The following is a 72089-nucleotide window of genomic DNA, read 5'->3' on the forward strand; positions in this document are numbered from 1 at the left end:
GGTAAGAAGTGAAGTTGCTCAGGAGAAACTGTGACGTCAGCGATTCGCTGCATTGTGCTGCATGTGATGGTTTCAGTTCACAGGGGCAGCCTATCAACTCATGGAAAAAAATGGTCAAAAGCGATTGTTTCTCACTTAAAACTCTGAATTAGCAACCGGTAGCCAGCGATTACGCTAGTTTCAGGAAATTTTTGTGGGTGATTATGGTCAATGAATCTGTTTGGTTATCGGAATAAGCAAAAAGACAGAGTTTTAGTTAGGTAACGAGTTGGAAAGTGATGTTGTAGGTTGGAAACTAAGCTATCTTAATCTAAACTCAAGAAACTTGCTTGGGTCATCAAAATTTAGGGAAAGAGGGGAGTTGATCCCTAAACCCCCTTTGAATATACTTCTGGCGTCATCACTCATAAGTCATAAATCCATCCAGAAGTAACTGCAAATGGCACAGTAGGGAGAAGGACTCGTTTTCAAACATTTACCCGTAGACACCCAAGGGCTATGCGACTATCTAATCATCGCCCTGATTTACATCCTAAATTATTAAATATTTTCACGATGAGTTATTATCATTCATCAATCGTATTTCAACTTCACTGACTCTTCCACTTCTAATTCATAATCTGCATGCATTCGGCAGATTTAATATTCAATATTCATATTCGTAAAAAATATTCAATGCATTTCATTCGAGCAGGTATAATAACCAGGTATTACCATGCAATTTCGTGCAAACTTTCAACATTAAATACTAATACCGGGAAACCATAAGGAGCTTGCTTAGTAATTTTCACATTGTGAATTGCTTGTTAAGTAATGTGTTTGGTTGTATGCTAATGGCTAGTCTTAAATTAAAGTAATGACTGAAAAATAGTGAAAAATTTTTCAGTTTTCCCAGGAAAGTGGAGATTAATAATGAAAATGAATTAAATAAAGGAACATTTTTTTTTGTTCCTTTTTGAAATGTATGAGGATTAATTAAATTGTGATTGAGGTAATTAACATTTTTTTTATATTCAGCTGTGCCGTTAATTATTATTTTTCATTAAATATGTTGTTCGAGGGGATATTGGGGATTGTTAAAAAATAATTCAGATGTGTATATTTTACCATTGAGACTTGGTTGCGATGAGGATTAATTGAGTTTTCTTTTTGTAAAGGTTTTTATATACATATTGCTTATTACAGGTTTAATTGTTGAAAATTAAACAAATACCTATGCGATTTTAATTTTAATACTACAGTGGCATTTTAAGCCTTAACACCACGATACAGGGATTTGTATTTTTTCGTCATAAAAAATGACCGAAATAAGCTGTGATCAATCCGTCCGGACAAATATATTTATGTATACATGATCAACAACTCTGAACAATCATGTGATCTAGGTTAAAGTGATGGAGTATATCTATCTAATACTAATTTAAAAAGTGAAGATGTTTTAAAAAATGAGTCAAAGTGGCTCGGTGACGTAGAAGAGGCTTCCGTATGTAAAGTGGTGTGTGTAAGATTGGCAATAAATTGGACACTTGCCTGTCGTGACTCTGGTCGAAGAGCAGATTTAGTGAATTCCGGCCTTAGAATAGTCTCGTGTCAGTCTTTGTAGGATTTTGTACTTTTTTTAAGTATACCATCCCGTGTGCATCAACCTCGTGTACCTTCCGGGGTAATGGTTTTTGGGATTTGAGTATTAGACATCAACTCTAAGCATGAGTTCGATAATTGACTTAAATTTGGTTAGATTGTGGTCTCTATTGTCAAATGAATAGTTCAGATCCCATAGTAAACTGTAAGTGTACCCGCGTGGACAAATTTATCTTTAAGCTAGTTAAAGCCAAGATAATGACTAGTTCGGTATTCTGCCCACTAGAGGTAGATTTGGATGCAATGGCTTATCAGTCATTCTCACTCGCTTAACAATTTAAAAAAAGCGCTGTTCAGGATCTGTCTAAAGATCAGAACACCTTCATAATTCCTAATCTGATGCATTGGCAGATTTAATATTCAATATTCATATTTAGAAGCAATATTCAATGCCCTGCAGGTATCTTAAGCGTATTACCATGCAATTTCGTGCAAACTTTCAACATTAAATACTAATACCGGGAAACCAGGAGCTTGCTTAGTAATTTTCACATTGTGAATTGCTTGTTGAGTAATGTGTTAACTTGTATGCTAATGGCATATGTCTTATTAAAGAATCACTGAAAAATAGTGCGTTTGTCATTTTCCCAGCAAGGTGGAGATTAATAATTGAATTAAATAAAGGAACATTTATTTTTGTTCCTTTTTGAAATGTTTTTTAAATTGTGACTAACGTCATAAACATTTCACATATGATTGCTGTGCCAACATTAAATATGTTGTTCGAGGGGATATTGGGGATTGTAACATACCTTATTCAGATGTGTATATGTTACCATTGAGTTGGTTGCGATGAGGATTAATTGAGTAAAATTTCTACTCAAATCCTATTAACGAAGCATGAAAATTTGCAAATACCTATGTGATTTTAATTTATAATTTGGCATATATTATTAACACCACGATGGATTTTTATTTTTTCGTCATAAAAAATGACCAAAATCAGTGTGAAGAAAAAAAATATGAAATTTAATGCATGCGGAGAACTGCATCTACATTGTGCTACTTAGGAAGGAATTTCAAACGTACATTTCAGACAGACTAAAAGAGCGAAAAGAAGCTCAGAAAAAATATTTTTCCTTCTTCATAAAAAGCAGCAAAGAATTTTCTTTTTTTTGACGCATTTTTGAGAAAAATGTCCCTGATAACTTCAGTTTGATCAGCTGGCTGGCTGACTGACTGACTAATTTGCTGGCTGGGTGGGTGGCTATCTGATTGGCTGTCTGGCAGGCTGACTGATTGACTGACTGGCTGGTTGAGGCGTGAGATCTCAGCAACCAAAATTTCGTTATAGGGCTCGGATTTGTCAAAAGAATAGCAGATGCAAAAGTACCAATTGACAAGTTATGCGATGGTTTTTCGCTTGGTCTACCCATTATACATGTACATAGGAGCATGATTCGATATTGACATGAGCTTGTCAACAGATTTATTGAAAAACCAGCATGGCTTATTTTACTTACACCTTGGTTCTGGCACAATAATGTACACACGAGCACCCATTGCCCCTTAAGCTTTGCATCATTTTACCTCCAAAAAATAAATTCCCAATTTCTCTCACGTTTTTTGATAATTTAACTTTACTTCCATATGTTTATGAATCACTTAGGCGTTTGTATGCAACCCGAATAACATTATTAAATGCATTTATTTTTTTCCACTTTTTTTCCTTTGACTAACGTCATAAACATCACATATGATTGCTGCAACTTAAAATGAAGTAACATACCTTATTACATTATATGTTATGTTGTTAGAAGGAAAAAGGAATTTCTACTCGGAAATCCTTTAACGAAGCATTAAAATTTGCAACATTTTTTTTTTATATTTCATATATCTATTAAATGGTTAGCACAAAAAAAGGATGTGGAAGAAAAAAAATATGAAATTTAATGCATTAACTGACATATGAAAACGTACATTTCAGACAGACTAAAAGAGCGAAAAGAAGCTCAGAAAAAATATTTTTCCTTCTTCATAAAAAGCAGCAAAGAATTTTCTTTTTTTGACGCAACATAAAAATGCCTCTAAAACTTTCTTTGATCGGCACTTGCTTCAATGGCTATTACTGACAAATTAAGCTATTCAGCAACCAAACATCGTTAAGAGCTCGGATTTGAAGCAATAGCTCAGTACTATTGAGTTACTGGTTTTTCGCTTGGTCTACCCGAACAGGCAAGGAGCATGCTTATGAGTATGTCCACAGAATTGAGCATGCTTACTTACTTCCTTGGCTGGGTCACACGAGCACCCATTGCCCCGCTTTGGGAATGTGTAAAAACAGCTCTATCCTTCGAATCCTTCTAGGATATTAAGTATACTTAAGAAAGCATGCTCAATTAGGCTAAAAATGCTCAATTAGGCTTGTATCACTCATTTCTATTAACGGCTGTAGCTTAAAACTATTGATAAATGCCTAAATTAATGATTATCTAGTTTTCCATACAAAAAAATTCACGTGTTTTTAGCTTCTTGAAATTTTGAATTTTTTTTGACCGTTAATTTTCAAAAAAAAAAAAAAAATCAACCGTTATTTTTCATACAATTTTGAACTCTTCAGCAAATGATTGTCTATTTGAATTTAATTGTGTTAATCAAATTCTGATCGATGTAGCTCAAAAATGCGCTCAAGTCCCTCGATTAACAACATGAGGACCTTCAACATTTTTTTCTTCTCTTCGTTTCCACTCAACTCATAAAGCTACCGCAATGTGAATAATATGAAATATGCATTCATCTCAGCATTGAGGAGTGGAAAAAAAATATTGTACATTTTCAACCGCTTCCACGATATTTGATAAGCACTGCACGTATAAATTCAGGAAAAAAGAAGGGAAAAAAAAATCTTCATGAGCACATCTCAATGCTTTTTCCGTTGATGTTGCTACTTTATGTAGCTTAAGGAAATTATACATACACATCTTTCTCTCTCTCTTTTTTTTGCACTTAAAAACTTTATAATGTAATTGAACTCCTTCCTTATAAATATTTCTTTTTTTTTTCTTCCTTTTCTTATTTCTTGTTCCTTCTTTTTTTTATTTTTTTGAAGACAAGATGAAACATACATTTTATCGTCATCATTTCTTGAAGCTCTTTTCCACTTTACATTTTCAATGAAGCATTTCTGTGCCGTCTTTTTTTTTGTGCTCCTAGATCTGTTTAAATACAGAAAAAAGAAGAAAACTTTTCTTTCCTTTTCACATTCTCCTTTAGCTCCTTTGAAGCATCAGATTTTTGAAATCAGCTTGTTTTTCATTTCATTAAATGAAATTAATAGTTGAAGGTTTGGCTCTTTTGAACGCATAATCTTTGAATGTGGATTTGGGTTTTGGCTTTTGATAGCAAATCAGGGGGGTTAAATAAAGTTGGCAACCTGAGTACTGGTTTAGTCCTTCGGTACATAATTATTGCAACACCGATCTAGTGATCATTGGTTCGAGGCAGGGCATGGGAAAATTTTCACATGTCCTTTTTCGAATCGTATGTAGTGGAAACGCGGCTCACAGCCTCCCTCTACATCATTAGCCGCGAATCGCCTTAGCGCAGCTCTGGATCTTAAAGATCTAAATAGCTAAAGGTTTTTATTTTACTGGAACCATGCTCCGACTTGGAGCCTAGATTATTATAAAATCCTTTCCATAATAGAATAGAGTCAGGTTTAATATTGGTCATTTCACCCTGTACAAGACAAATTCTCTGTTTTGACATATAATTGACATTCCCGCATTACTGCTCTACATAATGTTATGCCGTACACATTCGAATTGTACGCCATGAGGAGTTTTAGCCACCAAGGAGAGGCGGTATAAATATAAGATTGGCTATCACTGTTCCGAACAACACAATACAGTCGATTGGTCAAAAAATTCTGTACTATGTTGATGAGACTCTAGTATGCAGAGCTCGAAGTCGACTGAATTTAATATCAACTCGAGTCCACTTTTCCATATCAAGTCCGATTCGACTTCGAGCTCTGCTAGGATTGTACCGTGTTTGAATCGAATTCTAGATCGATTAACTGATTAGTAGCATTTCAGGCATCAGACTCCCGGGAGCTCCCAGCCAAAACTAAGCTTAACCCCCATTTTCAGTCTCACAACCAGCACTCTCAACCATCTTAACAAACTACTATACATCCACATACATACAAGCTACAAGTCTAAAGAGCAAAAAACATAGATTTTCTCTTTTCTTTTTGTGTCATTCTAATGGATCTCCGCAGTTCTTAACACAGAAATCCTTAGCTATGATGATAAGACGATGATTATGATGATGAAAAATTTGAGGGAGTAGAAGAACATTAATAATGATAAGATGAGGATTATTAACATAATTTTTTGATGACTGACTTACAAAATGACATTAATTAACACCTTTTTTAATGTTGTATAAAAACGAGACGAAAGGACGAAGTTTTTTTTTTATTTAGTAGAAATTTTCATAATGAAAAGGGGAGTTGTTAAGTACTTTTGGTGGGCTGCTGAGGGGTAATTTGCATATCATCAAAAATATTTTTGGGTGATTTTTTTTTATTTTTGATTGCTTTAATATGGAGATTGTTGTGGGGCTAGAAAATGACATGCTTTTTTGTGGATTAAATAGGGAGAATATGGTTACTGTACAGAAGGAACAGTGGTTGATGATTAATTTTCAATGATTTTTTGATATGGCTTCTATTAAGTATTGTTAATTAGAATATAAATGGACATCCTTATCAGAACGACGCAAATAAAAAATGCTCTAGGACGACTACTTCAGTGGTTGTTTCTGGTTGCTTTTATCCTTTCTTACTTCCTCGGCTGTTATGGGCCCATTGTCGCGCAGAGAAAACGTCTAAAGCCGGTTCTATCATTAAAGAACTTCTGTCAGTTCGGAATGTTAAGGACTTTAGCGACCTTTTCTACACATTCAATACAGGAATCGACACCAAATGAACTCTGGCTCTATTTTGCATCTTTGAACGGAAAAATAGTGTTTTTTTCTAATGTTTTGCTCGGTTTAATGGTTTAGAAGGATGAAGATTTGAATGATTTGCGGTTCCAAGCTTATTTTACTAAATGATGTCAAATTCAGTCACGCAATGTCATTTTCGGCGTACCACAACAAATTGCACATGTTAATAATATCAAGTAATAGATCGATGTGAGCATAATGAGCAGCACAATCCAGTCACTTAAGCATTGCTACGTCAACACGTTGATGGCTCTATTGACGGCTGTTTTTGACTCATTGCATCATCGAAAAATCAGATTTGAAGCAACATGCCACTTAAGAATTCCATAGAGTACAATCCAGTCGCTAATACGTCGTCGCCATGATGTCAACCATGTCACCACCATGACGTCATAGCCTGCCTGATAGCAACCATAACAGCTGATTTAACATTATCGTTAAATTAAATCCACCTCATCCTACTTTTCGTCAAATCAGTTTTATTTAGCTAAAAACCGACAACAAGTCGACATGAAACAAGCTTCACCATGCATTTCCAGATGCACGCAGCTTCAGACATCAAAAATACTTGCAAAAGACACTATAAAACGTCTAATAAATCATAAAGAATCTGCAGCTCTATAAAGCCATTTCACTATGAATTCAAGTCTAAAACTGAAAATTTGGTAAACTTCCTAAATCCCCAAAACATCATCAAGATTAGACATGTGGCCGATAAACTAAAATGCGCCCCCCATCTCATCAACTATGTTTTCTTTCAATTCAACTACAAGACTTTCTCTCATCACCTCATCCATATTCCTTTAGATGTTGATTTAGTCAAAAAATGGAAGAGGACGGATGGTAGTAGAATGAGAGGCATGGAGGCAGAAACTAATTTATCAAAGGCATCAGAAAATAGAGAAGAGGATAAAGTTTCTTTTTTTTTCGTGTACGCTTATCTTATCAAAACAAAATTTTCTTCTCCTTTGACTCGTGTCTCTTTATGATGAAATAAAACTTTTTCCTTTATTTTTCCTTTTGCTGCCATCTCGTTTCCATTCTTTGCATAAAGGAGGAAGATCTTTATCTCATTTATTCTTATAATTGGATAGCAAAAATGTAATTAAAATAGTAAAAATATATGAATAGTAACAAAAAAAAAGTATAAAAGTTACATAAATCTGATAAATCTATTGAATATATTTCACAAACAGTCATGAATATTATACTCCGTTCTGCCTTATGTAATTATTATAGTCACATAAATTTTTTTAAGGTTTATTTACTATAACTACCATATATGTGGCTATTGCAGAGTTGGATGGCTTTATATGTGTACTTGCATACTTACTTACTGGTAGAGCATAAGGAGAAGAAGAAAAACTGCATGAAATGGACATGTGCTTGAATACCCTATTTACATACACCTTATACTGCCTATGCTACACTGGAATCATGCTCCGACTTAGAGCCTAGGTTATTCTATCTGACCCTATTGCTGGCTACATCATAAAGTTTGTGTTAATTCACTGTTTCTACATCTAATTGACATTCTCGCATTACTGTTTTACGCTATGTTGCTTTTGGAGCTCCAGTACACCTTTTCCTTGTAGATTCCAACAAAGCGCGGGAAAAAAAGCTTGTGTTTCCATCCCACTCACGACACTTTCTCTAGTGCTTTGTTTCCAATGAATATTCCCGAGTAGACAAAAATAATCTTAAAACTAGACATTATCTTGCCATCAACTAGTTACAACGTATTTCTGTTCACTCAGGTTGTGATCCATCCAGCCATACTTTCGCTTGAGTACTTCCCTATTAATGTCTTCCTGACCAGCTCCTTGTAGCAATACTTGATTTGACGGTCAATCAACCAAAACAGGCAAAGATACCGCTTTTAGAGCGATAGAGCCAGCTTCAGGAACCGTAGGCCATGGTCTTTCTACGGCCAGCGAAGAAAGTAATATGAAAGCATGCTCTTTGCCTGTTAGGGCAACTGGATCACCATTTGACCAACGTCGTTAGCGAATGACTTTCGTGATTCTTTTAAAAACTCAAAACTTAATTGAGACAAGTGAGAATTGAGAGATAGTGGATGACTCTGATTGAGTAACAAGAGTTAACAATTTTACCTAGTTTGCATATCCTATAACTATTCATGAATACTATAAGAAGTCATATGTATGTATATGAACGACCCTTCAGAAAATTGTTGCAGATCTCATTCAACTCCTCACATCCATTTGCTTAATAAAATATATTTCTTTATAGTTTCATTACAATCTCCTAAATTACCATCCCTGCAACATCATAAAATCCATTTTATGGCTTGTTTATACAAAATAGCATTAATACATTTTACGAAGGCATACGAGATCACCAGAATTATATTGGTAGTGAATAATCCTTGAGTATTATCAATGCTTTGGAAATAAAATTATTCACATTTTTTATGTGACTTTCATATTCATACATACACATAAATGCACATAATAGCTCCTTCCCATACGTTCTTAGACATGACGAAAAAAATAAAGAATATAAGAATCATATCTAGATGAATAAGTCCAATGATGATACTTACAAGCAAAATCCAATTCCAATATTTTTATTGAGCGAAAATGCTTTCCTTTTCATCCATTCCATATGCTATTTTTTATTTTATTTTCTTCAGCTATTATTATAACATTCAATCCAATTTCCCTTATTTGACCCAATAGAATCATGATAATGCAATCATATAAAATATTAAATGTACAATTTCTGATTTTCATCGATAACAAACATTTTTGCATTGCATATTATGTACGTACATATGTACATATGTGCATGTATGAATTTCATTCCATGTTCCAATCTTGAATTTTCAATCATCATTATCATATAAGTGCAATATACATATATGGATGAGAATAGATATGAAACCATCCAGATTGTGTTTTTTTATCATTTTTGTGTACAACTTTTTGGGATATTCTGTGGATAAATATTTGTTCAGTTTGATGGAATGGAAGCTCAGTCCACTCTATAAGGCAGCTGTTGCAAAAATTGTTTATCATTTCAAAATTTAGACAATTCTAAACTTTTTGGAATTAGTGTATACACAGGAATACACAATATGTAATATCAGAGCTTGCTAGAGTAAAGTGGAATCTAAGGTATCGAATCATATGCAGACGAATCTTTTATGACTGAGAATAAGATCTCTGACCGAAATCTGTAGTCCTCTTTCTTTTCTGAGGAAGTGAGTTCGATTCTCATCAGAGGCCGATTTATCAACCATCACATCGAGTGTTGGCATAAAGCTACAAATATGGAAATCACGCGGCGTACAAAAAGTGGAAGCTCAAGCTAGAAAGTTGAAGTCTATTAAATAGATTTACTATGAAAAAAATCTACTCAAGTTAATTTAATTCCATACACAGTTCAAGCCGACTTCAAGTTATGTCGCATTCTTATTTTACTCAGTAAACTGTTCACTAAAGAAACTAAAGCAACTTCCGAAAAATCGTTAAGATGATGGATGAGATTCGAACTCGAGTCATCAACAGGGTTCAGTATCAATATTCTTGACCCACACCTTGCTAAGTGAGCTATCAAGGCAATATTACATATTTGATCAACTTTGACTATCTCTTATTATGAATCTATATCTTAAAAACTGCGTTCACCCTAGCAACATCCAACAATTTTCCAAAACTTCTTTTTTATTCTTTTATTATTGCTCACATGCATATATAAGATGCATTTTCATAAATTGAGTGGAAATATTATTAAAAACGAAGATGAGCATCTTCTTCCAATTTTTTCTGCATATATGAATAAAAGAATAAGAAATAAACTCTTGAGAATCCCTTTCAATTTCTACATAACAGTATAATCTTCAATGCTGTCGAAAAATATATTTCTTATAGTGCTGCTCATCCTCAATATATGGGTACAAGTAAATAGTATATAGTGGCTTGATAATAATGCAATATTATCTTTAATATACTTGAAAATGGTAATGAAGAAATTCTCACTCGGATAAACAACTGTCGGTTTAATGTCTAGTCTGGAGTCTTTAATGGCATTCAAGAAAAATCTCATTTGATGTAAATTAGAAGTGAAACTATAATAAACAGCTTGAGTGAGATGAGGAGAACGACAAATGGAAAGAAGAAAGACAATAACTAGTAATGAAGTTGATCATGCTTTGTGGGGAATATTCACACCGGAATTCAATTTTGGGATTTTATGGTTCAGGCCCTAGCGACATAAATGAAGAAGACTCTGCCACCGAGCATTTAAAGCTCAGCTAAGCCTCTTTTATTAACACTAAATGTAAGCACCTATTTTTGGGAGTCATATGGATGCTCGAGATAGACCAAAGAACTCCTGGAAGGAAGCTGTCGATAGAGACAGTATTTATCAGACATCTGAGGGAGGCCATGGATCAGTGCTGATCTGTACGGCCAGGTAAGTAAGTAAGTAAATTAGTATATGGACGTCAAACAGAAGTGGCTTCCATTTGGTGTCAATAAAAGAGGTCAAGCTCAGCTTTTAAAGCTCTGTGGTGGTCTACTTCATTTGTGTCGGTCGGGTGAGACTTATCCACCGATGTGAATATGAGAAGCAGTAATCGAGTGCTTGGTCGCAGTTAAATTTAACTTGTTGCTTATGATGTGAGACAGAAGATGATAATTGACGATGAACATCCATCAAGTCTTAACAATGTCTCACGTAGTTATGAAGAATTGAGTGCTAGTTAAATAATAGAGCTAAGGGTTGATAACATTGTACTCTATAGTCTAGAATATAAATGAACATACAGAGCAATTCATTACAGCATTGATAAATCCAACTGACAACAAGAAGCGATTGACTTAAAATAGAATATTTTCTACAGTAATTGACGCACAAAAATGTAAACTTTTTAATCTGTTTCCATCAAATAACAACAAACAAAAATAAATTATTTGCTATTAATTAGAAAACTTTTTTGATGCTTTCACTCAAGCTGAAATTTAAAGCTTCATGAAAAAGTTTCATTTTATTTACATCGAAAACTTCCAACATATATCAAAAATAAAATTAATTGTAAAACTTGATCAACATTATTTTCACATAATTAAGGATTTAAGTCTTAATTATTAACTTGTTCTATACTCGATGTTATACTCTAAATTAGCATAAGCAATTTGCTGTTCCTGCATATTAAATGATTTATTTGAAATGTCATTTCAAGCATATACACGTCTCCATTCACGTTATATTGTTAAAATTTAATCTGTTTTATTTAACGGTAAATATCTTTTGTTTGAGAGGAAAATTTTGATTATGTCATGCATTTTATGCTCTAACAAATCGTGAATATTTGAAGACGTAATCATTTATGAGTCTTCTTGGAAGGATTGTTCACTTCTTTGTTGATTTACTTATTCAATCATCATTTTTGATGGTATGAGAAGTTTTGGGTTGTGGATGTTGAATATAGAAAATTTTGGATTTAATTTAATAGAATTTTAAGCTTTAAATTAGACTTTAAATTTAAGCTAGAAGCCTGCTTTGTTTGCTAGGCAAAGAGGATGATCATGAGATGTATTAACATACTTAATTATTTACTACTTTTTCAATGCATAACAATTGTGATTTATGGTCACTTTTTGATGTCGGTTTAAGCTTACTGCCTCGATAACTGAGACTTAAATTTCTAATATCAAGTAAAATTATGTCTCTATCAACAGTTTTGTAATTGAAGTTGAGTGTAAATGTTAAAATTAAGAATTTCTTATGGAAACGCTCTTGTGCAGCTCAGGATCTCAATAATCTGAATATGTAGCTAAGGTTTTTATATCTAAAGATTCATATCTTATTTATTCACAATGATGTTTATTCTTTGGAGTTTAAAAACAGATGTGTTTTTGTATTAAAAGGGGGTTTCAACTATGTACAATAAATATTATTCAAATCTCAAATGAACGTCACAACAAACAGTCGTTTATAGTCTACAATCTACACCACTTTTACAGACGAGTACTGCCTACGCTATTTTCCACATAAAAATCATCCACAAAATTCACAAAAGAGTAGATTTTCATTCACAAACTAAACAGCTACGTCTCAGCAACAACCTTTTCCAATTCCTTAATTACATAAAACATCCAACGTAAACAGAATTGGACAAAAAATATTAATTTTCTATTCATAATAAAAGTGAAGTAATCCATACACAAACCTAATCATAATTACAACAACATTGTTGTCCATCCATAATCATTGTATAACATTCATAAAAATAATTGAAAATTTGATGAATATAAATCCAATCATATTAATGGCTTTATATAATTCCTGTAAGGATGTAAAGAAGTCGAATTTCAAATAGAATTGACTTATGTAAGAAGATTCCGATTCCTTACAGCGATTGAACATCATTCGTAAATCAATAAAATATTCACCCTCAAATGCTCTTCATGTCCCCGAAAAAGAAGGAAATTATGCAATTCCGATAAGAGTACTTGAGGGTCGGATCTGTAGGATTAGCGTGTCGACATAACGTCATTAGGACATGCAGCAAGATGTGACAATGATTTTTTTTGGAGCCAATTCACAATAAATTTCGAAAAAAAATACTTAAGCAGCTCAGCACCAAAAGTCACGATTCTCAAAAAATAGAGGAAAAATTCTAAAGGACCATCTGGTGATGATAGCAAATAATCGTTAAGTAAAATACTTTATCAACATCCTCGAGTAATATAAAAGAGGCACGAACGATAGGGGATGAAAATGAGAACGACGGAAGAAGTTAAAATTTATTTGCGTAACTTACACATCACTTTTTAGAGGTAAATGTACTTGATGAGTCGTTGATCTCAATGTGAGCGATTTTATTTGTAATTTTCCATTATGGATTTCGGGGTTCCATTATTGAAAATTTTCTTGGAAGGCACATATTTGTAATGGCATTTAAAGCAGTTATTAGATGGAACAAATTTCTCGGAAGTTTGCTTGGGGTTGTTCAATTTGAAGCTTAGAATTGTTATCGACCGTTATCTGGTTTTCAGATAATTATTAGCAATAAGGCAGGATGTTGAATAGCACACTTTAACGCAGCATCAGCTAATTTGTGAAAATGCTTCCGTACCCAAATTTACCATTACAGTCATTGCCTTTGGGATGATAACATTTTTTGCATTTGTCTGAGCACTTCCAGATCTTGGCCAAATTATTGCATTGGTTATACATTTCTAGTACCAGTTCATGCCTTCTTCTTGCAATTGGTCGTCAGTGTCTGGCTATAAATTTGATATTCCAAGGCATAAGCCTCCTTATCCACATATCATCTACTCATTTAAATAAACATAACTTTATTAATACAAAACATATTCAACATAAAAAATAATCCTAAACTTAAAACCACGGATCCCATCCGATATAAGTTGTTCCTAGAATTGCTTTATCTGTAGCCAATTCAGTTAAGCATGTAATTTGATCTTCGACTGTTAACATTTCTCCACTTGGTCCATTTTCAAATTTCTTTCTCAGCGAATCATCACTTCCATTAATCATTGCTTTATAAGCTTGAAAAAGTGCATCCTTAGATTTTATGTTTCCGGCACTTAATTCCTCAATCAAAATCTTGGTTGGATTTGCTCCATCTAATTTTCTCTTGACTATATCGATGCGCTTTTCAGGATTCCAAATTTTAGCAGTGCTTCCTTCAGCATTACCGACACTTTTTAATTTTGAACTTAACAGCCAGTCTAATGTTGGTTCCTTTACGAAAACTTCAAGGAAAATTTGAATGGCTTCTTTGTTGTTGCGGAAACAATTCAAGGCATGCATCATGTTCTTCTTAATTAGTCCATTGATGCTCATTGGTTCTAGTACTTTTATGAAGTGAGATGTTAGACGGAATGGAACGAGTTCAGGTACATCTGTAGGGATAGAATGAAGATTGTTAGAATTAATTAAACTATTAACCCTTAATCCTTGGATTTAAAAATAAATCCAGAGATTAAAAATTAGATTTTATGATTTAAGAATTTTAAGCTTACCCAATGCAGCAGCAGTTCCAAATGCAACACCAAAATCAATCCCAATTAATCGTCCACTCTTCATGTCAATCAAAATGTTACTTAAATGTCGATCACCAATTCCAAGAAGCCAATGTCCAATGCTCATTGCCGCTAAGCTTGTAATGAAGTTCTTACGCAGGATATAATAAGCTTCAAGTGTGACGGAGACATTTTGTAATGATCGTCGGAGAATCTCATCAGGAATCATTTGTTCACAGGCTATAAACTTCTTAACTATCTCATCTCGGTCAATATTAAGCATGGCATATTCATAAGTTTTCGTCCATCCTTGAAATGGTTGGTCACCTTTCAGGAAGTCACGATATTGTGTTCGAATTTTATCGATAAAATCACTAAATTTCTGTACCATAAATTGATTGCTGATTTGCATCATAAAGTCAGAAATTGTTGTTGCATTATTGACAATTTGGAGAATTCCGCACATTGAATTTATTGGAATGACTTCATATGTGTCAATCCTAAGTTGATTCTGCTTGCAATTTTTGTCATGTGATAATTTTTCCGACATAAGCTTTAGTGCCTGCTGAATTCGTTGATCTTGTCGCAAATCCTCACCATACTTAATAATAAAGTCATAAGACTTTCCATCACTTCCGTAAATTTTCATCTCAACTGGAAGCTGCTTGGAATGGAAAATTTTCACATGCTGCTCAAATCGTACAATTTTTACATGACTTTCTATGAATGGCTTTACATGTCCTGAATATTGACCTGGAATTTCTATAAAATCAGCCTCGCCACTCCATTTATATTCAGCAAGCCAATTGCAGAGTTTTCTTAATTCTATGGACGTAAATTGCTTTTCCAAGTCCTTTTGAATGTGCTTATACAAGTTGATAAGGTTGGACTTAATTACTGTACTCTCACGGTCGAAATTGAACTTTTTCAATGCTAAAATTCTATCCTTATAATCTGTTATTTTAGCAAATTCAGAACCTCTCATTTTATGATTGTGGACGAAAACATTATCATACAATTTCTGCACAGCTTCCTGGAATTTTTCATCTGACTCAATTGTGGTAAATTCATGATAAAAATTGTTAAAATGAATATCGATGAATTTTTCAGGAACAACAAGGCACTGCAAGGCTGATGTGAACTTATCAATTGTTGGATTTGACAATATTTGACCGATCTCCTTAACTAATGACTTTTCCATGACTTGATTATCATTAATATAATTAAAATTATCTCTTGATAAATTAAATGGGAAGTAAAGAGCATTTGGATATTTCTTAGCCAATTTCATCATCAAATTATCCAAATAGCAATCATTCTCGAAATCAAAACTGGAAAGGATTTGAGAGATATACGCGAGGAACATCCATTCAGGCACCATATTTAGTTGTTCATTGAAGTCTTTTGTTATTTTGTTGCTCTTCAAAGCTGGAAGTTGTAGAATGTATGGAAGGTAAACACTTGCGTCTTCAGCGCCATTGGAAATTGCTCTAAATATCGACTTGATCATTTGTATTTGAAGCTCTTGTGACTGTAAAGAATAAAACCGTTAAATATTCAAAATTTACAAAAAGCCGTTAGAAATTCAAATTTTACAAAACCGTTAGAAATTCAAAAACTACAAAACCGTTAAATTAAACTCACCGTATTTATCTCTTCAACAAAGACATTTCGATAGAACTGACCAAGTTTGAAATAAGCTTTCCCGACCATCAGTTCCTTTTCAGGGCTATAATCATCATCGACCCATTTTTGAGCTAAATTTCTAGCAGATTTAAGGGCACCTTCTCCATATCGCAACAGCTCTGCCATAATATTACATTCGTCATCAATAGCATCCAAAATGGACTTAAATCCATCCGTAATGTCATCAGTTAGTGCATCTTCATCAACTTTTTCATACAATTTGAAGACTTTCCATGAAATTTCACTGGTACAGATTAATGTCTCAATTTCAAGCTCTGGACTGTCTTTGACACAATCTTGAGTCAGAACTCCTGTCTTTAATTTCTCCCAAGCACTTCCGAGCTTCTTCATGAATTGAATATTATCCATTGCGAACTTCTGCTCAGCATTCATTTTCGTATATTTTCCAATTGCCAAATTAAATTTTAATTTATTTTCATTTGATGAATTTGCCAACTCATTTTTAAGGCTTGATACAAGATACTTTGCAGCATCGAGATTCTTTTGTTCAAATGCAACATTTAAGACATTTCGTTTAGCATCAATTATCGATGCTTCCGACATTTTTCGTGTTTCATCGTCAATTTCATGTTTTGATGTCAATAGTGCTAGGAACAATTTACGATACGTGATCAAGTCATTCCATAAAATCAGTGAATCTGTTGATTTTGGAGTAGATGTGCGCCATGACTTGAACAGAATATCTGTACGGTGCTCAATGTATGAATTATTTGACAATGTCATGATGGACACAAAATTTGTAATTTCTGCAATATTTCGGCAGGATTTAAGCAGCTTTGATTTCTCCTCAAGAATCTCCAATGTGCTCCATTCATCACTAAATGACTGCAAAACTTTATCCATGTCAACGCAACATGCTGCATAATTTTCATCAGCAACATTAAGCATTCCAATTTCTTCCGGGAATTTCCTATGCAAAAATTCACTTCTTTTGTCATTATCAAGCCACTCCTCAATGACACTAAGGAATCCATCATTGACATCACCATTAAGAATCTTACAAAGTTCTCCTTTCAACAGCATTGGCAATAAAATGTCTTGATTGAATGACGTTCCATTCCAAATTTCCTCATAACTCTCAAGCTGCATTTGGACACTGTCTGTCATTTGTTCCCAATCACTAAGATGTGCCAAGCAATTAAAGTATGAATTATAGTAGAAATCCTTCTCACTTTGATTTCTATGTGCATATTGTGATATTAAATTTCGATAAATATCAAAGGCTTCTCGGTATTGACTGCTGAGTTCAAAGTCAATAGCTCTAAGTAGATCAATCTTTACAGCGGATGTAAGCTTCAATTTTTCTGTGAATATTCCATTCACAACTTCATATTCATTAATTTTGTAGTATAAATCAATCAACTTCATCCAATGCATCACTTGAATCTCATCTTCGTCCATTTTTATTCGCTTTGCTGGCATCTGCTGGATATCAGTCACAATATCCTTTTTATTCTCATTCATTCGCATTAGCTGTGACTCAAGGAACAAAATTCCTGTTATTGACAATGAATTTCCAATAATTTTTGGGGATATATCCAAATACTTCTCACTCATGTTTGCCAGTTCTATCAGCGTACCTAGAAACAATGGATTTGATTCTGTCGTGTTCTCAAAGGCATAGACAATAGACTTATTAATTGATGTATAAAATGCATCCTTTGCTTCCTCGTCGTGAGTTTCTTCGAATGTATTTACAATTGACTCGAAAATGGAAATGAAGACATGCCGGGCAATAATGTCATCTTTCTTGACGAGAGCCTGCAACGGCATCAGTACAGCCAATGAGTTGAAAAAGAAGTCAGGAAAATCTCCAAGTCGATATCGTCGATACAGTGTGACTTCCTTGCCTTGCTTCAATCTATTGAGTCTTTGGTTCCTGCTCATTTCTCCAAAATCACGTCTGTCAATTGCCCTCATTGCGAACTGCTTTGATGCTTCCGAGGCTGTTTTCTTAACAATTCTCTGTCTTAAATAATCTAGTGAATCCGATGACTTCTTCTCCTTGTTCCTTTGTATTTCCGATTGCAAGTCATCAACTTCATTCAAGCTTGCCGATATCTGCGATCGCCGACTCAAAAACTGTGGCTTTAAACTGACAAATAGTGAATTTTGTGTCTGTTTGAAATTAAAATTCTGTGAGACTTGAGTCATCATTTTTGGATCTTGTGTTGGTGCAAAAATTTGATGGTCATTGCTATTCAACTGAGTAGCACGAATCCATTGATTGTATTGTGATCCATCACCTGCTAAAAGTTGTCTCTGTTGTGATTGAATAAACATTGGTGGAAGTGATCGTTGTGTGCTTACTTTTGTCGATATTGGATATTCAAAGAAGTTGATGTTGTTTCTTGGATCATAGTCGAGTAAGGCACGATTTGATCTTGGATGATGAATTGGAATTTCAAGAAGCATTATGGTTGCATAATGGAGGAAATTCTTCTCTAGATGTGGATCGTAGTAGATTGATAGAAGTTCCTGTAGAGAATAAATTGGAAGGAATAAATATTTAGCTTTTAACGGATTTTCATAATTCAAATTTTGAATTTTCAATGCTGTCAGTTTTTCAAAAAATATTTAGTCGTTATTTTTCAAATATTTTTTGACTGTTATTTTCTAAATTTTGAAAAATCGTTATTTTTTAAATAAATTTTCATTTTGAAAAATAAACCACAACTAAGCCTCACCTGAAATCGATCCTTAAACGACTTTGACAGTCCACTGTTCTCATTGAAGAATTTCATCACGCGTCTTTGAATTTGTTCATCTGTATCATAAAAACCTTTAAGTATGATCTTCATCGGTTTGTTCTTATCAAAATTTGAGTCAGTTCCGTACTTTTCAACTGAATAAATCATAATTTCATACAAAATATTCTTAACGTCATCATTTGTGGACGTTGTAAGATAATTAAGATCATCAAAAAATTTCATAAATTCTTCAGCATTAAGGAACTCAATTCCTTTGTTAATAATGTGCAGAGCAAGTAACAGATACTCTTTTTGCTTCAATAGGTACCGAATATTAATTGCCGCAATTTCTTTGTAAATTGAATCCTTAAAGACTTCAAGACGTGCCAAAAACATTTCCATATAAACGCATTTTGTCTTCCTTATAGCTAATGGAATCGATGATGCAATTCGTGGCATAAATGAGTCTAATATTGTTGGATATTCCTTTTGAATTCCATAAAGTAGTTGCAGGAATACTTCCGATTTTGTTCGATCATTTTGAAGCTTTTCCAATTTTTCCTTCACTAATTCCAATGACTTTGTGTCATTTTCATCATTTTTAGTAATCATGTGCAGACATAATCCCATTAATTGAGATGCAGCTTGATAAATCTTCGGATTGGTGTTATTAAATGCCAATAGAATTTCCCTAACAAACAATCCACACTGCTCAGCATCATTCCATGAAATTAAATTGTTAGCCAGCACAACAGCATTAAGTTGAATGCCACAAATCAATTTTGAGCTTTGATTCTCAGCGCTTGGCTTTTGAAGCATATCCAATAGAATCTGAGTTGGAAGTTTTCCTGTGAAAATTTCATTCCAAGTCTCAATCAATTTCTTTATTAGTTCCAAATTTAGCTTAAAAATCTCATTTTGTTCATGATAAGCATTTTTCATAAGAAATTTAAGTAGCATGGCTGCATCTTCCTTTTCCAAAGTGTCAATTGGCTTATAGACATTACTCCAAGACAGCAGCATAGTGACCAAATCAGTAATGATAAAGTTCAGTGAATCGCCAAAAGTTCCATCAGTCAAGACACTCAGCACAGGACCCAACAGGAACTGAGCATAATGACGGAAAACATTTCGACAATTTTCAATTAATTTACATAAAAATATTTTAACATTCTTATGCTGATCGGCATTCCTCAATGAATTTGCTATGGACAATACCCATTCGTACTTCTTCCTATCTGCTTGTTCGAAATTCGCAAATACTGTCAACTTCCTGCTGTACATAAGATTAATTACACCAACTAAAGTTCCCATAATTTCATGCTCATTAATTGGAATTGATTCTAAGCCAATTTGCATTGTCTTTTGATGCTCTTTCTCTGCCTTTTCAAGGATTTCACGATTAGACAGAATGACTGCATATGACAGATCCGTTTTGGTTAAGGTTTGACTTAATGACTTGTCAAAAATTGAAATTGTGTTGATGTACTTATTTTGAGGAGTTTCAACTGCATTTACTTCCAAATCCTTAATACTGACGATGTATTGCTTAACTTTTGGAAATTCATCAAAATCCTGTGACCAATTTGAATAAATATTTTCATCCCTAATGTTAATCAGCTTCCTCCAAATGTATGAACCAGTTCGTGGATTCTCTACAAACAGGCACAGATTAAAGACTTCAGGCAAGTCCTTTGTATTAGCCACTAAAGTAGCAAGAGCTCGATAACAATAGCATTGGAACTTTCTGAACAATTCCTGCAGTTGTGAATCATCAACCATGAACACAACATCACGTCTGACATCCTTTGCCTTCATAATCAGTTCCTTAATAAGTGCTAATCCATTATTGACATTTCCATTGTATGAATAAGTTGCAGTTTCAATTTTTTCACGTGGCACACCAGCTGAAAATGCTTCAATTATCATATAGCCTGCTGATCGATTCACAAATGCACTTTCAGGATTAATGTCCAATTTTGAGTCAATTAAGTTAAAAATTTGTGAAATTTTCTGTTTAATAAATGATAAAATTGTGTCTACATTTGAGTTTTTCAATAAAGTCAGCATGTAGCGCTTCATAATGCTCAATCGAATTTCAGCATCGAAATTTTCATTCATAAAAGTTTCAAAAGTTTGTGTCAAAAATATTTCCTGTTCCTTATCAGTCATGCTGTTCATTAACTGAATTTGAACATTTTGAAGCTTTTCTTCTAAAATGTATTTTTCATCGACGACTGTAATGTTGAGTAAGAACCTGTAGATCACTGGCGATTTGCTTGTCAATAAAGCTTGATAAATTGCTTTGGAAAATGACACAAGACTTGATCGTTCTAAACTTCCTTCAGCAAATTCTGTGCTCCTTAATGGAATGTGTTTCTGTTGAATTGCATTAAGGCTTGACATCAGTTCCTCGTTGCTTTTATCTTCACTGTTTGTGATGCATGGCAATAAGAAAATTCCTTTCGATTTTACTTCCAGTGAATATGACTTATTAAGGAATAGATCCAAAAGCCACTTCCTGAAGTTTTGCAACCTCTGACCGAGTATGATCAAATCATGTGGACATGTCATGGCTATATGAGTTACTAAGTTGATTATTGTTAAGTCCACACAGTTCAAATTGTTGTTCATCTTCATATAAATTTCACTGATTGTTGTCCATGATCGAGTTATGACATCAAAATTGCTTTCAAGCAGCTTGGCATTCTGATTGTGGTGCGTATAAATAAATTCATTCATTTCTGCAAGGATGTTGAAGATTCTTAAGCGATTTTCATCTGTCGTGTTGCTCAATTGTGTTACAAACAGCTCAACTGTATCTTGAATCGTTGTTGTAAAGACCTGTGAATAAAAATCATAACGGTTTTTATAATTTTGAAAATTAGAAAACGGTCAAAAATTTTTTTAAAAAAGGTCAAAAATTTTTTAAAAAAGGTCAAAAAATTTTTGAACTAAAAGAAATAACGGAAATATTTACCTCAAAGATTGGAATCTTGAATGTTTGCAGGAAGTATTCTCCTTTATGGATTTTGCATGATTCAGATACTTTTAATTCCTCATTATCGAACGAATAAGTAGCTAGTTTCGACAAGAATGGATCAACCTTCAAACACATTTTAATCATATTTGTAGCAAATTTCTTTATGGACGGCGGCAAGTGTCGTGGCCTCTTTTGATGATTTATTTCCTCAACAATTCCGTTGAAAATTTTAGTCAGCAGCAATTCCGCACTCTTTAATATCAAATTATGTGTTAACTCATTAGTGTCAATTTGATCAATTAATTCAGTCAACAGCAGCGTCAATCCTTTCAATTTACTCTCATCAATTTCCTGTGCATTCCTTGATGACAAAATTTTCTCACTTTGCTGACACAAATCATTAAAATATTTCATGACCTTTTTCTGCAATTCAGCGGTCAGAGCTTGTCCAAATGACGTTGAATGCTGGGTTGAAGCTTTAATGAATTTGACTAGTCGGTCTTGATAGTTATGAACGACATTTAGTGACTTGTAGTCAAAATTAAGTCTTTGTGGCTTGAAAATCAATCTTTTAATTAATTTAAAAAGATCATCCTTATTTTTGAGCAGCACATTGTCCATTGGATGTTGTTGCATTAAAATAGTAAGGAAATCCAAAATATTCACAAGAATTAAGCTTCTCATCACATCCATTTTCTCTAAATTATGATTCTTCATCTTAATTTCCATACTTGCTTGTGTGCTGTTCAATAAATTCTCATTAATTGATCTTAATAAATTGACCATATCATTAAGTGCGATGTTCGAAAGGAAAAATTCAATAGAATTGATAATGACTGTTTCGGACAGCAAGTTAACGATTTCGTCAGCAGGAATGAATTCACTTTTCAGGATCCAATGATAAAATTCGACAGCACTAAGTAATTTTCTCAGCCATAAAAATGTTTCCTTATAAACAGGCTCGGGAGTTTCACTCAAATACTTTAAATCCGGATGCTTTGCAATTCCAGTTGAGACATCGCCAATTTTAATGATTTTTTGGACGTTCCAATTCTCATTGTAATAAAATTCTTTAGTGTTGTATACAGTCAGAATTTTAGTAAATATCTCCATGCATTTGTGTCTATAGAAATATTGTGGTGCTGCACATTGTACAAACAGCCAGTTGAGGACATCTTTTAATGTCATGCCACGGAAGCCTTTTGGAATAATTCGATCGCTATTGACTTGATGGAATATTTCATTTCGCTCTACAAAAACCCTCGTTAAGTGATCTAAGCTTGCAGATATTTGCTCAAATCGACGACTATCAACGAAATAGACATCAAGGTTTTCGGAAAAGTCTTCTGTGCTCCTGTTTTGTGAAAGCATATACATAGATAATCAGCATTATTTTAGTTATTTAAGCTAAGGATTCGCTTACTTAAAGTTCATGCAAAATATGTCCAATAAATACAGCCAATAGACATCAATTAAGGATTCTTCTTCTCTTACAATTCGGTAGATATTGTTGAAGCCTAATGTTGCAGCCAGACGACGGGATCTGTAAATCAACAAATTAAAGAGAAATAACGGTCAAAATAGATTTAAAATTTAACGGTCAAAAATAATTCAAATTCTTTTTTGGAAAAACTTCAAAAAAAAATTGAAAATTTGTCAAAATAACTGTCAAATTCCCCAAATAAAATTCAACTTACTGATCAGCATCCATCGACATTTTTCTCAACTCATAAAAGAAGTCAACAAGCCTAACAGGAGAAATTTTCCTTTGTTCACGATCAGTTTGACGCATTAGCCACAAAATATATTCTCTCAATAGTCTTGCAGACAAATCCTGAATTCCATTTTCCTTATAAGACATCATTTCCATCACACTTTCCATTAATACAGTCGATAATGGAGATAAAATTTTATTTGGCTGTGAATAGTAATGCATCATTTGCATCAAAAGTGGCTCAAAAAGTTGACGTACAGTTTGATCCTTATCAGCACCAAGAATTATAATATTTTTACATAAACTTCGCCACATTGGAAGTGATTCTGGTCGTTCTAAATTCTTTCCCATCATATACAGCACAAGGCCATGTAGTAATTCACATGCTGACACTTTTGTTGATCGATCACTTGAATACAATGAGAGATGACAGACTCGTTCGATAATTTGATCCAAATAAATAAGTGGCGTCGATTGATCATCACATTCTAGCTTGACTTGAAAGATGTCTGTGATGTAATCTTTAATTAACTTTTGTTGGAAGTTACTCAATATCAACTGAGCTTCATCAGGCGAGCAATTTCCCAAAAATAGCATGATTCTCTTTTTAATTTTCATCAAGTCAGTCTCGACATTTTGTATTATCGCCTTGTTCTTCCGCTTCCGATATTTCATCACTCGCAATTCACTTTCAACGGTTGATTCCTTACTGGTCGATAAAAATGTTTCAAGACATGGCAAAACTTGTTCCAGTAAATTTCTTCTCGTCTTAGAATCTTCATAAAGTACTTGGACCAAAGATTCAAAGCATGACAATGCATAATGAGCCAAACTTAAGACACTTTTGCCAACAGTAAATCCAATAATGAGAATATTTGTCATTTCATTAATATGATCAATTAATATAAATGTTGGTGTCTTAAAAATCAGTTGAAGGCACGCGACTTGCAGTTCACCAGACACTTGTTGACATCGAGGAAATAATGTCCTTATGAAGGACTTTAATGTCTCAATAGTTTGATACTTGTTGACAATGTCACTTGAATCGTGAGTGTAATTTACTCGTTCCATAATATTCAATCCAATTTCCACGAAATACATAAATGCAGAAATAATGGAATGCTTGTAGGACAGCTGAATAGACTTCTCAATCCACAGTTCCATCCATTCTAAGAAATACTTCTCAAGTTGCTCATTCGTCTGATGAGTCAAAATGTCTTGATAAAATTGGACTAAATTGTAAAGAATTTGGAAGTTTTCAGCACGAACAGGTTCTAGGTCCAATGACGGGTCAGTGAAATAAAATTCAACTTCTGTATTTGACTCATCTTGATATTTTCTCTTTTTCGTATTCAAATCTAATTTATCGATGATCAAAAATAAATTTTTGATGAAATGTTCATAAATTTTGGAACCAATCAGCTGATGCTTCTCATCTTGTGGTGTCAATATTCGGTTCCATAATGGAAGGAATTTTTGGTAGGTTATTGTCTCTCTCCAATCTTTAATGTTGTCGATTTGTTCATGGAGATCGTAAGTTAGTTGATGACTACATGTCCACAATATTCCTTGCCAAACTACAGCTTCAAGGATGTCATCGAGGATTTTGCCACCTGTTAAGAAAATAACGGTTAATAGATATTTGAAATTTAACAATAAAAAATAATTTGAAAAGTGAAGTTCAAAAATAACGGCTAAAGTGATTTTGAAAATTGAAGTTCAAAAATTAGCAGTCATAATTTTAAAGTTTTCAAATCTCAAAAGTTCGTTAAAAAATCAATCATCTCACCTGATTTTTGAAGATTCAAGAACGTCTCAAGCAATCCATCAGCAACTAAGCCATGATGAGAAGTTGACAATAAATTAAAATCCTTAATTAACACAACCAGAACTGACTGTAAAGAATTCAATTGAATGCCTGAAATCTCATCAAGTTGATTCATAATTTTGGAAAGAGCTTCAACATAACTTGGCAAGTGCTCTAAAACTTCTTGTCTCTTCGTCTTATCGCCAACATAATAAGAATATTCAGTTCTTTGCATGACAAGGTCGAAACGTTCACTGAGATATTTTGATTCGAGTAGAATTTTACATGCAACAGCCATCGAACCAAATCCACGAATAGCAATACGAATTTCATGTGGCTCAGATTGAGGCGATTCCAATGTCTTTTGAAAGAAGTTCATGAAAAATAATAAAATTGGCTTGTCAGCTTCATTTTTCCTCCTTTCCAAATTAGCAGCGATTTCAACGTGGAACGTGTACACAGCATGAACGCCTGCATTTTTGTCTTCATATGCTTTTGAGCTCAGCCATAATAAGAGCACTTTGTGCCATCTCATATAATCCTTAAACAACTCACTGCTCACTAAATGTCCATATGAATGAATAATTTCCAGCATATTACGGAATGCGACTCTATTAAAAGCTGTGTTAAGGCTTGGATGCTTGTTTGGATCTGATAGCTGAATCATGCATTGATAAAGCTTAGCTGTAAATTCTTCATCATATTCATCCTCTTTTGGCGAGAAGTTTATAAGATGATTTCTAAGTCCTTCTACAGCACCACCAACAAGCTTTAAAGACGATGTTGCTTTATCATCCTTAAAAAGATTTTGAATCGTCGTTATCATGCGATTTCGCAGATCAGCTGCTGCTTTTTGAGTGAATTTTTCGGGATATTTTTTGGAAATTCTGCCTAGTAACTCGAATACGTCACTGAATACTGAAATGAAATAACGGGAGAGTAATAAGTAACAATTAGGACAATAATAAGCCAAAAACATACATCGACTCCTAACATCCTGATTAAAAACAGACATCAAGTTGGATATTACAGTTTCCATGTCAACATCATCTTCCAGAACTTCCTTTTCCATTAATTCAGACACAGTTTTCACAGCCATTTCCTTAAATCGAGAACTTGGTTCTGTACATTTCAAGCATTGGACGCTGACTTCTGCTAGATTCTTGGAGAAAGGTCTGACATATTCAGCATAAAGTGATGTTATTTTGTGAATGACCTCAAAGATCCTGATTGCACTTTCATTGAGGTCTTTTGCAAATATAGCAGTTATGATGAATTTTAGCAAATCAATCTTCTTGTCACTGTCTTTAAGCAGCAACTCTACAGCATATTCTAAAATAAGAATTGATATTAGTATTGTTAATTATTTCTGGGTATGCTGTACTTACTAGTTTCATTAATTGATTTAGGCACATCAAAGTACTCACTGATAACGGAGATGATTTGAAGACATAACGTCGAGTTCCGAGTCCTTTTTGCGGACCTAAGAGCTTCCAATTGCTTTTTGATAAAATCTTGTTCGTTCATGATCACAAATTGTCCAATTTGTTATTATTATGAAATTCAAATACCAAAGAATGCTTTGAATTAAGAATTTAAATGTATTATGCAATAATTAATGTAATTAACTGTTTTGATAAATAAATCATTGCGAAATAATGTGTAAATCACTTAAAAAATTAATTAAAAACTTTCTGCGCCGGTTTGTAAACAAATAACAACGGTTAATCGAAACTAATCAAAATATCAACGGTTTTTTTGTCAAAAAATTTGAATTTGTCAAAAAATGTTGTTTTGTTTGTCAAAAATTTTGTTAAATGATAATTACATAAATTTAAAATGAATTTAAGTCCTTCATCGGTAAGTTTAATTAAATTTCTTCAATCAAATCGTTGGACTAACTGTTTTTCCTTTGTAGAGTAAGATAATTTACATAAAACTGATTCCCGCTAAGCGTAAAATTGATGAACAACCAAATATTGAAGCAGCAAAGCAGCCAAAATTAGTAAACATTGAAAATGAAGAAGAAAAAGCAATTACAGACGACTTTGATACATGCTTTGACGACGATGACTTGATAGTTTACAGTCCTCAGAGCGATATTTATGAACATTCAGATTCATTAAGCCAAGACAGACTAGATTCCAAAGAGATTTTCCTTCAGCACGACACTTGTTATTTAACATCATTAGAAATAAGCCAATGCCGAGAGTGTCAAGAGAATTCCAAAGATTGTAATAAGTACACATGTAGATTTTATCAATTCCGAAGAATACAAAAGGAAGATGGCAAATTTGAAGTCACTGGATTCCTTGACATTCACTCAGATCCTAGTCTAGCTGATTTAGATATGTGGACAATGCCAGATAGTCGATTAAAACTTAGTAATGAATCTGTTAATTATATTCTCACATACGTTGGTAGTCAATTCTGTTTTATGGCACAAGAGGAACTAAATATCTGCAAGCTGTACAAACAAAATCATCAAGTTGCTTGGAAACGCGCTGTTTATTTAGTTCGAGAGTTGTGTGATGTAAGAAATTGCAATATTTTATTGACTGGATGTTTCTATTTGCATAGATAGCAACATATCCAGTAGATCTAATTGTTTACTTTCATAATTAATACTCGAAATTTTTTTAATTTTAGGTTTGTGCAACATCGCTGTTTAATTTTCATTTTGTATGTACTTTATGTGGCACAAGTATTTGCATTGACTGTTATAAAGAAAGAGAAGCAGGATTTGCACGATGGAAGCTAACAACGAAGGCTGAAAAGCAGGAACGAGATAGTTATTTCTGGTACAAATGTCACGACGATAAGGATCATAAGCTAATGTTAACACAAATGATACCTGGCGATGCTCTCTTACTCCTTCAGGAGAATCTACACAAAGTGTGTAAAGAACAAAATGTTCCGATGAAATGTGACTGCTATAGTAAGTCACCAAAAATTGAAATGTCAAAAGATCCAGAGAAGAATTTTCTCCAACAACAAGTAATCCAAAGGAAACGATTAAAGAAAATGAGAGTTGATCGGACGATTGGCTCACTTGAAACTTCATCAGCATATAGTAGAATCAAACATACGTGGATAGCTGGAAAGAATGTTATAAAGTTCCTTGAACCTTCTGAATCAGAAGAAAGTTACAAATTATTCCAAAATCAATGGCAGCGAGGTAAACCAATTGTTGTAGCTAATGTGATTAAAAACATGAAAACTGAAATGTGGAATCCTGATTACTTTTTAAGAAAGTTTGGAAATAATAAGCACTCATTAATTAATTGTACCAATGATTCAATCATCAAACGAGTTCCATTAAGACACTTTTGGGAAGGCTTTAAGTCATACAAAAAGAGATTACCAGTCGAAAGTGATAAGAAGTTAATTTTAAAACTCAAGGATTTCCCAACAGCATCGGACTTTGCAGATACTTTAAAGAACCATTTCGACGACATGATGAAGTCAGTTCCATTTAGTGCTTATTCACGACGTGATGGAAAGTATAACTTACCAAGATATCTTCATGAGCACTTTTTAAAACCAGATCTTGGTCCAAAGATGTACAGTGCATATGGACAAGAATTACCACTTAGACAAAGCAGTACAAATCTTCATTTAGACATTTCAGACGCAATTAATGTGTGTGTGCATGTAAGTCAACCAGATGATGCAGAGCTCGCAACAACGCAATATAAGAAGGAAGAAGTAACGAAGGCAATGATCGCTGCTGGATGTGATGAAGAGGATTTAAGAATATTTGATTCAAATGTTAAACTTCCTGGAGCAATTTGGTACATTTGGAGAGCATCACAAGCTGATGATATGAGAAAAGTATTACTTCAAGTGGCCAAAGAACGAGGCAAGCATATGGGAAAGAATGAAGATCCATTGCACGATCAAGACTGGTTTATCGATGCTGAACTTCGAAAACGATTGCAGGAAAATGGAATTCATGGATATACAATAATCCAGTATGCAGGCGAAGCAGTTTTTATTCCTTCCGGTGCACCACATCAAGTAACCAATTTGTATGATTGTATTAAAGTAGCTTTAGACTTTGTAGCTCCAGAAAATATTTTAGAATCCTTCAATCTTACTAGCGAATTTAGACGATTGAGTACTAGACATGTCAATCGTGAAGATAAGCTTCAAATCAAATCTATTTTATATCATGTTGTTAAGTCTCTAGTTCCATCAAAAATTGAGTATGAACTATAGATTCAGGCACAACTTTTATTTATTTCATCACCAATTTATTCAATAGAATAAAACCAAAAAAATCCCGATTAAAATATTTGCACTTGTTTGATTAAATACATATTCAAGGTCTGCAATGTCCAGCACTACAATTTACTTGATGTTGGAAACAATCCAGTATCACAAGAAGTTTCAGCGACCAACTTCCTAACATCATTGAATTTTGGATGATTTTTATCCTTCATCAATTTAAAAATAACATTCTCATAGGTGGTTATGAAGCAGCCAAGGGATCTCATCCGGTCTAGCGCCATCACTCGATCAGTAAGCGTACGTGACAAAACACAATCAGCGACAATATGTACAGAATACTTGTCAGTTGCTAGTAAATCGAGTGCTGTTTGCTCAACACAAATGTGACTTTCAATGCCAAACAAAACAACAGACTCGACATCTTTATAATCTCCAAGAAGTTGCTGTACTTCTGGTATACACATTGAGAATTTTGTTTTGTCAAAAACTCCTTTTGCATGTCCAATGTCAAAATCTGAGATGGTTTTTCCCAATTTTGCTGAATTTTGTTCGGTGACAATGAGTGGAATATCAAATATTTTGCTGAAGCTTACCTGTAAGACATAGCAAAAATCCCAATTATCCCTAACTATCCAAAATATTTACATAATAATCTTACAAGCTTGTTGACATTTTTCGCAAAGTCGGCAAATTGATTCATAAAACGAAATTTCTCTTGTACATCACAAAGCAGGAAGAGAGTCTTGTTTGGATTAAGCATGCCAAGCCGTCTCAATGCCATTATGAGAATTGAATGTTACAGGTAAATAGGAAGAAAGTTATTAAAATTTATGAAAGGTCACAAATTGTGATTATTTTGAATGTTCAAGTTGACTGCAACTGTGCAAAATAATAAAGTTAAAAATTTTAATCACAGAGGGCGTATGTGTCGTATTTGGACGAATATTAATTTAATTGAGGAGAATCCGACTCGGTGATTGGTTTACAAACTATTTATGCAGCCGGTAACTAAACAAAAAAGTAATAAACATTTCTAAATAATTTAAATATTAATTAAGTTTATTATTCATAAAAAAAAGTTTAAAAATATTTTTATCATTTTTTAACGTACAAATGAGAAATTTTAAATATCCAGGGTGATTCCTATGATTATTTATCTCAGAGCTGAAGCATAGGTAATTTTCTTCATAAAAATCATTAATCATTAATCATCGAATAAATTTTGTGAGAAATTTGTGAAGTTCATGAAAAAAATATTTTTATTCAAGTTTAAAATGTAAATTAATGTGCTTACTGTAAGGAAAAGTGTAAATGAATGTTTAATTAATAAGAAAAATATAAATTTATGTGGCAAAAAGTACGAATTGAACGAAAATAATGATACGTCCTGAATTCAGGCGCTAAGTTCTTCTAATTTAAATGAATCGTCGACAAAGTTTGGAAAAAGGTAAATGGATGCAATTGCATCATGAGTGTCAATCAAAGATATTTAAAGTGAAAAAGTGCATTAAAGTGAGAATCTAAAGCCGAAATATGAAGGAAATAATATGCTCTAAAGAAAAAATTTCTCTTCAGTGTTACCTGAGTGAAAAAAAGTGTTGCCGTTGTTGTACGTGATTTTTGTCTGTATGCATGTATGTGAGTTTTTCATCATCATCAATTTTTTTTTCTGTGTGATGATCTGAGAGATGAGTACAACGATTTCAATCATTAAAAATTTCTAATGTGATTATTAACACATTTTTTTTTCGTCTTAAAATGATTGAAATGTATTATAGATAGACGACAATTATTGCGCAAAATATCCATTTGACATATATCGTCATAAATATTGCCAATTAATAGAACAAAAACAATCAATTTCGTGAACTAATTCTTTTGATTTTTTTTCTGTTAATGGCGAATTCTTCCTTATAGACAAGCTCTTTTTTTTCTTCATCATCTCGCATACCTGTAAAACTCACATGGACAGCGAGATGAAAAAAAAAGTTTTTTTTTCTATATTTCTTTTCATTAATAATTTTTTTTTTATTTTATTAAAGTGAAAGTTATTTCAATAATGATATTTAATAGAGTCAATATAAAACTTTTTTTGAGAATAATAAAATTTCAAATGAATTTTTTTTAATACACAATAAATGAAATTATGACGAAAAAATTTCCCGAATATAAAAAAAAGGAAGAAAACAATGTCTAGAAATGATGATAATGCGACTGATGATGAAAAACATGCACTCTCGTTAAATGTATTAAGTTTGCCACAAATGACAAAAATATAAAATTCCATGAAAACAAACAGGTTGAAATGTCAATGGCATAAATCAAAAATATAATCATAAAAAAGAAAGAAATTCTCTATTTTTTCGTCCATTTTTTTCCAATAACACATCATTCTGTGTGATGATTCTCTATGTGAGAACCAAAAAAAAAAAAAAAAGAGGAAGACATGACGACGAGAGAAAGAGTGAGAGAAAATAAGGTAGAGAAAGAATGTGTACAAGTAGTAAATTGGTATAGAACGGAAAAGCACATTGATGTCAGACAATTGTTGAACATCAGAGTTATAAAAAATAATGACCACTTGTATCACATCCATAATATAATTGCTGGACATTGTGAAATCAAAATAATTTTTCTATGAATTAATACCCCCTTATCAGCGTTGTGGATGTGCATGATGAAATTCTTTAAATATTGATAAATATTTTTAAAATTCAGCTCTTTTTAATTCCATTGATCTGATGGAAATTTGTGAGCAGAGTTGAGGTTGATGCTTAGCTGGATCATGCTCTTACCTCTTGTCATTACCCAAACTCCTCATGGACTAGAAATTTCTAAGCAAATTCAAGAATACCTTAGATGAAAGGAGCATTATGGTCCAGTGATAGCTTCTATAAGCTATTAGCATGAATCCAGACAAAATCATGACACTAACATGGTGCCGTGATTAACCAAATCCAGCACCAAATCATAGTCACGCCGGTCTGAAACCGAATTTTGAATCGATTTACCAATTTGTGTTATTCGGCCCAGACCATCGTGAATCACAAACCGTGACTCTAAAATAATGCCAGATCTAAACCGAATCCAGCACCAAGTCAGAGTCACTCCGGTCTGAAACCGGATTGTTGATCGATTAACCAATTTATGTTATTCGGTCCAGATCATCGTGAATCACAAACCATGACTTAAATTATGACAGATCTAAACAGAATCCAGCACCAAGTCAGAATCACGCCGGTCTGAAACCGGATTTTGGATAGACTAATCAATTTCTGATATTTGGACTATGATTATCATTGCCAACGCTGACTCATTTCCAATTAAAACCAATACCTTCAATAGATTTATCATCTATGTTGATTTGCAACTCTGATCGTAACACATGTTCTCGGTAATATACACATATGCGATCACAGAACATTTTTCTTCTTTACACTACTTATTTTTCCTTCATTTTAATATGAAGACAGAAACCGTTACATTAGCTATTTATACACAACTCAAGCAGAAAGTAAAACTCTAAAAGACTCAAAGTGTATGTACTTGTGAATAAAATAAAAAATCAACACAAAAAATGTGCGATGTGATGCAAAAAAAAAAAAATCTAGGATCTCGCAAGAAAAAACAGATGTTTTGAATGTTTTTATGTCCAATCATTAATTATACCGCTATTTTACAGTACAAACGGAAATGCATTGCATGTTTTTGTCTCCAAATCTATAATAATCCTTTCATTAACGTGGAATTCATTTTACTTTCGACGCGTAGGAAAGAAGAAAAAAAAATATTTCCGTGCTGTTGTATATATTACATTATATTTATTGATAGAGCGCATAATGGTGTATAAAAAAAAGGAAAAAAATGATGATATGAAAAGCATAAAAAAGAATCAAAGCACATGCTCATTCGACATTTGCGCGGGAGTCGTGGTAGCACCAAAAAATAAAATAAAACAAGGAAACGAAAGGAAAAAAAAATGTGCGATTGCATGTACTTAATAAAAAAATAAAAAAGAATTTCGTTGCTCTATGGAAATCTAATGTGTCAAAAAGAAAATGAGATTACACATATTATTATTGTGATTTGCAGTTATTTTACGTTTGTGTGAAATTGGTAATGATGAGAGAAAAAGAAAGAACCGTTTGAATGTGAAGATTCTCTTCGTTTTTTTCGGGAACTAACTCTTTTTTCCATGTTAAAAGATCTTTTTTCTTCCATTTATGATAATTGTGAGTCTATGAATATTTCAACCAAATAGATGAAAGAGAAGCAAAAAAATGAAAATTGTCGCAAGTAGAAAGGTCAGAAATAAAAATCATTTTTTTGAGGCACTTAAAACGAAAAGTCATTAATATTTGATTCTCAGGGAAAATTGATTTTCTTTCAACCAACATCAAGAATGAATTTTTTTTTTTGTTTTGAGTAGACTAACTATATTCATAGAATAGACTAAAAGTGAAAATTCACTTGATATTTTATTTATATTTTTTAACTCTATCTTTCTTTCTCCTTGATGTGTATACATACATAATGCGTGTAGGTGCTTTAATCGTTCACACTTGCGTTTTTTTTTATTTTTGCAAAGAATATTTTTTTCTCATTTTCTATCTAATTTAAATGGAAGCGTGTTGTATGTATTAATTTGCAAAACATTTCGATTTAATCTTATGAATTATGAATGAATCAAAGAGCGTAACATAATTTTACTACAAGTATCAATTGACTTATGGATTGATGGTTTGGTGAGAAATGTGGGTGAATGTAAATGAGAATGATAATAATGAAACAATTATACAGAAATTTGAGTGAGTGGGCTTGATCGCGCATTTCATCTGATGTATATTGTTTTAATTTGAATGAAAGACAAGCTTCCGGATTTCCTGAAACGTTTATGACTTTAAAATTAGGTCAATCTTAAGTGTTGCTAATTTTAAATACTAAGCTGATCTCATTTCACATCTAAGCGATTTTCTTGTTTAAAAGACAGTTTTATATTGCTCTGGACGCGTATTTATATCCTCAGACATCAAGAAAAACGTGGTTTCATAGAACGTCCATCGACAAGTTCAATCTAAATCAAAATTTCAGCAAAACTCATGAAAATCAAAAACAAAACATCAATCCTTTTTTGACTAGATACATGCCAGACAGACAGACTACACTCTAAATCTCCGTAAACAAATCAAGTCAAAAAGGATGAAAGCATCAATAACCTTTCCAAAATGCCTTTACGTACTGGTTTATGTGTACATAATAGAGTGAATAGATGATATAAATGTGAAAATATTTATACAATGTAAACATTAAGACTAAAAAGAATTGGAATGAGTGTGAAGAGGAATGAATTTACAGATGTGTACGTGATGATTTTAAAGATTGTACTTATGCTGTTTGCATGAGGGATGAATGAATTTAATGCCCTTTTTCTAACACTAAATCATTATATTTTTATAATGTATGCATGCACTAATTTCTTTCATCATATTAAGGTATTCTGTCTCCTTCGGGATTTTTGACGCCGAGTCAATCACCATCAATACAACATAGTCCTCGCCTGCAACCATCACCATCACAATCACCTTTTCAACCGCAGGATGTATTACTTGTAACAAATAATAATCAACATTTCATTAATACGTTTAGTGCGACTCAGGAGCAAGTAAGTTATTATTACATTTTATCACGACACATGACATTTTTAATGATTCACACGAATATGTCATTAGGATCGTAAAACTGGGACACCGAATAGAAGATCGTCCTTGAATCATATTAGTCCCAATGCTAATATCGTATTTAGACCATCACCAACTCAATCGCCTGCGGCCATAAATGTAAATGAAATAAATACAACATTGGTTGGATCAAATAATATTTCACTTAATAAGGTAATGCATGATGAGAACCAAACTCATCAATTAATCGATAAAAAAATGGAACTGTGCATAATTAATTCAATTATTTTTCCTTTTCTGTATTTTTATCAACTTTTTTTTTATTCGGTTTTATTTATACGTTAATGGAAATTTTCTCCTATCCACCTACATTTCATGATAATAGAAGGGTAAACGGACACCAAATGCTGGTCAATATGGCGCATCCTCATCTAACGCGTGTAGCCCGAAAGCGGCGAAAAAAGCAATGGCACTTGTTGGAAGTCCCATTGCAAGTCCAAGTGCTAGTCCACAACCTAGCGCAGTGATACAACAAGTATGTCAATTATTAATGAATTTTTAATCATGAATAAGTTAAAAATGTTTTAATTTTAGTTTCCCATGATGAATGCTAATAATTCGATTGTATTTATGCAACAACCGGCAACATCACATCGAGCATCAATAATACAAACTTCTAATACTCAACAAAGCAATTTTATAGCAACATCTAGTTCCAGTACGAGCAATGCAAAACATAATAAAGCACCACAGCAAATATTACCTAAGCCTGCAAGTAGTAGTAGTAACAATCCTGGAACGGCTTCATTAACATCATCGACCCTAACAACTCAGAGTCTGATAACGAGTACAAGTACGAAGCAAATTACACAATCGAAAATGGCCATTGTACAACAACAACAGCAATCGCAAAATCAACATTTTCAATCGCCACCCCATCAAAGTCCACACCAAATAATTACAACTGCAAGTCAACCGGGAAGTGAGTCGTCGAGTCCTCAGCCGCAGCAAATTACACAAGGAGGATCAATATTACTGCCAACAGGTGCTCAGCCATTGCTGCTAAATCAAATGCCAGTATTAGTTCAACAAAATACAGCACAAGGTGTTCAATTGATTTTAAGACAACCTCCTTCAACACCGCAATTAGCGGCACCGAGCTTAGTCATTCATAATCGATCCGGTCAGATGCAACAAAATCAACATCAAGCTGGTCAATTGGTGAGGATATTGAATACAAATGGTATGCAATTAGCGACAGCCGCAACACCGGCTTTCATTGTATCATCACAAGCTAATATAATACAGCAAAATTTACAAAGTATTAAAACACCGAATAACAATTCATCACAAATGAACCAATTGAGTGGCATGCAACAAAATCAACAGCAGACATCACGGCAACATCAACAAATTATTAATAGCCATATATTGGGTCAGAGTGTAGCACAAATTCAAAATCTACAATTGAATGGAAATTTGACGCAAATTCAAATGCCTAATGGACAAATATTACAGCAATTGCCCGCTCAATTCTCTCAAAATCTTGGTAGTTTTAATCAAATTCAACCTTTAGGATCTCAAATTGCTGCCATTAATGCGACATTTCAATCACCACCAAGTAATTCACAAAATGATATCGTTCCAACGGTTGTTTCGTCCACTCTTAATCCTATTCAGTTCACAACAAATCAACAGAATCCTATGGGAATGACTCAAGGTGCTCAAATTATTTCACCCGGTACAACACCCCAGCCTCAAATCATTCAATCGGATTCAATACTTTCGTCTCCGCCGTCAATAACATTCAATTCTCAACCGCAGACGGCAGTTCTTGTGCAATCGGGTGATAAACAAATGCATGGAATGTCTTCTCCACCTCCATTCTCAATAATTCAGCAGTCGACGGGAAATACTGAGATGATAAATCTCGATATGACACAACATCACACGTCACAGCATCAACCGACTGTAACAAAGCCTGCGAGAAAACCCAAAAAGTCAAAGAAAAAGCAAGCGCTTGAAGAACAACAACTTCAATTGCAATTGCAACAACAACAGCAGCAGCAGCAACAACAACAACAACAACAGCAGCAGCAGCAGCAGCAACAACAACAACAACAGCAGCAGCAGCAACAACAACAACAGCTGCAACAAATGCAAATGTATTCAAATCAATCCACAAATATTATAACCAATGAAGAGAGCTCAATGATGCTGTCGCCAAATAGAAATAATAATAGTCAAGCACCAACCGGAAAGTTGGATTTAGCAAATGTGATAAAACTATGTGGAATAAGTGAAGATGACGATTTTATGGACACAGATGATCAAATGGATCAAATGGAGAGTCAACAACAACAAATGGAACAAACGGAGACAATACAAATTCCAGCATCAAATAATAATAATAGTGATAATAATGCGACAGATATTTTGATAACAATTCCAAATAACTCATCCGATCAACCACCATTTACATTGACATTTCCATCATCATCATCGGTTGAAAATTCAGATAGATCGGCTGTTCATCAACAAAATACGAATACAGAAAATAGTAATAAAGTATCAGAAAATGTTCCATTCATGATAAGATTCGATGGCGATGGACAGAGTGGTAGTCAACCATTTACAATATCTGTACCGAATTTAAATGATGAAATGAATATTGAGGAAGCGAAACAACAGGATGATGCAAATGCAAATAATTCCAATTCAATAACATGTGTACCGTCATTCGTTAATTCAGTCTTAAACTCATCAGTTACACCGACAATACAGAGTCAAATTAATGAAATTCAAAATCAGCTTATGGCTCTGCCGCCTGTTACGTCAACCGTTACAACAAAAACAACAAATGTGAAAGCTCCACGCCAAAAGAAACAAACGACAAAGAAGAGTAAGAAGCAACAAGAGAAAACTATTGAAGTTCCAACTCAAATTGGTAACATTCAAATTTCTCAAATTGATGGAAATACTATGAAAAATACGATTGGAAGTAAGAATATAAACAACCAAATTCAAATTATGCCAATTTTAGAGAAAAACAGCCATTCAACAAGTGGACATTTAATTGAGAAACAAAAATTCCAAATTCCCATAATGCAACAAACAATATCACATCAGGATAATAATCAACAGGATAATAATAAACAACATCACCATCATCAACAGCATAATTCTCAAGGTCCACCACCTAATAATTCTGGTCCATCACAAGTTAATATTAATGTACAACAAAATCAATTGATTAATGTTACCAATAATTTGCAAATGCAAGTCATAGCAAATCCTCAACAGCAACACCACCATCATCATCATCATAGTAATGCAACTCCAGCTCCACCACCTCCATCAAGCTCCTCACATCAAAACATTTCCCATAATGCATCAATAACAACACAATCTGCAATAAATGCACAAAATATAATTGGAAATTTAATAAATGCCCAACAGGGACAGGGCGGAGGAAATATTATAATTCAAGGTGCATCGTCATACAATCAACAACAGCCTGCAAATATTCAAGTAAACATACAGAATCAAACGATTGCAAACAATATAATCACCACAGCACCTCAGTCAGTTACACAAAATATAACAACAAATACTCAACAGCAACAGCCGACAGCTCAAAGTATTTTATCACAATTAACAGGTAATTTGGTGCTATCATTATCTGAGGATGGTCGATTAATTCTACATCACGATCCAAATATACCACAAGATGAGCAATCTCAGAAAATATTGGAGATAGTATTAACAGGAGCTCTCGGTAATGTGAGCTTAATAAATGAACCATTAAAAACGCCAGCACAAAATCAACAACAAACACAGCATCACATAATTGGTGCGAATGGAAAGATTCAACAGGTACAAACAGTTCAGAATAAGAATGTTATTATCACAAATCAGTCCCAACCTCAACAGCCACAACAGCAAATATTCAATAACATGGTTCAAACACAAACTGTTCCATCTGGACAAATAATTCAAAACACATCACAGCCTATACAAATACAACAAAGTAGAATTGTTGATAATAGTCAACAACAACAACAACAACAGAAACCGCAAGCAGTTGTGCTACCAACACCAAATATCATTAAGTTCGTGGAATTGCCAAAGATTCAGCCAAATCAACAACTCTTCTCATTAAATACAATTACGAATGAAATAACATTGTTGAATCCAAATCAGACAACAGCCGCACTAAGTCCAATGGAAAGGTTACTAATTGTGCCGAGTGGAATTAATGCTCAGCAATTAGCTCAATGCTTATCTCAAGGACAAATACACTTTAATAATATCGGTCAGGCACCGACAACTGACCCAAATAAAGTGCAGCAACAACAATTACAGATTCAGCAACAGATTCAATTACAGCAACAACAAATGACATTCAAGACAACAAAACTACAGAATATTAATCAAACAATAAAGAAGGAGCCAGTTGAGACTAAACCGAAGAAAGGACGTGGAAAGAAAGCAAAATTGTTGGAAGAACAAATGAAGGAAATCAAGAAGGAGCCAATTCAGAGTCCACCGCCAATGAAAATGATAACAACACAAGCTCAAGTTGCAATAATGGATACAAAAGTCATAAAGACAACAACTGTGATGACTTCGTCTGTTACAACGACAACAAATAGTGGTTCAAAGAATACAATAACAATCTCACCTAATCCCACAATGATTGTTAATCCAACTAAAGCTAATATCACAAAGACAACAATTCAGGCGAATGTAAATGCAACAAAAGCTAATAAAAATTCAATTACTGTAATTCCTACATCAACATTACTGCCGAATAATATGACAACAGCAGCGGCAAATAAAATTGCTAAGGGAAATAAAAATCAACAGATTAAACAGTCTATAACAACTCAATTAAGTCCGATTATTACATCCAATCAACAACAACAAACTCCACCGCCACCACTAGTGAGTGTAAATCAAGCTCCGATTCCAAGAGTTCAAACCATCCAATTAACACCTCAGAAACAGCAAAGTTTGAAAAACGTGCAAATGCAAATACAACAGTTGTCAGCTAAATTGCAAAATAAGAATCTCTTGTCTACATTAACGTCAGATATTGATCTTAATAATCCAGCATTCAATAAACCGCTTCCAGCGTTGACAAACATCAACAGTATGACTGATAATGAAATTTATGAGGCACTCCAAAGGCTCTTTATTGAACAACAAAAGATTCTAGCCACGGGAAAAATTATTCCAACACTTCCATCTTCCGTTTCTCCAGTCACGGGTGGCAATCAAACATCTATTCGAACTATACAAAATTCAACACAGTCATTGTTTGTTAATAATCAAAACATTGTTGCACCAATATCAACATCTACGTCATCAGGAGCATCACTTTATAGTGGAGGAAATTCTCAGAAAGTTCCATCGCCAATACAAGTCAACTCTCCAAATGTGAAGCAAGAATCACCATGTTCAACATCTACATCATCGCAACCGCCACCACTTGTTGTCTCACAACCAATCCAAATGCAAATCAAGACAGAAATTTTACCAGCACCAATTATAACAACAACTGTTCCAGCGCCAATGCCAATAATTCCAAGTGCAAATCCACCGGCAACCGGTTCAATTGTCATTTCACCTAAGTATACAACATCCACTGTTAAAATTACAATTGACCCGCAAACACAGAAAGAGCAAAAAGTTCCGGTCGATTCCAAGATTGATATTGTTCCTGTACAATCGAATGATATCGCTATTGAGCCTTCAGCGATTATAAAACAACAGCAAATTGCTGCTGTTGAATTAAATCAGAAAAAGAAGCTCACACGATCATCATTGTGAGTGTGAAAATCGAGCAAATATTTTATAGAATAATTGCTTAGATTAATTATTAAAGTTCAAACTAATCAAATTATTTTCATTCTTAATTACAGATTTGAAAGACAAATATGCGTAGATCAAGAAGGTTGTACAAATCCAGATGTAAAGAGTGACTTTTCGAGTAAGGAAGATGCAGTTAAAAGATTGATAAGGTATACTTATTAATTATTTAATTTATATGCATCCAAATCTAATTTATCATATTAAATTTCAAACAGGTATCATTGTTTGTATGAAGAGATTAAAGACGAGAATGATCCAAAGGAGGAATATGAATTTGGGGAACAATCAAAGCTATTTCTTGCAAGTTTTCAGGCTATGAAGGAGAAATATCAACATTTACTTTTGAGGCAATCACAGGTATGTACAAAATATACAATAGGAATAGCTTTGATATATTTTAAAGGACACTTCACAGAAAAGTACATAATCAATCTATTCCTTTGTACAGAACTCAAATGACATGAATTTAAAATTTAACATGATTTCAAAATTTTTTAATTACTTAGCAACAAGCACCAACTTCAGAACTTATGATGTTAGATAGACTACAAGTTGCAGATTTAAAGGATGAAATTGTCTCCATGCAAATGGAAATTAGTTCTGCATTGTTTGAACAACAACAACAATCAGAATCTCAAATTACAATAAAAACGGAACCGATTTGTCAATCAACGATTTTGAAGCCTCAATCATCCGTTCAGCATATGCAAAGCAGCAATCTACAAACACAATCCCCAGGACAACAGCAAACACATATCATACAACCTCCTCCTACTCAACGAGCGCATTTTGTTCCATCTTTGCATGAGCCTAGTCAAATATTAAAAGCAAAGCAAGAACAGAAATTGTTTGAGAATATAAAGAATGAGAGGATTAAAATTGAAATACCCGATATTCCAAAGGATAACAACCGAAAAGGTTTCGGAATGATAGTTAATAACTCGAGTGTACAGAACTCATCAATTCCATCACCAAAGTCTCCAGTATCGTCGTCAATATCACCATCAACGGCGACAACTCCACCACAAAAAGGACTTTCAAAGTTTGATAAATTGAAAAATGAACAAATCAATACAAATCAGCATAATGCACAGCCATCACAAACACAACAGTCGCCACAACAACAACAAACGACATTAAAGTTAATTAATGAGCTTAAGGATGAATTGGATGACTTTGATATTGAATCGGAAATTCGTTCTAATTTTATAATGAAAAAGTGTGAGCCAAACGCCCAGCAATCATCTTCAGCGTCGGCAACAACGTCATCAACGAATAATAAAAAGATATCAAAATCATCAACAAAAGAGAAGGAAAAGGAGAGAGAATGCTCACCATTTTCTGATTACTTAAATTCAGTCAAAATGGAATTGATTCCATCTAAGAATAAAATAAATGAGGTCATTAAAACCGAAACACATGATGGAGCATACGATGAATGGCTCTCGATACAAAAGGAATTGAATTTACATTTAGATGCTAGTTGTTCAAATACAACAAATACAAAACGGAAAGAGGCAAGTGGTAGTAATAAAAATCTAAAAATACAATCAACAAAGGCACTTGAGTCTGATTTATCGGACATTTTCGAGAATCACAATAGTCCTAAAAGTGTTGAAAAACAATTGGATGATCTTTTTAGTTCAACAAGTAAATCAAATGATTTATTGAATGCTTCATCACCACCTGAACTTAATGAACTATTTCATGTTGAATCAACGTCAACGATGAGTGAAAAGACAGTCGAGAATCGTTTAGAAGCATTATTTGGTGGACCAGAGGATGATACGGTGAAATCATCACAACAAGATCTCGTTGAGACTCGATTGGAACAGCTCTTTCAGTCAGGCTCTGTTAATCCAAATGATGAATCAGCACTTGACAATGCAAGCTTCTTGTATAAAAACTCTGACTTGACATATGATGAAATGATTCAAAAACAAATTCAATTGACAACATCACGTATGGAACCGGCTGTAGCAAATGCGAGCAACGCAAATAAAAGGCAATGGAGTGGTAATAGCTGTGATATTTTTTCATCCTCAAATTCTGGAATGATTTTTCCTACATCGCCAACAACCTCAAAACGTACATGCACAGAACCTTCTGTATCATTTGACAATAAATGGATTGACGATAGCTTCGATTTCGGTAGTGATATTAATCTAACATCTGAATCAACAAGTGATGATATGGCAAAACATCGTGAATGGAACGGACTGGATCATGACATGGATGAAAACCAATATCAAATACAGAACAATGATTCATCAAATATACATACAAATCATAACATTCAACAGCAGCAACAGCATTTGAATTCAATCATAGACCAACAACAACAGCAAGCTAGTGGAGATGTGGATCATATGATGGACGCATCTCAGATGCCTCAAATAAACTTTGTCGATGATGTGGACGACATCAGTCGTCAAGTACAAAATGCTATTGACTCAATATTAAATCTACAAAATTCTGATCCACTTCATTATCAATTGGACTCGTCGTTCCTTGAACTTAATTCAATTACTTCTAGTTCACCAAACTCACCTGTCTTAAATCATCATCAACAAGCATCCACACATAACATAACGCAACAGAATCAACATCACAATCAATATCAGTTACATCATGAAGATCATCACATGACAACAAATGCATTCAGCAATACAACGAGTCAAAAAACTACATCAACTATACCAAAACGTAAATATTCACGCATGGATGATATTGGAGATTGTTTAATTGGCGGTTCTAATTTAGACGATTCACCATCGGCACTGTCACTTACATTAACCGACTCGCATAATGACACATCATCAGCAAATAGTGTCGGCGAATTTGTTACTAATTTATTAAATTGTGATGAAAAGTCCATCACTACGTCATGACAACTTATTGAGTTTACATCAACCTCAATGTGATTTACATAAGCAAACGCGAACACGAAATTTCGATGAATTAATTTAAAAAGATTTATTAATGGCCAATAATTAATTGAAGAAGAAAAAAGGACAAAAAAACAAAATGAATTATATTTATGTGGATAAATGATATTCATTCTTTATGGTATAGGAATTAAATGGAAAAAAAATTTAAAATTTTCAAATTCGTTCATCCTGACCCAAAAAAAAAAGAAAAACATTTTTTGATTGTAAAAATTAATTGTAGTAAAATTCATGAATTTTGATTGTTAACGAGAGGATAAAAAATGAACAAATTTCAATGTAGGTAATATTTTGAACGATAAATTAGAAATTAAATGAAACACAATACGTACGGGGATCAGGTGAATGAATGTTAAATTATTGGAAAGATAAAAAAAATTGATTAATTATATTATAGAGCTGGATTCAGAGAAGAAAAAACTGCGTCGTTAGTAATATTATTACTTTTTGTGTGCGTGATAGTGACACTTTTCTTCTTCTACCTTGTAAATAGCCCTTATAGTAATCCTTCGAACATGATTATCTCATTTTCTTAATAATATGATGCTAAAGATGGAAGGAATTAATGTGAATTAGTGGTGATTTAATGAGTGCTTGTTGAGGGGAAAGAATATTAATTTAATTTGGTTGTTATTGTAGAAGATCATGACAATAATGGCTTTAAATGGAAGCCTAACTATTGTAGATTGAGTGACACAAAAAAGCCAAAAGCATCCTTAACCATTGGATTACCCAAATTTGTCAGTTTATGGAGCTTTTATGTTGCTTTGGAGAGATTTTGATATTATTTCTCTAGAAAAGCTATAAGAATCCATCCAAAAATTGTCATAACTTTCCAGCATATAGCTTGTCAGTGTCTTTTTCCTCTCCAACCAATCCCATTCCTTTCAAAATCCCTTCAGCAAACTTCAAAAATTTTTCCCAAGTAAACAAATCTTCACAAAATGTTAAAAATTTCCATTCCACTCATCCACTCAATAAGCAAATCTTTCCTCACCAGTCATTCACTTTAACCTTTTTATTCCTGCATCTTCAGCTCATGAAAAGTCTTATCTCGTAAAAGACTTATTATGGAAATAAACAAAAAAAAATCTTAAAGAGGATAAATAATACAAATAAGCGATTATATATCATTCTGATGTCGTCATCATTTCCTTTTTAATAAGTTTTGATTTTTTAAAATTTATTGCTATTTTAAATGTGAATGATGCTGTGTGTTCGTTAATAGAGAAAAAAGTTTTCTTATTATTTAAGGGAAGGATTTTTTGTGGAGCTAGTTTGGAATTTTTTAGGTTCATAGAGGAGTTTATAGGTTCATAAAAGAGTTTAAAGGGAACTATGAAGTCAACTAGATGATTTTGGAATTTCAAAATTTGAAACTTAATTGAATTTAAATTTGAGAGATTTGAAATTTTAAAATCTATTAATTTAATTAAAAATTTGACTTTATAGACACTTCTAAAATTGATTAATTTAACGCACAAAATACTCTACGATACTAAAGAGTTAATTAAGTTTATTTCACTAAAATTATTTATTTTTAAAAAACATCAAATTAATATGTATTTTCTTCATCATTCTATGCTAGCCTGAATAGCACTTATTGGTCCAATGTAACCAAATTATTTATTATTTGTTGCAATGATATTCCTTAGGAACTTTATTGTATAGCACATGGTATTTTTAGGTTACATTGGACTTTGATCGATCGAAAATTCGGCTACAGGAAAGTGTGGCTATGGCTTGGTGAAGGATACGGTTTAAATCTGGAGCCATGTCAAAGTCTCGTCAGCTAGATGTCGAATTTTGGATAAATTAGCCGACTTGTGCTATTCGAGTAACCTCTACCAGACATAGAGCATCCTCTATCACAACTAGGGATTTAAATCCCGGGACAAAATCTCAATCCCGGGATTACGGAATTTGAAAAACTGATCCCTGGGTCCCGAGTTTAGAAAGCTTCTCCAATCCGGGATCCCGGGATTGAAATCCCTAATCACAATGCTCTTTGTCCACTCGATACCCAAAAAATTCCAATCCAACTTCACAAGAATTCATAGCAAAAACTGTAATAATTTCAACGTACAAAGTCATTTTAGTGGTGATTTTAATTGTAAAACTTTTTCCTCCGTTTTACGGGTTTTTAAATTTTTACACTCGCTGACTTACATAAGAATATTAAGGACATTTAGATGCATATCTATAACAGGAGAAAAATTCAGAAAAAGTTGATTTTTAACAACAAAATGTACTTTATTTTATTTTAATTGATAAAAAGGTCAAAAAGGGAAACTTTTTTCGCATTTCAATGAACGTCAAAAAAGAGGAGGAAGTGGAACAGCAAATTAAGCAACTGAGTTGACTGTTTGTAAATTTTATTTTGAATCAGATGGATGAATGTGAATATCAAAAAGGAATAAATTTGCTCAATTTTTGTTAATTTTAAAGGAACAAAAAATTAAAATAAAGTAATGAGAAGTGGACTTTCATAAAAAATACACACAAATGTAATAAAAAAAGAGAAATAATACAAAATAAATTTTATTTTAATACATGAAACTCAACTTATAGTTCGCCAGGACACAACAAAAAAAAAATAGTAGGAAATTTTTTTAATGCTTCAAATAACTTTCATTGTGAATTTTAAATGCATTTTTATGTTCAAAAAACATATTTTAAAGCTCTGATTTTCCTATAAAGATATTTTTTAAAGACTGAAAGTTCCCAATTACATTAAAATAAATAATAAAAAAAACACTTATAATATTCAAAAAAAGAAATGAAAATTAATTGTGGTGACTTTTTCACGTAGTCGTCAATACTACTACATATAGGTACTATAGCTATTCTCATAATGAAACTGAATTGAAATAAATACAAGAAAAAAATCCATATTTAATAATACAACAAAAAATGTTTACAATAAACACATAGGATGAGTCGAGGGATGAATGAAATCGCAATAATAAAAAATTAAAAAAAATATTATGAAAAGTAAATTATTATGGCTGCAATTGTTTGGCATTTTTTGGGTACTTAATTAATGGATTATAAAAAATTTTGTGTAGTGAATAATTTTCATCTTTTAAAGAGCTTTAGATTTTCAGTAAATGTAACGGATTTTTTAACTTTTGAAAGTTTTAAAAAACTTAAAAAATTCGAAACTAAATTTATGATTTTTTAAATTTTTTATAATTTTTAAAAATTCAAAATTTAATTTTTTAAAATTTTTGGAAAGTTTAAAAATTCAAAATTTAATTTTTTAAAATTTTTTGAAAAGTTTAAAAAATTCAAAAAATATAAAAAAATTCGTTAAATTTTAAAAATCTTTTAGCTCTTAAAAAAATTAATTTCTCCTAAATTTGGCGAAAAAAAAATTCAATTTTCTTTAATTTAGGTTCATCAAAATGAAACTAGCAGCAATACCAGTAGTAAAAAATAAATCTATTTCTTGCCAAATTCTTTTTAATTGTTTAAAAAAATTGTTTGTAGATTTTTTTTCACCCTGTATAAAATGAATATAATGATACAAAAGTTATGTTGAGTAATTTATTGGGAATTTTTTTTGGATTTTTTATTGAAAATCTCCACAAAAATTTTGAAAAAATCATTTTAATTTCCAAACTCAAATTTGTATTGTTTTATTTAATAGTTCAAGCCTGAAATGCCTTCACAGAAGGTCAATAAATTATTTCCTTTTTTCAACATTTTTTTCTACCTTCTTTACTAGTTTGTCTCCCCCTAATAACTTCTATTTCTATCCTTAGATCTTAAGTAGTTCAATTTAATTTAAATTAAAAAGTTTTTTTTTAAAAAAAGAAAAAAGTTTTTTATAACATTTTTTTAAATATTAAAAATGGTTCGGCAGTTTTTGCGTATCTGTGAGAATTTCTTTAATAAATGAAATGAATTAATAATTTGACTTATTTGATTCAAATAAGTTAAAATTGAAACTAAAATTACGTAAATTAATGAATGAATAAATTAAAAAAAAAATGTGAAAAAGTTTGTAAAGTACACAATTATACATAAATAAATATGAAAAAAAAATTATATACAATATAAAAAAATATGAAAAAAAAATTATATACAATATAAAAAAATATGAAAAAAACAATTTTCTAAGGCAAAACAAGTGAAATTTTTAAGGAAACAAAAAAAAAAATAATTAAAAAATTTAATCTGTGTAAATTTAGAGAAAATAATGCTGTAATTTGCAAAAAAAAAACATAAATTAATTCGTTTTAAGTCCAAGATTTTTATTGTATTTGCTAAGCTATTGAACATAATGAAAAATGTGAAAATATCCAACACATTTTTAAAAAATTCATAAAACTACATCAAAGAAAAGAAAAAAAAAACGCTGAAGAAAATAAAAGTCTAATTTTTAATTGATTCAAAAAATTAAATTGAAAATCTTTGTTTTTTTTTGCTAATTTTCTCAATTAGGAACAAATTTTCCATCTCCTTTTTTTCCAGATTTTATTTACTTTTTCATACGGTGCATACTACAGCTTACTTATTTACTTACGTACTTTGCTGGTCGTACAGATCCATGACATTCCACAGGAGTCGCCCGAAGCTGGCTCTATCACTGTCTCCCACTTGCCAATTTCCGATACCAAGTGCAATGCTATCTCAATTGACAGCTTCCTTCAAAGAGTTCTTTGGACGTCCACGGACTCTTTTACCGTCCAGAAAGTCAGCTTTGAAGACCTTAACTAATAGAGTTTCCACAATCCGTCTAATAATACAGCTTAAATCACATTTTCACATCCAAGAGTCTGTTTAGAAACACAAAGGTCATGCTATACAAGACGCTTATTCGGGTCATTGTATTGTACGGCTCGGAAATCTGGAACTCTAGAACTCTACACAAACAGATGAAAAAGCTCTTGGAGTCTTTGAGAGACGAATACTGCGAGTGATTTATGGACCTGCAAAATAAGGTGAAGTATACCAATGTAGAAATAATTATGAACTTTATCAGCTCTTTCAGCATTCTGATATTGTCACTATTCTTCGTGTGAACCTTTAGCTATATTAATCTTTGAGGTCTAGAGTTGCGCTAGCACGATTAGCATATAGTGGGATCAGAACCACTCCTTTGATGACGCTATTAACAGCTTTTTGTTTTTAGCCTATAAAGTAAGGCGCGTTTTGTGAAGCCATTCCACCACCGAGCCACTTCAATTTACTGAAAATATCGAGAGGAAGACCGTAAATGTCCTGGATTGGATGTGTTGATAAGGTAGACTAAAGTTCTAAATATCCCAAATTGGCATAAGTTAATGAAAGATAGAGCTGTCTACAGACGTTCTTTAAACGTGGCAATGGACCTTCGTGCGCCCAAGGAAGCAAGTAAGTATTAACTTTTTAAATTTGTGTTAATTGAATTGGTCTTGATTGACAGCAAACATGCTGATCAGGTTAACAACTTTGTATCGATGAATATAAATTTTTTAGATTTTTTTTTTGTGTATGCTTCGAGTTAATTGTTTGACAGGATTTTTGTAAAAGCTTGTCAGTTCCATGTGGAAAATTCAACAATCATTTTAAATGAAATTTTCCAATTTATTCATTTTTGATTTGTGCATGTGTAGGTGAACAGGTGTATGAATTGCTGTATAAAGTTCCTATTTTTAGCAACTGTCAAAAATTTTCTATAAAGAAATATTTTTGTTGATTTCTGAGTATTTTAAGTATAGAACAAAAATTATAATGGATTGAATTTTTGATGGACGAAAACTTTTTGTGACTGATGGAAATGATTCAAAAAAATTAATATTTTAAAAGTACAAAAATTGAAATTATATTTAAAATATTTATTTAAACTTTAATGGTAAATCTAGGTTAATTCCACATAAGAAAGTGGAAAGAAGGAGAATTGCTAGGTTGGATTAATTAATTATGTCCACAACTTGTGAAAAAGATTCAAAAAAATATTCAGAATTAATGAAAAACTCTTCATTTTTAAATAAAATTGATGAATAGGATATACTCAAGATCTTAGCAGCGTCGTATTAATTAGAGTGTCGGTCAGCCGACTCTAACAGACCATGTTTGATCTCACGGGAATGAATAGTTGGATTCAAGTCTATTTTCACTATTCTAGTCATATTTGTACTATTTGAGTTTGTACCTCAAAAAACCCTTGAAAATTGAAGAATTATGTCCAAAAAGGAGGTAATTATGACTCCCAAAATCCATATCTGAACAAGTTTCTGCATTGCCATTTTGGGGAACGAGAGGTTAACTGTTAACTGATGTAAGTTGCCAAAAATCTTTAGTTCACTGACAAGCACAATCCGGTTAATGGATCCGAATTTAGACCACATTCCGGCATGAATCCCGATAATTTAATTACCCGACAAGCACAGTTCAGTAAATTGATCAAAATTTAGTCTACAATCCGGCATGAATCTGACCTGATGCCATAGTCGGTTTAAAAACGGTTCCAGATCGGTGTGACTCTGGCAGGATCAATTATCCGATTTGTGCTATTCGGGTAAATAATTTACAAAATAAAACTTAGGATCTCTTAGAAATGCAAGAAATTTGGAGGAAAAACGCTTTTCACAAGTATTCAGGACTTCAGAAAATCTGCCATACATCATCTTGGCATCATCATCAAATTTAAAAAAATCTAAAATAAACCAACAAATAAAGTAAATTAAAATGTAAATTTCTCAAATATAAAACCTACATATGTTTCTGACGTCACAGCAAGATCAAATTCAATTCCTGCAGATTAAAAAATATATTTATATCTTTGTTTACCTTCTTTACAGATGTAAAACAAGTGTCAAAATAACAAACTCATTAAAATTTATTTTTAAAATTCATGTGGCATTTAAATTTGATATTTGGATGATTTTACATGTGTATCAGTGGTAGACAACCCTTTATTTTTCGCGGCACTTACTTGCTCTAACAGGCAAAGATGCTTTCATGGTAAAGAAAGACCACTACTGTACTTAAATACAGGCTCTTTGCCTGTTGAAGTTAATTGCTTCCTTGTTGAAGTTGCACTAGGTCTCTTTATCACATTTTGAGTTCGTCAAAAGCTGGATCTGTTTTTAGACAACTTTTGCCGGATTCTAATCCTCAGCACTTTTGCATCGTAGTCCCTTTGGCACACCTTTGTGGAAAGCTTTGACCAAAACCGTACACGGCACACTTAAGCACTCACTTACTTCCCCCTGTCGTTTATCCTTGGTCGTTCTTGATAAGTCCGGTCCAGTTCTTCCTTTTGGTTTCTTAGTTTGAAGCTAAGGATGACGGCTTGCTAGGTCAACGCACCCTGAAATAACTCCGTCCCAATTTGTGGCTTAGATTGACGGTATACATCGCGAAAAGGTAATGTTGGTAAATTGGGGATTTAAGCTAGGTGAGGTTACAGCCACATAAATTACGTATTCACCACACTTAGAAAACCGCACACGGCACACGATTCATGGCATTTTCAAACACTACTGGCACCATAAAGGTAGCACACCACTGTCATAAATGTTAAACATCTAATATTGATTCCAAAACAATATAGTTAGGTAGCAAGCATTAAAACAAGCATTTAAAAATAAAATCACGAATCAGGAATGCAATTAAAACTCACATAAACAGCACTCATTCCAGCCAAACAATTTAAAATAATTAAAGCGACATAAAATTTTCCATTCCGCGTATTAAATTTAATTAATAAATTTATTTCAATAGGCATCTAATTATCAGCATCAATTTTAATGCCCACCCAATTAATATGTATTCATAGTAATTTTTACAACAATAATAATCAGAATATCACTTGTTGCTATGCTGATAAATCTTCTATTTCATTATCATTTTCCACTTGCACCATAAAATATAGTTCGCAAAAAAAAAGAACTGTTGCATGGATACGATATGAAAAGTGAAAATTGAGAGCATCAAAAATGAGAGCTAAAAAGCACATGAATCATGTCGTCTCTTTTTATTTCTCCAAAAAATAAGCTTTCGACTGGTTTTGAGAGAGTGAGAATTATTTTGGATACTCACTCAATTCTTTCAATTTCTGCAGGGTGAGCAGTGCTTTGGTTGAATTTCCTCACCAGTTCTTTTTCAGAAGTCAATTGAATTGGATTTACATGAACATTTACTTTGCAATGCAATGTTGGAATTTGATGATTGTGGTATAATCACGAATATTTCTCGAGTGGGCAAACATATGTTAGAACTAGTCATCAACTTGACATTAACTTGCCATCAACTACTTTTAATATGTTTTTGTCCACTCGTGTTTCTGTTTAGAATGTTCAGAATAGGACTCGAAGTGGTTTGGTGGTTTAGGACTTCGGTATCTAATAATTGCGACACTAAACCTTTGATCATGAGTTCGAGACTCTCGGCAGAAGCAAACTTTCATTTGTTCTTTTTTGAATCAAAAGTTGTGGAAACACGGCGCGCAGCCTTCCTTTGCTGTTGGAAGTAATGTCTTCAATTGTGTGGTTCTTATCCTACTAAATCATGAACATCTACAGAGTGCAGAGAGGTCTGATGCAACCTTTATCTTGTTAAAACAATCATTCCCCTAGAACAACTTTAGTGCAGCTCTGGATCTCGATGATCTGAAGAGCTAATGATATTTAATGGTCAATTGAATAAACGTTTCAATGCTTCATGCTAGGAAATTCAATGTTGCGAAATTCAGAAGTCGAACTCGACCAGGATTTTGTATGAAAGAGTCAACTAAAGTTGAGTTTGAGTTGTTGGAGTTCTGACTTAATTTTGAAGGAATTTGTGAGAACGAAGAATTCCTGGATTGGATGTGTTGAAAAGTACTCTAGAGTTCCTAATATCCCGAACTGACAGAAGGTTTCGAAGGATAGAGCTGTCTTCAGACATTCACTACGCGTGGGCGACCCAGCCAAGGAAGTAAGTAAGTAAGCTGTGAGAAAAACAGCCCAGAAATCGCCTTCAACTTCACGACAATGGCTGGATCTCAAGGATTTCTCCAAATATCCGAATTAACTCTCTCAGTAACGATAACAGCCATAATAAAAAGGAGGTGTAAATAATTAAAGGAGAAGAATTATCAAATTACTTAAGCCTTTTCACATAGCATCCCCTTTAAGTGTGCTTATTACAAGAAAGAAAACAAAAAAATACGAAAGATTATTTTTCATCGACAATGCACGCAACATGCTATTTAATTACTGTCTAAAGTTAAACAGAAAACGTTAATGAAATTAAATGATGAAAAAGTTGAATTCCTTTGTGTAATTTGAGAATGGTAATCCAAATATTAGAGCAGTTGTGGACAACCTGTGTGCCAAGGTCCACGACACACAAGTGTGTTGCCAGAATTGTCATAATTGCCAGATGTCGTTTGCAGATTTGGTCGAGCTTACTTCCAAGGTGTACCGCAAAGACTAAAAGGTTATTCACCACTGCATTAGTGCCATTCGGTACAATTGTAGTGAAAGACATCTGTCGAAAATTCAATGACACATTTTTTGGAATCGATAAAAATCTTTCATTCATTTTATATTCATATTGTTCCTATACACATGTGGATATAGATGAATGTGTGAGTATATGAAAAACATTAAAGAGAGTAAGTTAGTGAGGGTATTTGGGACTTAATTTAATTTCCCTCAGCTATTTCCGTACAATTGCCTGTTGCCATCCACATCTTCTTCTTCCTTCTTCTTAATACTCTGTTGCTCATTGATGATGCTAAGCTAATAAAAAGCTTTCTTTTCTTTTCCTTTTTTGGATAAACAAAAAGGAAATGTTGAAGGAATTGAAGAGCGAAATTTTGTGTTTCTACTGATTTGTTTTGATTGAGATTTTATGGAAATATTTGAGGAAATTTAATTCAGGCATTATTTACGTTTAATTTTATGCGTTTGATTAGCTATGCCTACAGGGTGTTTAGGTGCCCGAACGACTTAAATGAAGAAGGATTCGGCATTGAGCTTTCAAGGCTGCGTAAACTTCTTTTATTAACACAAACTGGAAGCCGCATCCGAATGGTTTCCGTATGTGTTCCAAATATAGGCGGCTTCTATTTGGTATTAGCTCCATGGCAAAGCTTTCTTCATTTGTGTTGCTCGGGGTAATATCTTTTCCTACAATTAAGTCAAAATATTCCAAAATTAATAGAACTAGGTAAACGCATTTTAGGTCTAGTTCAGGTTTTTGCCATTGACTTACATGCTTTTGTCCTACAGTTAATGGCAAAATTCAACGAATTTTCCTCAAAAATTTGTTTTGGAGAGCAGCCAGTAAAGCAGTATATTACTGGAAATCCTATGAATAAGGTTCAAATCCCTTTCAAGGATTAAACATTCTAATCTGTACATTTCAATTTTAGTATCTAAAGTAACAGTTCCTAAACTTACTTCTAATTGTTCCTTTACAAACAAATTTCACATCCCGAACGACACAAATGAATAAGGCTCCGCTACGGAGCCTTTAAGGCTCCTTTAAACTCCTTTTAAAAATACCAAATGGATGTCGTCTTCGTTTGGTAGTCATTTGGTCACTATTTGGTCTCCACATTGAGGCTGCTTCCATTTGGTGCTAGTAAAAGAGGTTTAGCAGATCTCGGGTTTAGCCTTCATACCACTCCAAATTATGACATTATAAACGCCATAAGATACAGTTGATATTCGATATTTTCATTTCTCACATCCTTTAACTCTCTTATTATTTTAAGAAAATCTTCATACCTTTCATCTCACCCCCAGAAAGGTCAATCTTGACTGAAAAATCTCCACATCATGTAATTTAATCATTTTAAGGCACAAAAATTTTTGACCGTACTTACATCTTGAAAATATTAAATGACAATACCTTGAAAGGATCACATTGTAATCCTTTTTCTCTTTTGTAATCAAATTTAGAGGCACGAAAACTTCAATTAATCTTAATCCATCTTAATTCTTCACGAGATGTTTAGAATCAGATTAGATGGAGACTTAATAAAGAAGAATTTTTTGGATGTGATGTGTCATAAATGTTCTTATTCTTGCTATTCATTTGACGGTGATTAATTTATGGTAATTTGCAATTGATGGAAGTTTTTAAGCGGATAAGGTCAGAAGGTTACTGACACTGTGATGTGTCAGGTATATCAGCTATAGGGACAATACCTAGAACAGACCTAAGCAAAGGCTCAATCATTTTAAATACTCAGGTTTGTCGTAGCTTGTATCTCGCTCGGATTCGGTATGGAGTCGAGCCGAGCTCGGATTCGGTATGGAGTCGAGTCGAGCTCGGATTCGGTATGGAGTCGAGTCGAGCTCGGATTCGGTATGGAGTCGAGTTGGGCTCGGATTCGGTATTAAGTCGAGTCGAGCTCGGATTCGAATTTGATTTCAAATTGAGCCAAGTTGATTTTTCCTCAAAAAAATCTGCGTCGACTTCGAACTCTGCCTAGACGTCAAGATTGAAGGTTCTTGGTCGTTTTTGGATTGACGGTTCTCTAAACCAGTGGTTCGCAATATGTGTGCTACGCCATACTGGATTTCAAACACAAAACCTCCACTAGATACACTATGGAGTCAGGGACTATCATTACTATCAGCATTTTGTACTTAAAGTTTAAAAATAAAAGCGTGTAAAAAGAGAGGTCAATAAATTATTTGAAGAATTTCAAACTCTTTGATGCAAAATGTTCATTGCTGGATTTAATGAGAATTCCAAAACTATTCCAAAAGATATTCAGTCCTACCATCAAGAAAAAACATTTTCCATTTCTTTTACATTAATCAACATTGGATGGTAAGGTCAAATAAATCATTAAATCTTCATCTGTTTTCTAAGCTCCTTCCATCTCCATGATGTTGTTTTAAGCTTTGTGGAGGTAGAGGTTGCTAAGAGAAACTGTTGTTGATATAAAGTTCATTAAATTGTTCTTCATTTGCATTGCGAAGAAAGGTTTTCAATCATTTTGAATCAGTGGTGGGCAACCTGTTTGCTGCGGCACCAAAAATGTTTGAAAATGCCATAAATTATATGCAGTGTGCAATTTGGGTCGAGGCTTACTACTAAAGTGGGCCACGAAATATAAAAGGTTGTCCACCACTGAATTTGATGGTAAACTGACTGAGGGGTTTAAGAATAATTTCAAAGCGAATCCTTACAAAGTAGTTCTGTATGCAAAGAGTTCTTAGTAAATTGTACTTTAATAAATCAACATTAAAGCCACATTCGGTTCATTAATCACCTCCATTCAATGAAATAGACATGAAATCAAACAATAAGATCTACAGATTATACAAATATAGCTCAGTATATCCCATATTTTCATAAAAATATTTACCAGCTCAAAATTACGATTTGGGAATTATGATTGAGTATGTGTGGCAGTGATGGACAACCTGTGTGTCGCGGCACACTAGTGTACCGCCAAAAATGGTCGAAATCACATAAGCCGTATGCGGTTTATGTCAAGCATGTGACCAACGTGTGCCGCGAAAAATAAAAGGTTGTCCACCACTGATCGATGGTAACTTTTTCCAACAACTCATTTACTTTTTGTATTCCCAAAGTCATCAACACTTGAATAGAAATTTTGCCTGAAAATACTAATTAGTATTCTTTAGTACGATGAGAATAAGGCAAGGTAAGACTGACTGATACAAACTTTTCTATCAATTGGTTCAATTTGCAGACGAATGGAGATTCTTGAAATTAATTAATCTCCCCCAAAAAAACATTTTCAGGTACGACAGTTGTTGTTGGAAAAAATAAGAAAGCAAAAGAAAATTGCTAGCTTACTTCTACAGAATATGATGAGACCTGATTTGTCTTACGATGCTAATTTCTATGATTCTTACCTTACTCTTTAAATATGCTTTAATTATTCATACAATAATTTGGGTAATTCTTATATCAATAATCCAAATTATTGCTTACCTTTTTGACTCGAAAGGTGAGGAACGATAAACTCAGCACAAAAAAGCAGTTATGCAACATTGGCTGAAAAAAAAGTTTTTTGTTCTTGAGTAAAACTACCGTGGATGGAATAGTGAGTAGATAAGGCGCATTCTATAGATTAACGATTATTGATTAGGCTAAATGTTTGGATAGCAGTAAGTAGCAAAAGTGTCCTGATTGCTCACTTAACAAGATACAGGTCACAAAATCTGTGTTGAATTTTTACTCCCTGGTTTTAAATCCCACTATCACCATAGTGTTTTTTCAGACGTTTAGATGCTTCAGCTTCTAAAGTGATGGAAGCCAGGAATTAGGCAATTTAATGCAAGAACAAGTCATGAATGTGAATAGCTTGGTGAGCAGCAGAGCACGAAGATGGCTCGAGTCGATTAGATGCTAGATCCAAAATATAAAATTGATAGAGCCAAGTCTCCAGCCAGAGTTTTCTATACAAAACTTGTTCTAAAGAGGAGATTGGGACTCGAGGCGACTCCCTGTAGCTACGAATATGTATGCTTAATCGTGTTCTTAATTCTCTACCTGGAAGCCATCTGGCGTACAATAGACGAAAACTAGATCACGTGGGAACAGAAAATTAGTACAAACTAGGTGACAGATCCAGCAACAGAGCCAGGTGAAAAGCCAAGTTTGTTGTAATCCAAGTTTCACATTTCCAAGCATGAGGTAGACTCAAGAGTTCATGAGATTACTGTGTGAGCAACGATTTAAGAGTACTGGGAATAAGAAACGGGCAGAAGTTGTCTAAAGACAGAACCAGCTTTATATCCAGTTATGAGTGTAGCCAGAGGTTATGACTTTTCTAACTAATATCCTTAATTATGGAGGATGTTATACTTCTAAACAGACAAACTGTGCTTTTATCATTGTCCTTTTCTAAAAAAGTTCTCTAAAAACCTGAACAAAAAGAAGTGTGCGTGGAAAGAAGCAATAAAAACTAATAATTAGAAAGTAAGAAGCAGGTATTCATGACTTGAAAACATTCTAAATTGAAGAAAGTATAAAAAAAGTAAATTCTTTACGCCAATTGAATAAAAGCAGCAACAACAAAAAAACTTAAGTATTTAAATTAATAATTTATTTTAAAAACATGAAGCTGTTTATTGTTATTTTGCCTTCTTGAAAAGCACCAAACGAGAAACTTTTCAGTTAACAGCTATTATAATTAATTTCAACACCCCCTTATGAATATTTTCCATCCATTTAATTAATCTCTTTTTTTACTTCCTTCATTCTCTCTTTTTTGCTGCTTCCATTTGTATTTGAAAACATTTCTTCATGCCTTAATGTGGTTCTATACATTTACTCATTAATCATATTTAATTTTCTTTGATCTTTCCAATTTCACGCAAACTTGATGATGATAATTGAGAGGAAGAAAGCATTTTAGTATGGATATATATGAAGGAAGTATGTGTAATTTATGTAAAGTGTTCATAAACTTTGATGATAATTTTGTTTGAAAGGGCTTATATCCTTAATTTCCTCTATTTAACTTCCTTATCTGATTTTGTATGGATGGGGATCGGTGGGACATAAAATTGAGGATTAAAATCGAGTAATTCAGCAATAATTTTTATTGAACAATTGGGATTGTGTCTTTAAGACTGTGAAGTCGTAAATATAGTGTTGATTATGATTTCTTGATAGAAACTGGACTTGTAACCTCACAAACTCGAGCAACACAAATAGACATGGCTATAAAAGAGGTTAGACGGAGTCTTAAAAGCTCCAAGCAGGAGCTTTCTTCATTTGTGTCGCTTATGAAAAGTGATTGTTGTCTGAGCTTCAATTTATAATAATAATAATAATAATAATAATATAATAAATTTATTACCAACGGTATTTGATTAACAATAAAATATGTATAATTCTGATATTTCTTTACTAATTTCAATATTCATATTTGACACGAAACTTTAAACGATTCTGAGATACTTCAAACAATTCTGAGATACTTCATATTCTTCTATTCGGAGCTGCATTGTAGCACTTTAGTATCAACGCTGTATTGCCAAAAAGCACCCTCGAGAAGGATTTATGTCTTTAATACTCGCGCATACTGGTGGGTCCGAATTGGATACAATTTCCACTCAAACTATAGATTTATCATTTATCAAACTATAGATAGGCGACTAGCTTTTTGGACTGATGACTAATCAGAATAGGTATCAGAACAGGCTGATTAGATAAGGCTTCAGTCGTTTAAGCAAGTGGCCAATATGGGGAATGTTTAATGGGAAAGTCGAAGTCTAACTCCCAAGTTGACCAAATGTCAAGTGTATACCTTCTCGTGGAATTCCCCAATATCGTTAAATTCACCGCTGGTGACCGATCTTTGTGATCATCAAACATCGATCCAACAACTTTTGAAGGGAAGCTGTAAATAAAGACAACTTCAAGCGTCACTTACGGAAGGTCAGTGATTTGAACACTTTGATTCGGACTTTGCAGTTGTTGAGGACATACCAAAACAACACTATTTGGACATTGTTGGCTTCAACAAGGACATAGGCATTTTGAAGAGAATTTGGGATGGTACAACAGATCATCGATCGCAGTGCCGTTGCTATAAGCGAACCCAACATTATATTCTATTCTATGAAAGGTCATGGATCTCAACTGATCTGTACAACCAGCAAAGTCAGTAACTACGACAAGCATCACTATTCTAATTTTAGACTCATTATATACTCATTTCCAGTTCATATTTACCTACATAAAATTTTCAATATAATTAAATCATCAACCTTAACTTAATTTCAATCACAAAAGGCTTCTTCACTTAATTTCCCTTGATCACGTTACCATGCCTACTGAAAAATGAGAGAGTAACTAAACTTTTCACCACAAGATTATTATCGAACAGAAAATGCTGTGGCTTCAAGGTTCTTTTTTTTTGTAAGATTTCTGTAACATTATATTCGAAAATAACTTTTAATCTACTTTTGAATATCTGAGTAGCAAAAAAAGAAGAAGAAAGAATCATCAAAAGAATTCCATTACACAATTTGCTTGTGAAGGTATGGTTGTCATAGAAACTATTTGCCAATTTTGACCTCAATTGTTGTAAAATTCCAATGATTCTGAATTATGTCAAGAAAAATTCAATAGGGGATTGGTGGAAATGACGTCTTATTTATACTTACTTACTTACTTACTTACTCATACTTACTTACTTACTTCCTTGACCTAATACTTATGGGGTTTAGAAAAATATGGAGCTGAATGACTTAATAGATGTAGAACAATGATTGGCAGTTTTTGTGTCAAGTCACATGAAAGAGTCATCTCCTGAATGCTCAAAAGCAGAGTTATCAGGACTCCAATGTGGAGGTCCACTGGACTCCAAAAGTTCGTACTCTAAAAAGAAAGTCAGATTCCATGGAGTCCGGCCTTATGAATTTTTCGAGTCCAGACTCTAAAATTGACAAGCGGTACCCAGCAATAAAGCCAGCTTCAGGAACCGAAGTAAAGTAAGTAAGACTCTAAAGTCCTGCCAACTCTGCTCAAAAGTAAAATATCCCTCGTCAGGGCGGTGTAAAGCTGGAATCGTCATGTACGAAACACTATGTAGCACCCATTGCTGTAGCCACGGCGGGTTTTATGGCTTGATTTTATGGATTGCAAGATATTGTCGAAGAATTTTGTCCAAAGAAGTAGTTTGACAGTTTTGGACTAGGTTGACTTCCTAACTCTCCTTCCTAGCCACACCCTTTATACCATAACAGGCATGATGCAGAAAGAACACTACGATGTCAAAAAGCGGTCTCATTGTCTGTTATGGATAGTTGCAAATGCCATTCCTAATTTAATCACTTTTTGGAGATTATTTACTCCTTATATCCATGAGTATCATGCTAGACACATGGAAATTGATTGAAAATAGATCCATTTCCATACAGACGTCACTTACGGTCAAAACCATCATCGTCGTAGAAGAAAAGAATGTTTAAGAATGTTTCAATATGGATGATTGAAAAGATATAGCTTGGAATGATTCTTGTGGCTTTTCAGGAATGAATGTCAACATCGTCATCTACCTTTTCGTAAAAATTGCACGAATCATTTCATCGTAAAGATGAATATCAACATTTGTGGCACTAACTTTATGTCCAATGACCCTTTTGTATCCAATTACTACATCATATTCGTAAAAATTTGATAGATTTTCCGCTCGTGATCATATTTTACGTTGTCTGGCGGGTCTAAAAATGAAAAAGAACATCATCGAAGTTATGATTGTGGAAAATAACCTTTTATTCAGTCGACGAGTAAATTTTTTGTGCTGTACTTCCTTTTTTTGTCTTTGTGCTTCATCATTTGGATGCTGAAGAGGGGCCATTGAAATGTAAAATTTATTTTGGTATGAGTGAAATTTTCTCTTTTTAGCTCTCTGGCTGCTTCCGTAAAAGCTCTTATTATACTTACTATAATTTGTGGAAATATGATTTTGGAATCGATGGAGATTCGAACTGTGGAAAGCTGAATAGTTTTCGAGAATCTAATTCAGTGGTGGACAACCATTTATATACACCTCGGTGACCAGGTATAAGTTTTGACTTGGCATGAGCCCCGACTTGGTGTAAGCTTTGACTTGGTATAAGCCTTGACTTGGTATAAGCTAAGACTTTGTATAAGCCTTGACTTGGTGTAAGCCTTGACTTGGTATAAGCCTCGACTTGGTATAAGCCTTGACTTGATATAAACTTTGACTTGGTATAAGCCTTGACTTGATATAAGCCTCGACTTGGTATAAGCCTCGACTTGGTATAAGCGTCGACTTGGTATAAGCCTCGATTTGGTCTAAGCCTCGACTTGGTATAGACCTCAACTTGGTATACGCCTCGACTGAAACTGCACACGGCAAATCCAAGACTTTTCCAAAAAATTGGGTGGAACACTAATGTGCCGCGACACACAGGTTGTCCGCAACTATAAGGATTACAAACAGAAAATGGGCATAGTAACCTAAATGAAGGAATGCTGGTTACCTATTTGTGGATGTTACTTAAATCACGATTTGTTGTCATCCCAACTCCTTATTTTTGCCAATTCAATTAAACCACTCAATTATATAAAACCAAATAACATACTTAATGCCTTATTTACAATTTTGTTATCCATCAACAAGTTACAAACAATCAAAAACACATGAGCGATGGCTTAATAAGTATGAAATTTCATACTCCATACAGACTTTTTTTTATTTTGCTGAATCATTAGACATAGCAACAAATAACAAATGTAACTCAAACTCATATGAAAAGTTTAAAAATTCCCTGAGGTGTGAGATTTTATAAAATTTTCTGGTTCAGTGGCAAACTCGTGTGGCAAATGAGGAATCAAATTACCCATTTTGAATATGTTTGATGGATGGGAGTGATGAATGATTCTCACATTTCTGTAATTACTTCAATTTGTATGGAAAACTTTGTCATTTATGAAGTTATGGAAATAGTTTGTTGATGAATTTCTAGGAATGATTTGAATTTGCAATTTAATTTTGTGGGGTTGTATTGGAATTGAATTTTGTAGAATTGTAATTAAGGAGTTTGGTGATAATTCTTGGTGTCTAGTGAGATATTTGGTTTATTTTGAAGAGTGCTGGTGGATATTCTGGAGATTGAGATGTTTTATTGGAACTTTCTCAATCGATACTGAAGTAAATGTTATCCCGAAGACAGAGAAGCGGACATAATAAGCAGTGCCTACTTGCCATAAGCTTCCATAAGGTTTCACATGATTACCGCTTATCTGACGTGTGGATAGCATTTAGTGTGTGAAGATCGGGCTTTTCCGAGCAACATGATGCGGTGAACAAATTTTCACCGTAAAAAGGTCAAAGTCAGGTCCGTCATGGTATCGTCAGGGCAGTTTCACGTATCATCGTTAATACGGCGATACAGTGATATCCTAGCAAACCCGTTATGCTGCTTAGGTTTCTACCTACATATACATGAGACGCCATTTGGCTTTCACATGGAAACAGCTTTCATCTGTTACCAGTAAAAGAGGTTTAGTGGAGCCTTAAAAGCTCCTTGGCCGGGCTTTCTTCATTTGAGTCGCTCTACGGAGTTACTGGAATTAAAATACGACGCCAATTAAATTGCAATTACATCCTTCATGTATAAAATATTACTGATTTCATGACTCAATCTTAAAATTTATGTTAAATTTCAGAATAACTCAAGAATAACTACGAAAAATTCAGAATATCCAAGGAAACCTGCAGCCAGCTAATCAATTTATGAACAACAAAATTATAGACACGAAAGTCAATATTTACGACAAACGGAAGGATGCTTCATCCATCCACGTGCTTGAAATATTTATGAACTAAAAATACTTGAGTTGTTCACGTGTTGTTCAATGATAAAATATAATAGACTAGATACATGCTGTAAAGTGGTTGAAAAATAAAATACGAACATCCTTGATTACAAAAATTCTTGTATATTTTATTTCCATAATTCTTGTTTACACTTGTCGAATATTTAATGAATTTCATGTCAACAAAATTTTCATTGATTTTAATTAAAATTACATAGTGTGACTATGTATATCATATGCTGTAATAATTTTTTTGTTGGTATTTTCGATAAAATTATACATTTTTGATGATATTAGACCTGTAATTTAATCATAGTTTGATAATTAAATTGAAAATTTTTTGGCCTTTAGCTTTATGGAAAATATGTGGTTTTTTGTGTAGTTAATACTTTGTTTTGGTGACTATGAATCGTGATTGTTGTCATTGGTTCGCTTATTACGTAATTTAAAAATAGAATTTTTCGATAGCTCCTCTATGAAACCTTCGTCAATGGAACCTTGATAGCTTATCAATGGACACCTTCAAGACTCCTCTATAGAACACTTTCTAGGCTCCTCAAAGGACACCTTAAAGGCTCTGCTATGAAACTTTCAAAGTTCGTAATAAATGAGCTTTAGGTAAGCCCTTAAAAGCTCTCTGAAGAAGCCTTCTTCTTTTGAGTCGCTTAAATTGCAATAATGCAAAAGTCTCTTCTTTCAGCCTACAAATCGAACCTCAAAAGTGACCTACCTAACAAATTAGGCTCTAATGTTCAATTTACCCCTTAAACCCCCATAAATATTGAGCACCAAAATCACTGAAATCCACAACAATACTCTAATTATAACCATTAAATCTCCATAGAATTCTAATAATAAATTATCCTCGACAATAACTACATTATTTTTTACTTCACGCGTGTCTTGATTATGACATAAATTATTTAATTATTATTTCCAAGAAAAATTATTACATCATACCTCAATCATGTAAATGAGATTATTGTCTAATAACTTCGTTTTTTTTATGGCTTAATGAACACATATTGAATTTATGAAAATTATTATATTACATTCGACCCACAACATAAGCAGACAATGATGATAAAAATGAGGAAAAAATAATTAAAAATTAATTTAGAAAAAGTTCATTAACAAACTTATCGCATTTATTTTGACGGTAGCAGACAATGAAATGGTTTTAGTCATATGTGATATGAAATGTTTTGGGGGGTTTTCGGATGTTGTGGAGCTTTGAGCAAGCTTTGAGAGTGTGGAAGGGCAATAAGTGATCAAATGGAGTCAGTTTGAACTAAAATTCATACAGAATGGACTTTAATTCTATGCTAAGAGGTGAAATTGATCATAGAAAACACATAGTGTGGTAAAGGTGATGGATGTGGCCACGAATCAACGTGACGCTGGAATGGAATTTGATGTCACCGAATCACACCAGCTGAGACCATTATTCCTCTTTTGTACGTCGTATAACTTTCAGATTTGGACATAGAAGAGCTTAAATCCATAAAATAGGACGCCAGCTCTCTTATTTGACTTCAAGACCCCTGCTAATTGTAGAAATGAAGGAAAGAGAAATTATTTGAGAAGAACAAGTTGAATGATCAATATGAAGTCTGGCACCAAACTAGCGTGACTCTGGCATGTTTCCAGGTTCAAACCAAATCAAGCTCCTAGTCAGAGTCACGCTAGACGAAGGCATGATTTTTGATCAATTAACCTACATATTTGCAAGAGGACGGAATTTGAAAAATTACCCGCATTCACCCGTATTTACGTACATTTACGAACAAGTTCCATCCCTTTCCATATTTGTGCTATTCAAGCTAGTGCCATTTTTCAAAATTACGTAACATCCAAACGCCCCCAAAATCGATAATTTTTCCATCAATTATTCATTCACCATTTACGTTACATTCTCGACACTCGTCTCAGTACTTATTGACATTCTAAAATGCGTTTTCATGATGATAATTTTCACTTCTTCTTCTGCTTCCATTATCATCTCACTCAGCTGTTCCATTCTCGTTCGCTGACAATTGAAAAGGGGTTTTTTTTTGTTTCATATCACGCTTCATACTTTTGCTTAACTTGATTTTATTTTATTTTTTACGCTTTAGAAAACTTCCTTTATTTCATCAATTCCTTTTTGTTTGTCCTTCAAACCTTGTTTCTCTGTGTGCGTTCATAGAAATGATGGAAAAATTGCTGAAAAATTGCCGATTTGTTAACAGATTGACAAAAATTTTCTCTTTCATTCATTTACTAATTGAGTAAACTTGTAAAGAGATTATAGGAAAAAAAGTTTTTTTTTTAAATTGGTTGTCAGCTTTTTGAATTGGAAATAAAATTTATTGACGAAATGATGACGAATGAGGGAAATTTTGAAGCTTTTACATTCAATTGTGCTTTACTGGGAATTAATTTGGAACGATCATCCTATTTGTAGACCCATTCATTTGGTTTAATTCCAAAAACACTTAAATATGTCATCAAAATCGACAATATACTCAGTTAAACTTACTATAATCCTATTTAGTCAAAATAAAATAACGTCCTGAATTCGATATCTAGTTCTGACGTTTTTTGTCCACTCGGGTAACGTTCAAGCTTATAGTATTACCTAAAGCTATTGCGGCCATCTGCTGTATTTTTGCCAGGAGGTTTCTTTCCTTTTCTCTCTTGCTGCTGTGTCCCAACAATGCAGTGAAAATCCTTTTTGCGAAAATCCTCTGGTTACCCTACCTAAAGCAGCTATTAAATCATAAGCTTGCAAAATATTCAGTTATTTTTTCATTCTATTCAGGGCTGAGTTAGAAGTCGACTTGCATTTTATTTGCAATCAAGTCGACTTTTATATACAAAATGCGAGTCGACTTCAAGATTTTATTAAGGATTAAATGAGCTTAACGGATACATCTTATTAAAACTGGTTAAACATAAGAAGTGTTTAACTGTGTCTAGTTGCAAGGACGACTAATGCCATTGTGGTGCGATTTGCCGTCCTCACAACTAAATGTACAGCTAGTCAAATAAAGGCGTTATATTCGGATTCCAGATCGAGATCGATTTGCAGATCGAAAACATGACTTCCGATTCTCAGTCTCAAAGTTTGTCAAAACCAAGACTTCCCTTGTAGTGTCGCTCAACGCCAGACCCTCTAAAATTTCTCCATAATGAGACTTCAGGAAACTCCACATGATGTACTCATACACTGTCTGATTATATATCTCATGTTATACATCTGAGTTAATAACACGTTATGTACATTCACACTGAATCATGATAATAAAACATTGTTTGGTAATTTCAATTTATGTATTTTTCCATCAAGATGCGCTGATTCACCTGAGTACAATTTAAAAGCCACTCTACTGACATTATATAACAACACACACAGTAAGTGAAACTGAATTATTAAAAGCTGATACATCAAAAAATCGTTTACAGCTTTCAACCATATTTCACGTTTATATCCTTTGATGTTCCTCACTCTATTATGATCATTTCCATTATCCTTGTGCGTTGATTTTTGCGTGCATGACGAGAAGCTATGAAAAGCTTATATCGTAATAAAAAGAGTCGACTGATTCAATTACTAACATTGTTTAACGATGTAATGTTACAAATTTATGAAGTAACGAGAATTGAGTCTATAAACGAGCTTCATAATTTTGTTTCTGCCCCCTTTTATCATTGATTTACCCCTGAATATAACTTTTATATGATATTTGCTTTTATTCTTCTTAGTGATAAGATGGCACAAGTGATTTCATATTCAAAATGTCATTTAACAAAAGTATCATCCTTAATACCGAGCGGCACAATGCGGGGAATCTCATTTTTGTCATAAAAATCTGGCTGCCATTTAGCCACCATATGGCTGTCATATAGCCACTATCTGGCTGTCAAAAAGCCACCATCTGGCTGTCATGTAGCCACATTCTGGCTACCAAATAGCCACCATATGGCTACCATGTAGCCACCATCTGGCTACCAAATAGCCACCATATGGCTACCATGTAGCCACCATCTGGCTGTCATGTAGCCACTATCTGGTTGTCATGTAGCCACTATCTGGTTGTCATGTAGCCACTATCTGGCTGTCATTTAGCCACCATCTGGCTGTCATATAGCCACTATCTGGCTGTCAAAAAGCCACCATCTGGCTGTCATGTAGCCACATTCTGGCTACCAAATAGCCACCATATGGCTGTCATGTAGTCACCATCTGGCTACCAAATAGCCACCATATGGCTACCATGTAGCCACCATCTGGCTGTCATGTAGCCACTATCTGGTTGTCATGTAGCCACCATATGGCTGTCATGTAGTCACCATCTGGCTACCAAATAGCCACCATATGGCTGTCATGTAGTCACCATCTGGCTACCAAATAGCCACCATATGGCTACCATGTAGCCACCATCTGGCTGTCATGTAGCCACTATCTGGTTGTCATGTAGCCACTATCTGGCTGTCATTTAGCCACCATCTGGCTGTCATATAGCCACTATCTGGCTGTCAAAAAGCCACCATCTGGCTGTCATGTAGCCACATTCTGGCTACCAAATAGCCACCATATGGCTACCATGTAGCCACCATCTGGCTACCAAATAGCCACCATATGGCTACCATGTAGCCACCATCTGGCTGTCATGTAGCCACTATCTGGTTGTCATGTAGCCACTATCTGGTTGTCATGTAGCCACTATCTGGCTGTCATTTAGCCACCATCTGGCTGTCATATAGCCACTATCTGGCTGTCAAAAAGCCACCATCTGGCTGTCATGTAGCCACATTCTGGCTACCAAATAGCCACCATATGGCTGTCATGTAGTCACCATCTGGCTACCAAATAGCCACCATATGGCTACCATGTAGCCACCATCTGGCTGTCATGTAGCCACTATCTGGTTGTCATGTAGCCACCATATGGCTGTCATGTAGTCACCATCTGGCTACCAAATAGCCACCATATGGCTGTCATGTAGTCACCATCTGGCTACCAAATAGCCACCATATGGCTACCATGTAGCCACCATCTGGCTGTCATGTAGCCACTATCTGGTTGTCATGTAGCCACTATCTGGCTGTCATTTAGCCACCATCTGGCTGTCATATAGCCACTATCTGGCTGTCAAAAAGCCACCATCTGGCTGTCATGTAGCCACATTCTGGCTACCAAATAGCCACCATATGGCTGTCATGTAGTCACCATCTGGCTACCAAATAGCCACCATATGGCTACCATGTAGCCACCATCTGGCTGTCATGTAGCCACTATCTGGTTGTCATGTAGCCACCATATGGCTGTCATGTAGTCACCATCTGGCTACCAAATAGCCACCATATGGCTACCAAATAGCCACCATACGGCTACCATGTAGCCACCATCTGGCTGTCATGTAGCCACTATCTGGTTGTCATGTAGCCACCATATGGCTGTCATGTAGTCACCATCTGGCTACCAAATAGCCACCATATGGCTGTCATGTAGTCACCATCTGGCTACCAAATAGCCACCATATGGCTACCATGTAGCCACCATCTGGCTGTCATTTAGCCACCATCTGGTTGTCATATAGCCACTATCTGGCTGTCATTTAGCCACCATCTGGCTGTCACATAGCCACTATCTGGCTGTCAAAAAGCCACCATCTGGCTGTCATGTAGCCACATTCTGGCTGTCATGTAGCCACATTCTAGCTGACATGAAGCCAGTTTCTGCTTGTCATGAAAATCTTGAGCTTCTCGGGAATATCATGTGAAACTTAAAGTAATTTTACAAACAGCATACACAATTGTGCCTATATACAACATCAGAGTCTGATATAATAAAGAAAGTTTTTTTATTTTTCGGTGAATGTCTGCTTACATAAGAAGCAGGATAAATGATCCTCGAGGTATATTTCAGTATATCATTAAAAGTAATCAAGCAAGAAGGAGACGTATCAGCATGATAACGATATGAAAGCATCATCATCATTATGTACTGTCTTGTAGACCACTATCTGACGCAGATTCTAATTTACATAGACTCATCTGACATTTATTTACATATTTATTTATAATATTTTTCTGTCAGGAAGCTTACATCGAGTGGATGGAGGCACTTACTAAGTTGGTACTTTACTTATCGACTTTTTTATGATACATATTTTGCGTCTTTATTTCCTTTTCATCTTAGAGGCAGATTTTCATTCCGCTTTTGTGGTTTCCTTTCGAAAAACTTGCTGTGGATTTTCAGGAAAATTTGTGTTTATGCTCGATTTGAGTCGTATTGATTTATGACTGAGAATCAGGCACGTAGAAAAAGAGATGTAATGATTGGGTAACAAATCATCAAGTTTATTGAAATAGTCTGAAATGATTTTGAAATTGTTGGGATCTTTAAATCAAAAATAGAAGTTGTCGAATTTACAAATTTATTTAAAATTGAAAAATAATTTCAAATCTTTTTGAAAATATTAAAGTTTAAAATTTCGGAAGTGGTTCAAATTGAGTCCATTCAACAATTGAACAGTTGAAATTTGATTTTTCAATTCCAATTGAATTGAAATTTTGTAAAGAAAATTGTAAAAGTCCAAATTTAACTGAATTTAAAACTCTTTAAAATTTGAATTCAAAAAATTTAAAAATAATTGAAATTTAAAATTTTAAAATCTTTGAAATTTAAAATTGGAAAGTCTTTGAAATTTAAAATTTGAAAATCTTTGAAATTTAAAATTTGAAAATCTTTGAATTTTAAAATTTGAAAGTCTTTGAAATTTAAAGTTTCACCATCTGGCTGTCATTTGAAAAGCCACCATCTGAAATTGTCATATTAGCCATTTGAATTCTAGAAAACTTTTATGATTGAAATATGAACTAGTGTATCGGGTAGAAACCCAATGCGGATATATTCACACCGTCCAATAAATGGCTGTCATATAGCCACTATCTGGCTGTCAAGCCATCAGGCAAGCTGGCTGCAAATGTTTGAGGGATCAAGCCTCCAGCTGGTTGTCATGTAGCCAAGCATTCGCTTGGCAAATGTTTGAGGGATCTGCTCCAGCATGTAAGCCACATTCTAGCTGACATGTTTGAGGATCAGGTTGCCATGTGGCCACTATCTGCTTGGCATGAAAATCTTGAGGGACTCGGCATTATCCATGAAACTTAAAGTAATTTTACAAACAGCATACTCAATTGTGCCTATATACAACATCAGAGTCTGATATAATAAAGAAACTTTTTTATTTTTCGGTGAATGTCTGCTTACATAAGAAGCAGGATAAATGATCCTCGAGGTATATTTCAGTATATCATTAAAAGTAATCAAGCAAGAAGGAGACGTATCAGCATGATAACGATATGAAAGCATCATCATCATTATGTACTGTCTTGTAGACCATAATGACGCAGATTCTAATTTACATAGACTCATCTGACATTTATTTACATATTTATTTATAATATTTTTCTGGAGGAAGCTTACATCGAGTGGATGGAGGCACTTACTAAGTTGGTACTTTACTTATCGACTTTTTTATGATACATATTTTGCGTCTTTATTTCCTTTTCATCTTAGCTTGGCAGATGTTTGAGGGATCAGCTCCGCTTTTGTGGTTTCGCTTGGCAAATTTTGAAAAACTTGCTGTGGATTTTCGCTTGGAAATGTTTGTGTTTTTTGCTCGATTTGAGTCGTGGCAATTGATTTATGACTGAGGAATCAGGCACGTAGAAAAGAGATGCTAATGATTGAGGGTAACAAATCATCAGGTTATATTGAAATAGCTTCGCTTGGCAAATGATTTTGGAATTGTTGGGATGTTTAAATCAAAAGCTTCGCTTAGCAAATGTTTGAGGGATGTCCGATTTCACAAATTTCGCTTGGCAAATGTTTGAGGGATCAAATAGTGGGTTTGTAAGCTTCGCTTGGCAAATGTTTGAGGGATCAGGCTCCAAAATTTCGGAAGCTTCGCTTGGCAAATGTTTGAGGGATCAAACATTTGAAGCTTCGCTTGGCAAATGTTTGAGGGATCAAGCTTCAGCGGGTAAACCAAGCTGAAATTTTGCAAATGTTTGTAATTTTCAAATGCGACGTTAAAATTTAAAACTCTTTAAAATTTGAATTCAAAAATTTTGTATGAAAACTAAAGTTTTTTGCTTTTTTAAAATTTTAACGGCTGCTCTTGAAATGTCCAAAAACTAATGAAGCTCTTCTGAAATTTAAAAGCAACACGGATCGATTGAAAAAACTAGAAGTCTCTACGATGAGATTTCTTATTGAGATTTCTTGCTGATTAACTTGTTTGCTTGTTTGCTTGTTTGCTTGTTTGCTTGTTTGCTTGTTTGCTTGCTTACAGAAAGCGAATTTTTTGATTTTCTCAGCAATGCTTCAATCAATTTTAAATCTGTTTTTTGATTATGGTGAGGAATTCCAGGCACAAACTTTTTGCGATAGAACAAAACTTGCCATTGTGCTTAGTTTTGCTGAAAAATCCAAAAAACTGGTTTTTCAATCTGAACAAATTCAATACATTCACACGTGAAAACGGTGTGAATATAAAAACTGTTAAC

The 72089-nt window shown here is 33.7% G+C and overlaps 4 protein-coding genes across 4 annotated transcripts; 2 read left to right on the forward strand and 2 right to left on the reverse strand.

Moving 5' to 3' along the window:
• Positions 1-13902: 13902 nt before the first annotated feature.
• On the reverse strand, positions 13903-27175 carry LOC139099497 (DNA-dependent protein kinase catalytic subunit-like). Its single transcript, XM_070651969.1, has 10 exons — positions 26905-27175; positions 26498-26848; positions 25499-26434; positions 23693-25322; positions 23419-23538; positions 21993-23349; positions 19010-21856; positions 16260-18800; positions 14616-16146; positions 13903-14495 (listed from the first exon to the last, which is right to left on the reverse strand). The coding sequence occupies exons 1-10, from the start codon at positions 27041-27043 to the stop codon at positions 13969-13971; spliced, it is 11979 nt and encodes a 3992-aa protein (XP_070508070.1). The 5' UTR covers positions 27044-27175; the 3' UTR covers positions 13903-13968.
• Positions 27176-27313: 138 nt separating this feature from the next.
• Positions 27314-29813, forward strand: LOC139099534 (lysine-specific demethylase 3A-like). The gene is made up of 3 exons (XM_070652019.1): positions 27314-27376; positions 27435-28049; positions 28166-29813. The coding sequence occupies exons 1-3, from the start codon at positions 27356-27358 to the stop codon at positions 29735-29737; spliced, it is 2208 nt and encodes a 735-aa protein (XP_070508120.1). The 5' UTR covers positions 27314-27355; the 3' UTR covers positions 29738-29813.
• LOC139099535 (isochorismatase domain-containing protein 1) lies at positions 29678-30633 on the reverse strand. Its single transcript, XM_070652020.1, has 2 exons — positions 30408-30633; positions 29678-30342 (listed from the first exon to the last, which is right to left on the reverse strand). The coding sequence occupies exons 1-2, from the start codon at positions 30528-30530 to the stop codon at positions 29863-29865; spliced, it is 603 nt and encodes a 200-aa protein (XP_070508121.1). The 5' UTR covers positions 30531-30633; the 3' UTR covers positions 29678-29862.
• A 346-nt stretch (positions 30634-30979) lies between these two features.
• On the forward strand, positions 30980-47391 carry Bicra (BRD4 interacting chromatin remodeling complex associated protein). The gene is made up of 8 exons (XM_070652018.1): positions 30980-31196; positions 35242-35411; positions 35479-35640; positions 35813-35962; positions 36022-41258; positions 41355-41453; positions 41520-41661; positions 41811-47391. Exons 1-8 carry the CDS (start codon positions 31169-31171, stop codon positions 44193-44195), a joined length of 8373 nt encoding a protein of 2790 aa, XP_070508119.1. The 5' UTR covers positions 30980-31168; the 3' UTR covers positions 44196-47391.
• The last annotated feature ends 24698 nt before the right edge of the window (positions 47392-72089 follow it).

The sequence above is a fragment of the Chironomus tepperi genome, unplaced genomic scaffold (assembly GCF_022539635.2).
Source record: "Chironomus tepperi strain 1889 unplaced genomic scaffold, CSIRO-AGI_Ctep_v1 contig_472, whole genome shotgun sequence".
NCBI classification, from domain to species: domain Eukaryota; kingdom Metazoa; phylum Arthropoda; class Insecta; order Diptera; family Chironomidae; genus Chironomus; species Chironomus tepperi.

What these genes read in the sequence shown, in the direction of transcription:
- Bicra (XM_070652018.1), top strand. Translation starts at nt 31,169, where the DNA reads ATGAATCGTCGACAAAGTTTGGAAAAAG. An exon ending in TCGACAAAGTTTGGAAAAAG is followed by an intron (nt 31,197 to 35,241) that starts GTAAATGGATGC and finishes CATCATATTAAG; the next exon opens with GTATTCTGTCTCCTTCGGGA. An exon ending in TACTTTTGAGGCAATCACAG is followed by an intron (nt 41,662 to 41,810) that starts GTATGTACAAAA and finishes TTAATTACTTAG; the next exon opens with CAACAAGCACCAACTTCAGA.
- LOC139099534 (XM_070652019.1), top strand. Translation starts at nt 27,356, where the DNA reads ATGAATTTAAGTCCTTCATCG. An exon ending in TGAATTTAAGTCCTTCATCG is followed by an intron (nt 27,377 to 27,434) that starts GTAAGTTTAATT and finishes TTTCCTTTGTAG; the next exon opens with AGTAAGATAATTTACATAAA. An exon ending in TAGTTCGAGAGTTGTGTGAT is followed by an intron (nt 28,050 to 28,165) that starts GTAAGAAATTGC and finishes TTTTAATTTTAG; the next exon opens with GTTTGTGCAACATCGCTGTT.
- LOC139099535 (XM_070652020.1), bottom strand. Translation starts at nt 30,530, where the DNA reads ATGGCATTGAGACGGCTTGGCATGCTTAATCCAAACAAGACTCTCTTC. An exon ending in CGAAAAATGTCAACAAGCTT is followed by an intron (nt 30,343 to 30,407) that starts GTAAGATTATTA and finishes TATGTCTTACAG; the next exon opens with GTAAGCTTCAGCAAAATATT.
- LOC139099497 (XM_070651969.1), bottom strand. Translation starts at nt 27,043, where the DNA reads ATGAACGAACAAGATTTTATCAAAAAGCAATTGGAAGCTCTTAGGTCC. An exon ending in CTTGAATCTTCAAAAATCAG is followed by an intron (nt 25,323 to 25,498) that starts GTGAGATGATTG and finishes TTTTCTTAACAG; the next exon opens with GTGGCAAAATCCTCGATGAC. An exon ending in TTGTTGAAGAGATAAATACG is followed by an intron (nt 16,147 to 16,259) that starts GTGAGTTTAATT and finishes TATTCTTTACAG; the next exon opens with TCACAAGAGCTTCAAATACA.